We start from the raw sequence: 72,089 nt of genomic DNA on the forward strand, positions 1-72,089 counted from the left end.
GCTTAAATATAATGGATGATCCTCCAAAATCTCAAATGTAGAGATTCTCCTTTGATTGCACCCAAGACAAATCCCTTAAACTAATATATTAATTAACTAGATTAATACACTAGTATCCTTAAATTGATTCTAATAATATTCTTATTACTACACTAGTAATCTTATATTGTTATTAGAATTTTGGATGAACAATCTTTTGATTTTCTAAAACTAGTTTAGAGAGAAGTGGGAGAGAAGAGCAAAATTGCATGTAAAATGAATGGATGAAGAATAGAACAAATTCTCTTAATAATAAGGAGGGGAAATCGGTGGGGGTGAAGGCTAAATGCCAAACCATGGCATCTCATTTTACTTTTGTTCTTCTCCATATAGTAGGTATGTAAGGCAACTTAGTATAGGCATGATTATTTATTTTTATCACATAAAATAATATCATCCATAATCCACTACAATCCCTTCATTTCGGTCCATATGTATAAAATGGACTACCATTTTATTTTGTCAATTTATCATTTATCACACAATATGTCACATGTAGTATGTTACATGTTATTAATTAATTTAATGCATATTTATCAAATAAATATCTTTTTATATATTAATTAAATTACATACTACAAATTGACTAGTGATTCTTGATCACATAAATAAAATGGGTCATACAATTATAATTCACAACATATTGTAATTATAACTAACCATTCATTCTTATCTCAATTGTTTCACAAACAATAATCAATTTTAGTAATAAAGTATTTTAATTACTAAAATAAATCTTATTTAATTCAATTACAATAAGATATAAATATTCTCTCTCACAAATGAATTGTTCAATTTTAAGGAATTGATTAACTTGTATCGTCATACAATTAATCAATTTGTCTATTAAGGGAATGTGGGAAATAATCTGTATACTTCCCTTAAAATTGAAGGATTATAACGAATTTAATTAAGACGATCACTAGTCATAAATAAAATACATAAACAAAATAAAGGATTCAGAAATAACCTTCGGTCCTAGCAAATATGGCCTAAGAACAATATCAAAGTAGATATTCGCCTATCAGTTGCACTCAAGACGATATGAGATTTGCCCTTCTGATTATGCTAGAATCGATCTAAAATTTTCTGTAAAATTATGTTGTTTTTGTGTTTTTCTGATGAGAGAGAGGAGGCTAGGTTAAAAAGGAATTAGGGTAGAATAATGATCTCCCTTTCCTTCTTATTCTCACCGAAATATGGGAGTCCATTAGGAAGATATAATCTTCCCTAATTTCGGCCCATATAACCGAAATAAGGAGTGTAATTTCCTTATTTTTGGTTATTCCAAAAATGTATAAAATTTGTTAAATTGTCATCTAGTGAGGATCGAACCCATGACCTCTTGGTTTGTGTACCCTCACTATTACCACTATAATACATTCATCTTGTTGATATTAAATACAACTGATTACATTTAATTACGAATTAACAGATTAATTCGTCCAAGCTAACATTACATACATTTAATTAAATATAACTTATTATATTCAATTTACGAATTGACAGTTAATTCGTCTCAACTAATATTATTTAATCTTCATTAAATAATTGTCTCATCAACACATTGACTAACTGTTTAGTCATATTAGGCATCAATGTGATCATATTTCTATAACCACATCTCTCAAACACATCCTATAGGTGTGACCTTTAGGGACCAGTTGATCACCGCCATCTGTATGATAATAACGTCAAACTTTCTAGCAAGCCAACCGTTATTAGGTAAATGTTAATCAACTGATTAAATATACGAAGTATACCCTTGTGAACCTGTAAGAGATTTACAAATGTTATCACACTAATTTGTGGAGGACACAAGCTCCAACAAACTCCTACTTGTCCTCACAAGTGTATGTGCGATAACCGATTCTCATATCCTAAAATTTCTCCCACTCAATGTAAAACAATTTGCAAATCCGCATTCACAAAGGTTGTATTTACAAGCGATCAATATCAAGAGTGGTTTCCCCGACTAGAGAGTAACTTAACTGATAAACGAATCAACATTCGAGCATGGCCATGCATTTCAGTTACAACTCCTCGAGTGGCCCTGAGAAATAACTATACCTAATAAGGGTTGGATATTTTCTTCAACTCGAATCCTGCAGATGTAAGCACAGTATGAAATGACCAGAAAAAATCTACTTAGCCTTCAGTTACGGCAGACCATGAGAAAGAAACCAAAGTCACCCAAAAACTGCCTTAATCTCAAGATACAGTCGATAGTCAAAAGAATCGACTCTAGAAACACAATGGATGTCCTATCCACGACCTGGCACCGAATGTTTTTAAACATTTAGGACTCCATTACATTGTCACAAAAAGTTGTCCTACGAGGTATCGTTATAATCTCGCATCTCGATCGATCGATCACCAATTTGACTTATGGCTCGTTGAACCCACCATCAATCGACTGCACAATATAATAGCCGGAGTTATCAGCTCACATTGGCGATTACGAACCAAAACAAATATAATGTAATTCAGTTCACTTTGTGGCGTTCAATGTTGTCAATACAATCCACATGAAAAACAAAATATTATAACAAAACGATGAAGTTATAAATAGTATATGAAAAAGATAATGTATCAAATCCATAATCAAGTACTACAACTCAGGAACGCGTTTAATTCCCATGGAAATGACGTGCCCTACATGCTTATCATAATTCAACGATTCAGTAGTAGAATCTGCTACAACACACTAAGAGTGAAGACGAACCGGACTGAGATCGGTTTGGAAGCTAGCATCTGCGTAACCAGTTGCGCATAACTTAGTATCTCCTCCATAAGTCAATACCCAATCCTTAGTCCTCCGTAGGTACCTGGATTCTTTTGGTACCGACTCGTCATACTCAATGCATGTGCCACGTCTGGACGTGTGCATATCATGGCATACATGATCGATCCTATTGCAGATGCATAAGGAACACGACTCATGCGCTCAATCCCTTCAGGCGTCGTGGGGGACTTGAGACTTGATCAACTGCATCCCAGTCGTCATTGGAAGGTTCCCCTTCTTGGAGTTGGTCATGCTGAACTTCTCAAGAATCTTATCCAAATAAGACTCCTGACTAACTGATAACGTCCGTCGTGATCTATCTCGGTAGATACGGATTCCCAAAATGCGCTGTGCCTCACCCAGATCTTTCATCTGAAAATGGTTCTTCAACCATTCTTTAACCGAAGATAGGAGAGGAATATCATTCCCAATCAAGAGTATGTCATCGACATACAATATCAAGAATACAATCTTGCTCCCACTCGACTTGATATATAAGCATGGTTCTTCGACCGATCGAGTGAAACCATACTCTTTTATCACGTGGTCGAAACGATGATTCCAACTCCGAGAAGCTTGCTTAAGTCCATAAATGGAGCGCTTAAGCTTGCATACTTTCTTAGGATGTTCAGGATCTATGAAACCTTCGGGTTGCACCATGTACAACTCTTCCTCCAAATAACCGTTTAAGAAGGCGGTTTTCACATCCATTTGCCAAATTTCATAATCATGAAATGCGGCTATCGCTAAGATTATCCGAATGGAACGTAGCATGACTACAGGTGCAAAAATCTCATTATAGTGCAATCCGTGCACTTGAGTGAAACCTTTTGCCACAAGTCGTGCCTTATAGGTATCTGGTTGCGCGTCTACAGAACGCTTTATCTAGTAAAGCCATTTGCACTGTAGAGGTTTTACCTTATTAGGTAAATCAACTAGATCCCATACGTCATTCTCATACATGGAGTCCATCTCGGATTGCATGGCTTCGAGCCATAGCTTTGAGTCGGAACAGGTCACAACACCTTTATAGGTAACGGGTTCATTACTCTCTAGGAGTAAAACGTCATTCTCCTCGGCCATACCAATGTATCTGTCCGGAGGATGAGAGACTCTACCCGACCTCCTAGGTTCCTCAGGAATATTAACCGTATCATCAGTTAGAGGAACAACTTCCTCCATCTGTTCCTCGGTTGTTGGTTCTGGAATCTCCGGCAGCTCGAAGGTTCTATTACTCGTCTTGTTCTCGAGAAATTCTTTCTCTAAGAACGTCGCACTAGCCGCAACAAAAACTCGATGTTCGGTAGGCGAATAAAAGTAATGACCAAATGTTCCTTTTGGATAACCTATAAAGTATGTCTTGACCGATCGCGGGCCGAGCTTATCCTCGTGTCTCCACTTGACATAAGCCTCGCAGCCCCAAACCCGAATAAAGGATAAGTTAGGGACCGTTCCCTTCCACATTTCATATGGAGTCTTGTCGTGACTTTAGTCGGACTTCGGTTAAGTATAAGAGCAAGTGACAAAGAGCATAACCCCATAATGAATCGGCACTCTCGTGTGACTCATCATGGATCGAACCATATCAAGTAAGGTTCGATTTCTCCGCTCGGACACACCATTCAATTGAGGTGTTCCAAGTGGAGTTAATCGCAAAACGATTCCACGAGTCTTTCGGGTGTTGATCAAACTCATTTGAAAGATATTCGCCACCCCGATCCGAACGGAGTGCTTTAACCTTTCTACCCAGTTGGTTCTGACTGCTCGGTATTCCTTGAATTTCTCAAAGGACTCACTTTTATGCTTCATTAAGTAGACATATCCGTATCTACTCAAATCGTCCGTGAAAGTGATAAAATATCTATAGCCATCTCTAGCGGTAATTGACATAGGTCCACAAACATCGGTATGTATGAGTCCTAATAGGTCACTAGCGCATTCTAACACCTTTGAAGGAGATTCGAGTCATCTTGCCAATAAGACATGATTCACACGTGCCATATGTAGAAAAATCGAATGCGGGAATAGTCCCATTATCGACGAGTTTCTTCACGCGTTTCTCATTTATGTGTCCCATTCGACAATGCCATAGATAGGTTTGATCTTTGTCACCAACCTTTATTTTTTTATTATTCACGTGTAATACTTCTGTGGTTTGGTCTAAGATATAAATTCCATTCATGGAAACTGCTTTGCCATAAATCATTTCATTGAAAGAGAAAATACAGCTATTATCCTTTATTGAAAATGCAAAACCGTCTTTAGCAAGTACGGAAATAGAAATAATGTTCTTAGACAAACTGGGTACATAGTAACAGTTATTTAAAAATAACTCAAAACCACTAGGGAGTTGGATTACATATGTTCCCTTCGAGACAAGAAGAACTCGTGCTCCATTTCGACTCGCAGTCCACATCACCTTTTTCGAGAGGTATGATGTTCTTTAGGCCCTGCAAATGATTACACAGATGAGAACCACAACCAGTATCAAGTACCCAAGTTCCGAAACTTGCATGGTTAATCTCAATCATATGAATATAAGATGACATACCAACAGGAACAACGCGGCCTGCTTTGATGTCCTCACGGTAGACGGGACAGTTCCTCCTCAATGTTCAGTCTTGTGACAATGGTGGTACTCTATGTCACCGCCCTTGCTCTTTGCCTTGCCCTGTGAGCCACTAGTCTCACCAGGCGCACTCTTACCGTTTCCTGGCTTCTTGAACTTTGGCTTACCTACAGCTAGGTCGCCATGAGCCTTACCCTTACCTTTACCCTTGTTGTGAATCGTGAGAACATCCTGCTTCATGCTCCCACTCAATTTCATATCCTTCTCGGTCTGTACGAGAAGGGAGTGTAGCTCATGAGGACTATTTTTCAAGTCATTCATGTAATAGTTTGCCCTGAAAAGGGTAAAACCATCGTGAAGAGAATGAAGCACTCGGTCAATGACAATGCTCTCACTGATTTTACAATTCAGTGCCTCCAGCTTCTCGACAGTCTCAATCATGTGAAGAATGTGCGGGCTAACCGGTTGCCCTTCTGGAGTTTCGCATCAAAGAAGCGACAGGTATGCTCATATGTAACGATTCTCGGTGCTTTTGAGAACTCGTTAGTGAGCGTAGTGAAAATCTTGTTTGCACTTTGGGCAATGAAGCGTCTCTGCAAATTGGTTTCCATTGCAAAGATGAGTACGTTCTTTATCACACCCGCTTCCATAACGAAGTCACTATAAGCGAGTGACTCGTTGACTGACTCTCGCATTGGGGCCTGGTTGACCGGTATTGGCTCGATTAAGTACTTGAGCTTACCGTCAAGCAATGGCAAGATTCCGTAGTGCCGCCTCCCGAGTCCGCAAAGTTGGACCCATCATTTTTCGACGTGTGAATCGATTCATCCGGTCCATGAATACTTTCACCAGACGCGCGATCAAGTGTGGCACTAGGCATTGGGATTGCGTTATTTCCAGCCATTTCGTTGTAATAAAGATTATGAAAAATAACCGTGTTCTACATCTGCGAGAAGAAGAATAAAAATAATAAGCATGTGCATCGTTTATATTTTTAAGTCTAATGAACTACTGTCATAACGCGAAGACTCAAAACATTTATACAATTGACCTCCCTCAAGAATTATATAAATGATCCCAAGACTCAATTCTCTGTAAATTGATAAGCTAACATTTTAGCTAATTCTACCGTTAGAATTCTTGGTCGATAAATTTCTGTAAATTTTATCTTTAGTCCATCATAATCACGAGAAACTCTTCGGACTATGATGTTGAGGTTAACTAAGTCAACACAACTACTTACCCAACGTAGAAGGGGTCATATTATGCCTACCGACGAAGAAGGGATTCATAGTTGTTTGCCCTTATAAAGACTAATCTCAATTTCCATTTTAGAGGAAGATCCTATCAACTTTATTTTAATTCATTTTAAGTGAACGAATATCTAGCATGCGAGAATGAATAAACAAAGATGATGGCTTAAAAAGACTATGACATCTGTATGTCCATGAAAACTAACATACAACCTATATGAGTCAATTTTCATGCATTTTAGTTGTAGGTGGTTTGGTTTTAGGCGGAATATGATGCATAAACTAACATGTGAATGAAAAGCAATAATAATGAAAACGTAAAAACAGTAAAAGTCCTAGTGTGGCCTATCCTATCAAAATGAACAATAAATACAAGTTTGGAATCCATCCTTGGACCCGAGAAGCTTGTCTTGATGTTCCATCTTGATCCATGTAGCGGGAGTGAGCTCCAATCTCCATCTTTAGTCTTCTTTGAAATTACAATAATTAAAATTACATAATAAACCTATTTATTACAATCTAATTTCAAAACCCAAAACTAAAAATAAAGGAGATTCGAGATCTCATAATTACATTAAAAATTATGTTTCCTTCATTACGAAAACATAATTTGACTAAGGCCACACTAAGTATTACAAATTACAACCGATTGCAAAAATACGTAAATAAAATTCATTCAATCGATTCATTCAACAAAATTAAAATAAAATGCATCAACTAAAATAAATTAACCATACATGGCACAATTCCTTAATTATGTTGATTAATTTATCCAAACCACTTATTTAAATCAAATTAAGTGACAATTCCTCAATTAATCACATTAATTTCATTCTTAATCCATATTAAACTTGTAATATGAATTCAATCCGTCAAAATTTTAAACTGCTTTAAAATAATTTGGTATCTTTAAATTGTGAACCGTTTCACAATAACTAATTGGCCAAAAACAAAAACAAAAACAAAATCCATTTTTTATTTTGTCTCGGCTGAACAAACAAGTTTTTTTTTTTTTTTTTTTTTTTTTTTTTTTTTTTTTAATATATTCAGCACGGCTAAAAAAACAGAAAAACAAAAAAAAACTTTCTTTTCATACGGTAACTAAAAAAAACGAATTAACCTATGAAAAAGTCTCGGTTTTTCAGCAAAAACCGTAAAAAAATTTTTTTTTAAAAAAAATCTGCCGTGAACAGTAGCAGAAGCATGAAAAAAAATTATGGTAAAAAAAAAACAAAAAACCCTAATGCCTCCTTTTATTTTTCTTTTGCGGCAAAAAGCCCTAAAACAAAACAAAAACAAGACTACTTTTTTTATTGTCTTGGCAAAACCCAAAAAAAAAAACAGATTTTTTTTTTTTTTTTTTTTTTTTTTTTTTTTTTCTCGGTAAAACTGAAAAGAAACAAAAACACCCCGTAATCTTTTCTCGGTTTTTCAGCAAAAACCGAATGGAAAAAAAAACAAATTTTTTTTATTTTTTTATTTATTTATTTTTATTTTTATAAATTACTGTTCATCCGTTAACAGTAAAGAAAACGAAAAAAAAAAAATTTCCACGGCTCAAAAAACAATCCAGCCGATTACATTTTTTTTCTCGCAAACCCTAATTATTGTTTACAAACAATTTTATGAAAATCATCAAAATTAAAATTCGTGGCCTTGGCTCTGATACCACTTGTGGGAAATAATCTGTATACTTTCCTTTAAATTGAAGGATTATAACGAATTTAATTAAGACGATCACTAGTCATAAATAAAATACATAAACAAAATAAAGGATTCAGAAATAACCTTCGGTCCTAGCAAATATGGCCTAAGAACAATATCAAAGTAGATATTCGCCTATCAGTTGCACCCAAGACGATATGAGATATGCCCTTCTGAATATGCTAGAATCGATCTAAAATTTTCTGTAAAATTATGTTGTTTTTGTGTTTTTCTGATGAGAGAGAGGAGGTTAGGTTAAAAAGGAATTAGGGTAGAATAATGATCTCCCTTTCCTTCTTATTCTCACCGAAATATGGGAGTCCATTAGGAAGATATAATCTTCCCTAATTTCGGCCCATATAACCGAAATAAGGAGTGTAATCTCCTTATTTTTGGTTATTCCAAAAATGTATAAAATGTGTTAAATTGTCATCTAGTGAGGATAGAACCCATGACCTCTTGGTTTGTGTACCCTCACTATTACCACTATGATACATTCATCTTGTTGATATTAAATATAACTGATTACATTTAATTACGAATTAACAGATTAATTCGTCCAAGCTAACATTACATACATTTAATTAAATATAACTTATTATATTCAATTTACTTAATTGTGATTAATTGTCTCAACTAATATTATTTAATCTTCATTAAATAATTGTCTCATCAACACATTGACTAACTGTTTAGTCATATTAGGCATCAATGTGATCATATTTCTATAACCACATCTCTCAAACACATCCTATAGGTGCGACCTTTAGGGACCAGTTGATCACCGCCATCTGTATGATAATAACGTCAAACTTTCTAGCAAGCCAACCGTTATTAGGTAAACGTTAATCAACTGATTAAATATACGAAGTATACCCTTGTGAACCTGTAAGAGATTTACAAATGTTATCACACTAATTTGTGGAGGACACAAGCTCCAACAGGGAATTGTCCTATAGGTGTGACCTTAAGGGATCAACTGATCACCACCGTCAATGACAGTAATGTCACACTCTAGTTAGCCAATCATTACTGATTAATGTTGATCAGTTGACTATATAAATGAATCATCCCTTACGTATTCTTAATTTAATATTTAAACATGTGATTGCACTATTGTTGAGGACACATACTCCAACAAACTTTCCCTTTTTTTAGCCAGAAATGGCAATCTACTTTATCCCTTATGTTCCTTTCTGCAACTTGTTTCAGTTTAAAATTTCTGTGGTTTGCATTGTGAATTAGGCCTGGTTCCCTAGAACTTTTCTGATCTTAGTTGAACAAGGTTTCAGCTGGCCATGGTGGCAGCTGGTGGTTGGGCTTGTACTGATACTTATGACCTCCCAAAATAGGCCTAGCAGTGGTAGAAATCAAGGCATGGTTGGTGTGGTTAAGGTTTGGCTGGCTTAAGCTGTGGCCTTTCTTTAAGTAAGTAGAGGCCTGATCCATGGCTCCTACTGCAACTGCAGCCTCCCCTGGTTGAACATGGCTTGTTCTCAAGCCTGTAGCCTCCTCATTTCCTGAATCATAATATAGACTGAGATCTCCCATATTAAAAGTACCATCACTACTACAGATACAGGCTATAACAACGGTCAAAAACCGTTGTTATATAAAAAAGCGGACGTTGTTAAAGCGTCCGTTGTAGAAGGTTTTAACAACGGTTGGCTTACTTAAGGGAACCGTTGTTAAAACTATTAACCACGGTTTTATGTATAAAAACCCGTTGTGGAAAGTGTGACTCAATTTTGGGGGGAAAGTTATAACAACGAGTTTTAATATACAAAACCGTTGTTATAACTAAAGACAACGGGTTGTTTTAAAATAACCGTTGTTGTTTGTTCTTAAAAAATAAAAAAAAATTAAATTAAATATTACTAGATGCATGCATAATTACGGCCTGTTAGAATTCCTATGCATGCATTATTACTGACATCACTGTACATATGAACGGATAATATGGAATGAGAAGGGTTAGTAATAGGATTTGAAGCAGCATTATTGAGAGATATGATGATGATTATGGCACAACTTCCTAACATATATATTAATTAAAAAGCAATTAACTCAACCCACACATTGCTTAGTATAAATACATTGCATATCTCAACTAACATTTCCATTATCTCATATATTCATCTCCAAACTCTAATCGCTAAAACAAACTCTACTTAATCTTTCAAATCAAACTCAAAAACTCTAAGAAAATGAATGATTTCATCCTTAAGACTCTTACCATGATCGAGAACAACAACAACTTCATCCGCCGGTTCCTCCATATTGAGGAAAGTTTCGGGAACTACCTCATGGAAGCTCGATCCGCATCAAGCACGCCAAAGAAGATGGCTTGACGGAAAAGCAGCAGCTTGCAGCTATATGACGATATAGCAATGCGAACGGAACCTCCAAATAGCCAAGGAGGAGAGGACGGATACGATAGAGCGAATAAGATCCTCCATGAAAATATAAGAATTGCATTTTTACATATGTAATTTTTTTTTTTTTAATTTATGTATTTATAAATATATATATATATATATATATATATTAATTATGTTTATCTTACTTCTTCATCTTGCTTCTTCATTGTTTTACTAACTAATTATGCGAACAATACTTAAACAAATAACATAATGGTCGATAAAAACACATACATGCAAAAGAAATAAATAGAAAAAGAAAATAATGACGATGAAAAACTAAGGATTGACGGCGAGATTTACCCGATAAATACAGTAACGTAATAGACGATGAAATCACGGTTGGCGAGAAGATAAAGCGACGATGAGAAAGAGAGAAATAGAGAAATAGAGAAAGAGAGAAAGAGAGTGTGTATGTGTTTTGTGTTTGTTTGTCTGCTGTGTTTGTGTTTGTGTTTGTGTTTGTGTATTAAGGGTTGTGTTTTGTGGCTGCAGCAGACTTCTGTTTGTGTGGTTTATAGTATGGAAGGTATTGACAACGGTTATTAAACAACAACCGTTGTGAAATAAGTTTTAACAACGGTTGTAAAAAACACCCGTTGTTAAATAAGGTTTAACAACGGGTTTCAAAAATAACCGTTGTGATTACTTTTCACTAACTTTGCGCCAATTTTGCGCCAAATTATTAACAACGGTTGTGCATGTGTGACCCGTTGTTAAAACTAATAACAACGGTTTTTATAACCATACCCGTTGTAATTGATTTTAGTAAAATTCGCGCCATACATTCTACAACGTCTATTGTGATTTTCGTGAATAATCGTTGTTAAAGGGGCGTTGTAGTTGCCTGGATTTGTAGTAGTGCATGCACACCATAGTCACCTGGCAGATCAACTTTGTAAGCATTTGACCCGATCCTTTCAACAATCTCAAAGAGACCATCAGCTCTTGGCATTAGTTTATTTTTCTTCCTTGCTGGGAACCTTTCTTTTCTCAGGTGGATCCAGACCAAGTCCCCTGGCATGAACCTCTTTCTTCTTCTGAGGGACCTTGACTGTTTCTTGTATTTCTCATTAGCCTTTTCAATTTGTTTCTTGACAGACTCATACAACTTCAGCATCTGTTCAGCCCTGGCCTTAGCATCAAAGTTCATTTATTCTCTTGGCACACTAGAAAGTTATAAGGGCATGAGTGGATTAATATCATAGACTACCTCAAAGGGACTATGACCAGTTGCAGCAGATGGAGCTCTGTTGCATGCAAACTCAGCTTATGCTAATTTTAGATCCCATTCTTTTAATGAGTTGCTGACAATGCATCTCAGTATCCTTCCCAAAGTCTTTTTGGTGACCTTAGTTTGACCATCAGTTTGGGGATGGTGAGAAGTACTGAACAACAGTTTTGTTTTTAGAAGCCTCCATAGGTTTTTCTAGAAATAACTCATGAATTTGGCGTCCATGTCAGACACTGTGGTCTTTGGCACCCCATGTAGCCTTACAATTTCCTTCAAGTAGAGCTCAACAGCACTGACAGCATCCTCAGTCTTCTTACTGATGCATTTGATGTCGAGGAGGTCACGATTGGGCCGACAAGTGAACAAGAGCTGGTTGTTGCTAATTCTAGAATGAGTGCTTACTTGGGCTCGCATTTCCAAGTCCAAGGAGTCGGAGTCATGATCATCAATGGTCCTTAAGTTACACGTGAGGAGCTGCCTTAGGCGTGTACAAGAGCTGCTATTTAAGAGCTTTAATTTATTCTGTATTCTGTTATTTCCTATTTATGTTATTTTCTTATTATATTATTTCCTATTTTAATTTTTAGGAGTTTATTTATCTTATGTTATTATGCAAGAATAATATCTCATAGGAGATACTATTAGGTTATATTATTAGCTTATTTTCCAGCCTATATAAGGCATTGTAATAGCTGATGCTTTTCCTCATTCGTCGATTAATAAAAACTCAGAAAACCCGATCAAGTTTGATCACCAAACCCTAGATTTGAGAAGATACTTCAAGTCTTTCGCGATTTTTGTTCGGGCTCCGAACTCCTTCGTTATTAGCTGCGAATTCAGGTCGAATCTCAAGGCTAAATATCCCTTTCTTGTTTCGTGATTGTACTGTTCATCCGTGTTACTGTTCACCATCATACTATTCATCGTTACTGTTCACCCGTCAATATTCATCTGTTACTGTTCACCTGTTGTTTCGTTAGTATTGTTGCTGTTATTACGTCATAAAATCACAAAAACAAGACTTTTGTTTTCGCTATTTTTTTTTTGTTAGTTGCTGAAATTCGAGTCTTAAATCGTCACATTTAATTTGTTAATTGCTTCCGCGGTTTATACCATTTGTGGTAATCAGAGCAAGGTCGATAGGTGATTTCGACAATAATTTATTGCGTGACTTGTTGAGGAATGTGCCAGAAGATGGTGGTCGTGATCCTATAAGGCAGTCTGTTATAGATGAGTTTAAGGCGACGGAGTTACCTGAGTTTGACGGAGGCATTGATCCCGAGGACTACCTTGAATGGGAACGAAATATGGAGCGATTGTTCGAGTTCAAGGATGTTTCTGATGAGAAGCGTTGTAAATATGCTATTCTGAAATTGGTGAAGAATGCATCTTTGTGGTTCGAAAATTTCAAAGCAAATCGAGCAAGGGATGGCAAGGAAAAGCTGAACTCGTGGGAAGCCTTAAAGGGAAAGCTCAGAAAGAGGTATGTTCCGAGAAGATATAAGATTGATCTATATCGGAAAGTTGCTGAATTGAGTCAGGGTAGTTTGTCAATTACCGATTACATAGCTGAATTTGAAAGACTCGCTTTGGTGAGTGATTTGGAGGAACTAGAGGAACAAAAGATGGCGAGGTTTTTTAGGGGATTGAACAAAAACATTGCTAATACTGTTGAGTTGCAGAACTACGATTCCTATGATAGCCTATGGCAATTGTGTTTAAAGGTCGAGAGTTAATCGAAATTGAATCGTTCTAGCATTAGTTTCACTTCTAAGAGTACTGCTTGGTCCAAAACCCGAAGGAGCTAGGTCTGGTGGTTCCATTTCTACAGTAGTCACGGCTGCCCCCACACCCAAACTGCTCATTCGTGACAAACCAGAGGCGAGCGGCAAAGAGAAAGACCTGGCCAAGGTCCTGAAGTGAAACACTCAAGACTCGAATTTTGGTTGAATATGACTCGATTTGGACAGTGATTTGGACCGTTTAATTGTGATAAAAGTGACTAAAAATTGGACAGAAACTCTGAGGACTGCAATTGATTAAATTGGGATATGACTTAATCCAAGCACTAAGCCATTAGATTAAGCCTAAGGGGAAATTTCAAGCACTAAGCAAAGAAATTACCCAACTCTAAGCACTAAGCAATATAGAGTTTTCCAACACTAAGCAAAGAAGATTAGTAGAAAGCAAAGCTTCTAACTTGTGTTTTTCATTCATCAAAATCTGCATTTTACATGAGGAAAGCCTTGCTTTTATAGACTAAGCCAAGAAATACTCACCATTCATCTAGCCTAGCATATAATGGTCCAAAATACCTCTAAAATGCAGGTCCAAAAGTGGCCCTAAGACCTTACACAAAGTTCTTACACAAGTTGAAAAATTCAAATGAAAAGCAAGAAAGTAAACTAATAAGGACAATGATTATTTAATCATACATGGAAGCATCACATGGCTGGCCAAAAGAGGATATAAAAGCTAGAGCACAAGAGAAAGGACTTAAGGAGTTGTCTTGGCCAAAATAGGATGCTTGAAAGTGACCCTTGTACTTGGCATGGTTAACCGTGTAAGAGGAGGTCCACCCGATTTGTCCCTTGCTTTCCCCTTTGTTTTAATCCTTTCCAAGACAAAAAGTCCTAGGCAAAAAGTCTCTAAACTCTCCAGGGAAGGATCCTAGGCCATAATACACCACATGTTCTTAGACGATTTCCGAGGTGGACCTCAAATAGGCCAAAAGACCAAAACCGGGTACAAGCATGCTTAATGTGGCTCGTTTTGCTTTAAACTCCTCCTCTTAAAAAAGATTTGTCCTCAAATCCTCGGCATCATCATCACTAAACTCTTCATAACAAGGACTTAAATCCCCAACATCAAATGTGACATGAGTTCCAAAGAGATTAACCTTGCACTTGTTGGGTCCAATTTGCTTGATGATTTTGAATGGACCTTCTTCATTTGCCATGGACGTGTTTTTCCCATGCTTGAGGACTCTCCCTTTGCACGGACGAACCCAAACACGATCCCCATTATGAATTTTGTGGCTTGCTTGGAGTTCATGGACCCTTCCTTGCATTTCTTGAATCGAGCATGACGGAGGAACCTGCAGCAGGAGCTGATACCCAGGCCAACAATCTTTTGGAGCCTGACCAGGAACAAGCAAGGCACACTCATGCTGAGCCAGGGATACAAGGCATAAATCAGACCAAGAACAACACTCAGGCAACCTCATCTGCCAGTACAGTCTCTGAAGTAAAACGTCAAGGACTCGATTTTGGACAGAAATTGGAGTCGAAAATAGGTTGTGTTTGTGACTGAAATGGACACGAAAACAATGCAAATAACCAAGGATATAACTTGAGCTAGATCACTAAGCAGGCTCAAGACTCAGAATCTCGTTCAATATCACTAAGCATGAACTAAATTCCTCCTCAAACACTAAGTAATGAGGGGTTTTCCGCACTAAGCAAGAAGAAAAGAAGTAGAAAACTCAGTTTTCAAACTCAGGTTTTTTTCATCAACTCAAATCTGAAATTCTCATTAGGTTTACTTGGTTTATATAGACCAAGCCTTACAATCTTGACCCTTGATTACAAGCTAAATCTAAGGGCCACAAAAGGCCTACAAAAGACTACAACAAACAGCTAAAGTATCTTACACAAAGTTGAATACAAGACAAGCAAACTAACTAGAAAACAATAAAGCATAAAGTAATAAAGGTGCCTGGTTGTTCTTGTTGTTTTGGGATGTGAGTATGTGAGGCACTTTGCAGAACAAGGGCTCTAAGATCATAGAAGTGTCGTGACTTGGGGCAGGTGCAACTTTAAAGCAAAGGAAAGAAACAACAACCCAAAAGGAGGACCACAAGAGGTCACTTTCAATGTTCAGAAATTGTTGTTTGCTTTTCATATGCAAAAAGTCTTCTTATTCTGAAACAAGACTTCTCTTCCTCCACTCCATGACATTAGGACTCTTTGAGGATCATAGGATAACTTGGACGTGCCCTTTAAGACAAAGAAAGTGGATTTGCAAACCCTTGTTGCACACAGGTACAAAACAGCCTTATCAATGACATTTCGGGATTTAGCTCTACATTGTAGAAGCCATAACTCTTAGCTCCTATTGAGAGAGGACGCCTTCCAGGCACCATATGAAAGCTAAAGGAGTTAGCTTTGCTCTCCAATTAGAATCACCCATAGACGTAACCTAGAACTCCAAATATCCAAGTTTGAGTGACAATAGGTCAATTCTAGATGTTCAGCATTCTTCCCCTGGAAAAGCAGTGACTTTGAACCCTCATATTTCCTAGCTGATGTTGATTCAAGATGCCCAATATGATTCAAATCAAAGATAATAAAGTTAACTTTCATATGCAAAAAGAATCAACCTTAAACGTTGAGTAAATCTTGAGTTATTGAACTTTTAGTGCACATAGGTCATGAGCTGTCTAGTAATGCGTAGTCTGTTTGCAACGGCCATAACTCAAGCTATGGACCTGATATGGTGGTGATTCAAAATCCATTGTTTAGCTAAGATCCCAAGATTTCCAATGGCATAAGAATCACAAGCTTTGCATGAGCACAACGTTAGATATAGAGCTTAGAAATTAGGCCTGCTGTAATGATATTTCTGAAAGCTATATAGAAGCTTGCTTTCTTCCATTGAAATGTACTCAAATGTGGACTATTTCTTGGATTGTTTTCTTTGGAAATACCATGATAAACCTATGATTCAACTCCTGTTGCAAACTCCCTTTCTTCAAAAGAATTTGCCCTCAAATTCTGATTAGCAAATTCACCAACTCACAAGTTTTTTTTCAGCTCTTATTTGAAAACAAGTAAACCTTACTTATGTTGAATGCATCTCTATGAAGTGTCAGAACACTTAAACCCTTTCAAGCTCTAATACTACTCCAAGAGACCAATTATCATATCTTCCACCTGGATCATATATAAAAATGGCAAATGGCAAATGTTGTGGTATAGCATTCCCAAACCCAAACTTAAGTGTCTCATTTTTTTGGCTTGCTCTTCTTAAGGACTGGTCACAACCCCAAGCATACATCCTTGGATCAATTACTCTCTTGCCACCAAAATTCTTAGACAAATCAGGACCTTTCAAGTTGTAAGCTTTGAAGCTAGGACCATGGCTGGTGTAGGAGGTTACATTTGGTGCACTTGAGTATGGAACAACCCAAGACTCCTTTCTTGCTTCACCCTTACTTGAATCCCGACAAGTTCCACCATTGAACATGACCATGGACTGTCCAAACTCCATGGTTTGAAGGCTAAGTAGTCATTGGTCAACAATCACTTCTCTAGGCCCCAAATCAGTAGCTTGGTCATTGATGGCTCCATGGGTAAGGGTATGGCTACTCTCTTCCTCACTAGTAGGCTCATGTAACGAGTTGAAGGGGGTTTTTATTTCAAGACATGGGTTCTCAAAGATAGCACTACATGAGCTATTCATTTTAGCATAAGTGCTCATGACCTTTGGCTCAAGGGACTTAGACTTAGGACAAGCAATGTTTAAGCATGGCATGACAATTCCTTGGTCTAAACTCTCCTCTATCCCAACTGTTTTGGTTACCTCTAAGCAATCTCTTTTAGCTAAGACCTCATGGTTTTCAGGCCTTGCTAAACTCTTCTCCACACACAAAGCCAACTCAAGCAATTCACCATATTAATGCATCATTTCTAATTTAATCTTCCTAGCAATTTCAGATTTCAAGCCATTGTAAAATCTGATTCCCTTTAGAAAAGAACTTACTTCATTGTCACACACAAAGTGTAATTCCTCAAATAATCTAGCATACTCATGAACACTCAAGGAATTTTGTTTAAGGGTCTTAAGTTCAGTCAACAAATTATCCATGGTAGAAGAAGGTATAAACTTTAATCTCATGTTCCTTTCAACTTTAAACCAAGAATATATTCTACCCTTCCCTTCCATCCTCTTTGAAAATGTAAGAGTATTATACCACAACAAAGCAACACCCTTTAAAGAAGACACAACCAGTTTACACTTCTCTTTATCAGAAAAACATTTGTTCTCGAAATAGCATTGAACATAAAAAAACCAAGACACAAATGCTCTACTGTTTTCACCATTAAGGGAAGGAAGTAATGGTGTTTTACCTTTGCTTCTAAGGGTAGGAGAGGAATTAGAACACTCATAGGGCAGGAGGTGTTCTCCTTGATACAAATCAGGAGGTTTTGGTTCCCTTGGAACCCCATGGGTGCTTGTTGCACTCCTTGTATGCACATCACCTTCATACCCTTTTGTTAGAGCTTGCAACTTCATCATAGCTGCTTCTAATGACTTGGAAATAGAACCAAGATCACAAGGCTTCATCTTTGAGCATGGAACATAGGGTACAACACCAATAGCTACTGATTTTCCCATGAAAAATCAGAATGACAACAACTTAAGTAAAACTGATTTTTCAAGAAACAAACCAAAGCTTTGAAAACCTCTCTTCACTCATTGGGTTGTTTTTGTAGTTTTAGATGTAGTTAGGAAATATGAACACTCAACCAAAGCTCTGATAACCAATTTTAAGTAAAACGTCAAGGACTCGATTTTGGACAGAAATTGGAGTCGAAAACAGGTTGTGTTTGTGACTGAAATGGACACGAAAACAATGCAAGTAACCAAGGATATGACTTGAGCTAGATCACTAAGCAGGCTCAAGACTCAGAATCTCGTTCAAGATCACTAAACATGAACTAAATTCCTCCTCAAACACTAAGTAATGAGGGGTTTTCCGCACTAAGCAAGAAGAAAAGAAGTAGAAAACTCAGTTTTCAAACTCAGGTTTTTTTCATCAACTCAAATCTGAAATTCTCATTAGGTTTGCTTAGTTTATATAGACCAAGCCTTACAATCTTGACCCTTGATTACAAGCTAAATCTAAGGGCCACAAAAGGCCTACAAAAGACTACAACAAACAGCTAAAGTATCTTACACAAAGTTGAATACAAGACAAGCAAACTAACTAGAAAACAATAAAGCATAAAGTAATAAAGGTGGCTGGTTGTTCTTGTTGTTTTGGGATGTGAGTATGTGAGTTACTTTGCAGCACAAGGGCTCTAAGATCATAGAAGTGTCGTGACTTGGGGCAGGTGCAACTTTAAAGCAAAGGAAAGAAACAACAACCCAAAAGGAGGACCACAAGAGGTCACTTTCAATGTTCAGAAATTGTTGTTTGCTTTTCATATGCAAAAAGTCTTCTTATTCTGAAACAAGACTTCTCTTCCTCCACTCCATGACATTATGACTCTTTGAGGATCATAGGATAACTTGGACGTGCCCTTTAAGACAAAGAAAGTGGACTTGCAAACCCTTGTTGCACACAGGTACAAAACAGCCTTATCAATGACATTTCAGGATTTAGCTCTACATTATAGAAGCCATAACTCTTATATCCTATTGAGAGAGGAAACCTTCCAGGTACCATATGAAAGAGAAAGGAGTTAGCTTTGCTCTCCAATTGGAATCACCCATAGACGTAACCTAGAACTCCAAATATCCAAGTTTGAGTGACAATAGGTCAATTCTAGATGTTCAGCATTCTTCCCCTGGAAAAGCAGTGACTTTGAACCCCCATATTTCCTAGATGAAGTTGAGTCAAGATGCCCAATATAATTCAAATCAAAGCTAATAAAGTTAACTTTCATATGCAAAAAGAATCAACCTTAAACGTTGAGTAAATCTTGAGTTATTGAACTTTTAGTGCACATAGGTCATGGGCTGTCTAGTAATGCGTAGTCTGTTTGCAACGGCCATAATTCAAGCTATGGACCTGATATGGTGGTGATTCAAAATCCATTTTAGCTAAGATCCCAAGCTTTCCAATGACATAAGAATCACAAGCTTTGCATGAGCACAACGTTAGATATAGAGCTTCGAAATTAGGCCTGCTGTAATGATATTTCTGAAAGCTATATAGAAGCTTGCTTTCTTCCATTGAAATGTACTCAAATGTGGACTATTTCTTGGATTGTTTTCTTTGGAAATACCATGATAAACCTATGCTTCAACTCCTGTTGCAGTCTCATCAGGCCACCAGAACAGCAGCCAGGCCGTCCACCAGCAGCCACCTTGGCCAGCTGACTCTCTTTTCAACTAATATTAAATCAGTCCTAAGGAGCCAGGGACCAATCCTAAAGAATTCCACAGAAAAATCAAAACTGAAGCAAGTTGCAGGTGGGGTAATTAAGATAAAGAAAGTTTGCCATTTTTGGCCAAACAGGTGAAAACTCTCAACAAAGAAAACACTGGCTTATTTCAGCATTCATAGATGAAGCCTTGAGCCACACAAGATGCCTGGACCAGGGCCATTTTGACTTCCAACAACCAGCCAAAGAGACGCAACAGTCAAGAGGACAACCTGTCACTATCAGTCTGCAACTCTTTTGTTCCATTCAGTTTGCCTTAATTTTCTTTTGTATCCGTTGTGAAATAAGTCCACTATTCTTGTTTGCTTTCTAAGTTTAATCTTTGCCCTTAGATGGAGTTGTCTAGGGTTTATCATGTACTGAAAACTTCACAGGAAGGCCTATATAAGGACCATTCCTCAGTCTGTTTTATTCAGACTTTGATTAATGAAAACCTTGATATTTCTCTCAAAAATTTGCAAATCTTTTAACTTTGCCGAGTCTTAGTTATAAGTCAGACTTAATATCTTCTTGTGCTTACTTAGAAGGTGATTAAGGATCTGTGGTGCTACTTGGAATATGTATGTGCTTGCTTGAACTATTCTGGGTGCATTGTTTGTTTGTTGTGTGTTTACTCTGTGCTTGCTTGAGTAAATCCATTCCAGGCTCCCTAAATTATTAAGTTTAATCTTTGTGCTTGTTTGAGAGTAAATTTGATAATTATATCTCTTTTATGTCCAGGAAATATCACAAAAACAGTCACACATATCACACTGAGTAATCTGTCTGAGAACTAGTCTGTTTCAGCCTGGTTTTCTAATTATTAAAAATACTTAGAGTGCGTGAAAAATCCTGAGATTTGGCACATTTTCAGTTTATCATTTTAAATAAATTGTCACCAAGTTTCATAATTTTTCAAGTCCATTTACTATTTTTATAAAAATCCCCAAGTTCATTACATTCCCCGAGAGTTGCTCTATTGTCTGTTTCAGGGCTTGCTCAATTTGTGTCTGTCCCCATAGTTTACACTGCAAAACCCTTGTTCAACCCGTCCCTTGGCACCATCCCTTTGCTTTCTAGGATATACAATTGATTTGAGTGGTATAACCACACTGCCTATGCCACTGGCCTTGTGCTCATCTTCAAATGAACTAGGAGTAGAGAGGATGGGATAGTCACAATTGAAGAGTCTATTGATCCAAAATACTCAGGGAGGGGGGGGGGGGGGGGGGGGAATTGAGGATTAAAACTTTTACTACTTTTTCGATTGTATAAGTATAATTAATTATTTAAAGTTTATTGATTAAACTTTAACTAATTAACTAATGAACGAGCAAAAACGAAATAAACAAACGAACAAAAGAGAGAGACGCACGGTTTTTGAAGTAGTTCAGTTTCACAAATCGAAACCGACGTCCACTATTCTCAATTAATAAATTTAGCACCTTTCCACAGATTAGAAATTTACTAACCCAACTCGTACAACTAACCCTAGTTGTAACTCAAGTGAGTACCATTAAATACTCGAGTGACTAACTTACGCTAATAAGAAAGCACTTAATGATTCTACTAAAAGTTCACGTTAATGAACGAGTAAGAAATCGATTGAGCACTATTATCTTATAACGATAACTAACGAATGAATATACGAGTTTATAAATACACGACCTTTTTCGAAAATAGCAAAACGGTTTTCTTTGTTTTGAAACACACGGTTTTTGCTCCTAAAAATTAAAATCAATTTATGCTTAAAGGTCTTACTTTCAAATGTTGCAAAAACAAAGTATTTAAAGGAAAGAAAAGAGCATTGCTCACGGTTTGCTCGAAACCCTAATAGCCGAAATCTAGATATGTAAATAAATCATATCTCTTATTATTTCTTTCCTTAAAACCCTAAGAGATAATAGAGAATATTCCAAAAGATAAAATATAACTTATTCTTCTATTATCTTTTCCATAAATCTAAAGATATGATAATATTTTCCATAACAAAAATATCCTTATCATAAATAACCATATCAAGTTAAATATAAAAGAGATGTTAAGATTATTCTAGAGAATAAAATCTTTACAATGACAATCTTTTATTCCTTAAGGCAACACGAGATAACACGACACATATGCCTCGTGATCCGTGCAAACCCTAGCTTGATATTTAGGTTAGTTTTAGGGTTTAAGAGAATGCCATGTTAAAACCCTAGTTAGTAATATAGATCAACTCATAAGTTGATCCAACATGATTACTAATTACAAGTTTAAAATAAGTCCAAACTCCATATTAAAACGGGCTTCTTAATAAATACTTTTGCTAGAACATTTAAACGAAACAAAAACATTTTTCAAAAACAATTTTGAAAACATTTTAAGTCGTGTAGTATAAACTCAGCATCTCAATGTTATAGTAGAAGAGCTATAACATTGAGCCCTTTCACAAGTAATGTTATAGCTGTCAAGCTATAACTTCACCAGTATAAGAAATTCATTCTTATGTTATCATTACGAGATAATCACCTACACTATTCTAATCTTCTTAGGAGATCTTCGAGTGTAGACTACTTCATCATCCAAGCTTGAATAGTCTTCAGACGAGCTTCGTCTTCTCATGATGCTTGAATAATTGTTTCACAATCTTGATTCGTAATTGAGGGCTTGATCGTAACATAGTCTTGTATACGTTTATCACAACTTTCTAAGCTTCACAAATAGTAAGTCTAATTTGAAGATACTAAACAAACAATTACGCGCAACGAGTATATAAAATATAAAGCACTCTTGACATCATCAAAACATAAACATATATACTATATGGTTAAACAAATTTCCCCTTTTTGATGATGGCAAGTCCCTTAAGATTGTGACTAAGTATAAAGTTCCACCTCAATATAATACCGTTATCTTAATAATAAAGATCAACCAAGATCAAGACGATTAACAGATAATCGAAACTTAAAGGACTTTAAGAGACAATTGGTCTTGAAAAGGAGCAAGCTTAGGTAGATGCTTACCATAGATGTTCTTTCCCCCCTCTTTACATCATCGAAAAGATAAGAACAAACATGAAACGACTAGAATAATATAAGACAAGACAAGAGATAAGAACGATATAAGAAACTAATAGACCATATATAAACATAAGAATCTAGAAATTAAAGTAGCACACAAATTTTAAAGAAAAACATTTCTAAAGCCAAATGAGCCGAATAACAACATGTTTTAGAATTACTTGGGCCATAACCACAAGTAATGTGCCAAAATGGGCCGAATTAGATAGTTGTGAAAAATATACCATTAGAAAACCAAAATAAGATAAAACTAATAGAGGAAAGTGCTAAATTAGGCAATAGGCAAGGCAAGGTCAAATATGGTGGGTCTTATACGGGTTAACGTAGTCGGGATTAGTGCGATGTTCCAAGGCATCAAGACGATCAAAAGAACTCCTCACAAGAGTAGTTAGAGCCTGAAGACTCCGTTCAAAGTTAAGAACCTTCAACGACAAGGCCTTTGTCGCCTCCAAAGTGAGTGATTGATCGGCCGCCATTGCTTTCCCGTGCATAACTAACGCACCCCCTTGACTAGTGAGAAAAGAAAGACGATCTCCGTGTGGGAACACTTCCCCACAAATTGCCTTCAACTCCCTTTCAAAACCCGAGAGCCTCTTATCAACCCCGTCCATCCATTCATAAACCCGAGCAAAATCAAAGCCACCATCCGTGGACCGAGAGTTCCCAACCCGAGACATAGCCGTGGCTAAGGCCGTGGTGTGCTCCTCAAATTTTCCCACTAAAGAACCCATAAAACTCTCCTTCTTAGCTTCCATAGCTACCAAGCCAACATCATTAGAACTTTTCTCGACATCCTTGGCAAACACCAATTCCGGACCATCAAACCCAAGACCCATTAATTTGATAACCCGATTACACATGAAATCCTTCACACTAACACCGTAACTTTCCCGTCCTACAACTTGCTTTATCTCCAACAATCTCGATATCCACATCCCATATTGAAGATCAAGAGTAGTGCAAAATTTTTCTTTGGTGATGGTGAGACTTGTTTGAACATCACGGTTTAACACAAGACTAGCCAAGTTAACTTTTTGACCCTCCAACCAAGAGTAAACAATTATCGCTTCAAAACTCGACACCTTATTCCTTCCTCCCCTTCTCGGCACAATCGTGTTCCACAAGAAATTTTTAGAAGAAACTTGATTTTTGCCGAAAGAGGACGAACTATAATATTACCACTATCCGACCCAACCTCCTCAAAATACTTTTTAATGGCTAGCTAATTGTTTTTCATCATCCACATTAGACCATTCTAAACTTGGAATAACATCGATTCCATCATGAGGAACCGAAAAAGTCGAACAAAAATCATCAACAGAGACAGTCACATCAACACCATTAATGGTTTCATGCAACAACCCATTCTTAACTTTAACTGAGGCGAAAAACTGAACAACCTCAACTGGGTATGTAGGACCCGAAAACTGACTAATATGGCCCCAACCTTGAAAATCAAGAAAGTCGACAAAAAACTTAAGAGACGGAATATTTGTCAACCAAGATTTAGGGTAATACCTTCCTCCATGGATTGAATATGGCAAAACCCGAGAAACAAGAATACTCTCATATTTTGTCAACCGAACTCGGTTCAAACCTTCTCTTGTCGTGCTTTTCGAGGCTTCGCGAAATAGAGTTCTCGAAATCCCATTCCTAACAACGACTTCAGGTTCACTAACCTCCTCAACTTCATCTACGATAACCTTGTTTTTACCTTTAAAAAGACGACGCCTTTTACCTTAGGATACCGCATCATCCCGACCGCGAAATAGGGGAGGAGATGGTTGTGGGTGTGGTGAAGTAAAAGTAGAGGAATTAGGATGATTAGATGGTTGTTGTTGTGGTTGGTTATTCGGATTTCGTTGGTGATGGTTGCGGGTGGAGGACCGTGTTTTTGCATGTAAAGGATTCATGATGAAGGTGGAAGGTGATGATTATGGTGATGGTGATGGTTGAAGATTTGTATAATCTTTTGGTAAGTCAAAAAGTAAAGGCAAATGGGGTTATGTGGTTAATGGATACACGGCTAGGGTAATTATAGGGTAGGAGTCTAGGTTAGTCTAGGTTTAGGTAATACAAGTGGATTGAATTTGGTAAGTACAAAATATTGAAGTAGGAATAGGAGATTTAGACGAGATTTTGTGTAGCCATATAGAAAGAATTTTTATAAAATTTGGAAAGTAAAGAAATATGGTATATTTAAATTTTTGGTAAAAGATAAAATTTATATGCCAACTAAATTCTAAAAACAAATAGAATATATACGATAAATAAATTTCTATAAACGTAAATATTCATGTAACGCAATATACGGACACAGTCATACAATCTTATCTTTATTAGTCAGTTATTGAGAAATTAAGCATATATAGAAACTTAGGTACCACTGACTAAACCAATTTCCAACCGCAAAGTCTCAAATCGTTCTCTAGCTAATGATTTTGTCAAAATGTCTGCCCATTGTTTCTCAGTACTACAAAATTCAAGTTTTATATTCCTTTTCTCAACATGGTCTCGAATAAAATGGTGTCTAATTTCAATGTGTTTGGTACGTGAGTGCCGTGCGGGGTTTTTGAAAATAATAATTGCACTCGTATTATCACATAAAATAGGAATACATCCTACGTCAACACCATAATCACGTAATTGTTGTTTAAGCCATAATAATTGAGTACATACTAGACCTGCTGCGATATACTCGGCTTCAGCAGTTGAAAGGACAACTGAATTCTGCTTATTTGAATCCCACGTAATAATGCAAGGTCCAACGAATGTGGCAACACCCGACGTACGTTTTCTGTCTAGAGAACATCCTGCGTAGTAGGCATCCGAATAACCGACCAGGTCGAAATTACACTCCATTGGATACCATAAATATAGTTTAGCCGTTCCAATAAGATATCTTAAAATCCTCTTTACGGCCGTCATATGCGACTCTTTGGGAGATGATTGATATCTCGCACAAACGCATACGCTAAACATGATATATGGTCTACTTGCGGTTAAGTATAGTAATGACCCTATCATTCCAAGATAAGTTGTTTCATCAACAGGCTTACCGTCTTCATCCAAATTTAACTTCTTGTCTGCGACCATTGGAGTAGGCATAGCATGAGAATTTTCCATACCGAACTTTCGAATCAATTCTTTGATATATTTATGTTGATGAATTTTAATGCCTTCCTCAGTTTGTTGAATTTGCAGACCTAAGAAGAATTTCAATTCTCCCATCATACTCATCTCGAATTCGGAAGTCATCAACTCATAAAAATATTTGCACAAGTTACGGTTGGTCGATCCAAAGATGATATCATCAACGTAAATTTGAACAATCAAAAGGTCAGTACCCTCGGATTTTAGGAATAGGGTTATATCAACAGATCCTCTATTAAATCCACTGTCAAGTAGAAAATTTGATAATATGTCATACCAAGCCCTTGGTGCTTGCTTTAACCCGTATAGGACTTTGTCTAATTTAAAGACATGGTCTTCAAATTTGCTATCCTTAAATCTAGGGGATTATTCCACGAAGATTTCTTCCTGTAGATACCCATTTAGAAATGATGTCTTGACATCCATTTGGACGAGCTTCATTCCCTTATGAGCTGCGAACACTATCAGAAGTCTACTAGCTTCAAGACGAGCAACAGGTGCAAAAGTCTCGTCATAGTCTATTCCTTCTTGTTGATCATAACCTTGGACCACCAATCTTGCTTTATTTCGAACAATGACTCCGGCATCATCTAGCTTATTTCTAAATACCCATATTATTCCAATAACAGATCGATCCTTGGGTCTAGGAACTAAGTGCCAAACTTTATTCTGTTCGAGCTGTTGAAGTTCTTCTTGCATAGCTATAATCCAATCTGATTCTGCAAGAGCTTCCTTAATATTTGTTGGTTCGATCATAGATAGGAATGAATAGAACGAGCAGAAATTATTCAAGGATCGTCTCGTTTGAACACCCTTCTTAATATTGCCGAGAATATTGTCCATTGGATGTGAGCTCTTGTATTTCCTTTTAGTTGATGTACTCGGTTCTTCATCATTATTTGAACTTGACCCAACTTGGTTTGGCTCAGAATTTGAGGAAGTTCCCCCTGAATCCAATCCAGGTGTTGTAGTAGAGCCGTTTATAACTTCGGACTCATTACCTTGATTTGGATTCAATGTTATAGTAACATTACCTATAACATTAGATTGGGAATCCTTATTTTGAGACAATGTTATAGTATCATCAACTATAACCTTGGTTTTCTCCTTTTTATCCTTAGAAGAATGACCAAGCTCATCATTTATTCCTTCAATCTCATTATCCTCCAATTCTAATCTGGGGGATCGTCTCTAGAAAGACGAAAGTCAGGTTCGTCCAAGTCTTCTTCCTCATCCTGTAAGGGCTTATCAAACACATTATCTTCATAAAAAATAACGTGAACACTTTCTTCAATACAAAGTGTTCTTTTGTTGAAGACTTTGTAAGCCTTGTTATGATATGAATATCCTATAAAAACCGCCTCATCACTCCTAGGGTCGAATTTGCTTAACCTATTTTTACCATTATTATGAACAAAACACTTACTCCAAAAACAACGAAGATGGGAGATATTAGGTTTGCGACCTCTTAGGAGTTCATAAGGGGTTTTCTTAAGAATAGGTCTTATCATAGCACGATTATGGATATAACAAGAAGTACTAATAGCTTCAGCCCAAAAGTTACGAGGTAAACCACTACATAAAAGCATTGTACGAGCCATATCTTCTGGTGTTCTATTCATACGTTCAACGACACCGTTTTGTTGAGGAGTTCTTGGTGTAGAAAAGTTATGTCCTACACCATTAACTCTACAATATTCTATAAAAGCTTGATTATCAAATTCAGTGCCATGATCCGTATGAATAAATACAAGATTAGTCTTATATTTATTTTGAACGAGTTTCATAAGACAATCAAATTCATCAAAGGTCTCATCTTTTGAATGAAGGAGGATAGGCCATACATACCTTGAGTAGCCATCTACGAGGAAAAAGACATACCTGGATCCTCCTCTACTCCTTACCTTCATAGGTCCACATAAATCCATGTGTACCAGTTCCAAGGCTTGATTTGTGCTTACCACTCTTTTAGGTTTGAAATATGATCTCACTTGTTTGCACCTATCACACGTGTCACACATTTTTTCTTGGTCGAACTTGATCTTAGGTAATCCTTCAACCAAGTCCAATTTCTTGAGTTTGTTCAAGGTTAGTGACCTAATGTGTAACACCCCAATTATTCAGGAGTCTTTAGATAGACATCCCAAGTAAATGAGAGCGTTACCATCTCGATTTCCTGAGGTAGTGATTAACAAAGTACAACAAACCAAAGTACTTTAAATTAAAACTTAACAATTACATGTTTATTACAACTTAACTAATTAAAACTTAATATAAAATAATTACAACTCGCAGCAGAAATAAATAAAGTGATATAATTATTCTATGTGATCTAGACTTCAACTATGGTCCAAGTCAAGCTCTCATCCCAATGCTCCCAAGTCAGCTAATCTTTAGTACCTGTCAAATCTGCTCCCCATAAAACGGTTAACCGTAGGTGTTCACGAATACAAAGTCAACCGCGAGGTTGAGTAGGAATAAATACTAACAACAAAAACATACGATAACAATACAATTTCCTTTTTACATTGCACAACCCCCTGACAACGTGCTCCCCCCTTTTACATTGCACACTTAAGCCAAGTTCTACTCGTTACACTAATCATCCCGCCAATCCATGGCCGGGGCAGCCTCAACCCGAAAGTGAGTAATCACATACTACATTACCATAAGGTAATGTCTGTCTCAACTCATAGTTGAGTAATATCCACTAGATGGCCTGCAGACCAATCTGGGGTCTGCCTCGAGTAAACACGATAAATATCGTCTGCCAGAATAAATCTGTTCAACCACTCCACATTACTATAAGTAATGTCTGCCAGAATAAAAATGTTAATACTACAACAATACTCCACCACAATTTAACCAACATATACAATATAATTCTCCCTTCCAACAATTTCAATGATATCAACCAACACAATTATCATATGATCAATTCATTTTAACATAAGCCATCCAAATATTATCGAGTAAGAGTTGAGTAGGATTTATCCCTACCTCGAAAGCAAATAGCCTGTATACAATGCTCCAAGCAAAGCAAAGCAATCCAACACGTTGAAACCCTAATTAAATCGTCTCAACAATTCCGTCACCTAATAAAATATCATTATTCAAATATTAATTCATTTATACTTTTATTCTTTTTTTTTTTTTTTTTTTGCAGAAAAGCAAGGATCTATATATCTTCAAATAGGAATCAAAATACAAGATCCGGTCCATCAAACACAACCCAAAATAAAGCCTAAGACAACCTAAACAACACGGTTACAAACAACAAATTTTATTTGGGTACAAATATAATCAGTAGAGTGATGCTTCCCCCTAAAGATTCTTCCATTCCTCTCCTTCCAAATGTAGTAAAGAGTAGCCATGAGCTCAAATCTCCTCCTACTATTAGAAAGACCCTTGCTAGAAATACAATCCAGAAACCAACTAATAACCAGCTTCAAAGATGTAGAGGAGCAGACCTGAAGCCAAGATGCAATGTGTAACCAAACATGAGTAGAAAAAGGGCACTGGAAAAACAGATGCTCCAGACTCTCATTCTGACAGCAGCAAAGCACACATCTATTCACCAGATGGAGACCTCTTTGAACCAAGTTGTCAACAGTAGGTAGTTTGTTCTGCATGACCATCAAGCCCAGGAATGTATGCTTGGGAACACAAGCATTATGATGAACCAGGGACCCCCAGGTGACTAGGTCAGCAGGCTGCCTAAGCATAGCATACATCCGGCCAGTATAAAATGTAGCAGGTCCTAAACAAGCACTAATCCACTCAGCAGCTGAGCTAATAGAACCAGCCTTGGAGATCAACAAATCCTTCATTTTAACTACATTATTCCAGTACCAGGAATGACTGATACTAGTAGTAGCCTGCCAGATATCACACCCTTTGAGAATGTAATGATGAACCCATTGAGACCAAATACTCAGAGGCCTGTACAAAATTTTCCAGACCCATTTCATCATTTGTGCACAATTCCAGCTGAGAATCTCCTTGATACCTATACCACCTTCAGATTTTGGATTACAAATGGATTTCCAACTCAGAAAAACATGCCTCCTAGTGCCATCCTAAATCCCCCATAAGAAATCCTTACAAAGTTTGTTGATTTTTTTGATAACACCTTTTGGCAGCAAGACACTAGCCCCCCCAAAAGTTATGCATCCCAAACATGACAGAGTTAATAAGAATGGCTTTACCTGCATAACTCAGTGATTTGTTGGCCCAGTGAGCAATTTTGCCTTTAATCTTATCCAACAAAGGCTGGTACATAGCATTAGATATCCTAGAGTTAAAGAGAGGCAATCCCAAATAACGAAATGGGAACTCCCTTTCACTGAACCTAGTGGCTGCGAGGATGAGTGATCTAACAGCAGAGTCCACACCTCCAAAATAGAGACTGGTTTTAGCAGGGTTAGCCTGGAGCCCGGACAAAGTATCAAACTGAGCAAGACAGTGAGCCACAGCCTGGACAGAGGGGAGGTCACCCCTTGTGAAGACAAGCAAGTCATCAGCAAAAACAAGGTGAGTCAAGTTCAGTTGAACACACTTAGGATGATAGGAGAAACTATCATACCTAGGCAGCCTCCTGAGAAATCTTAACAAAACCTCCATGCAAATGACAAACAAGTAAGGGGAGAGAGGGTCCCCCTGCCTAAGGCCCTTCTTCCCAGGGAAAAAACCTTCCACTCCTCCATTAATACTGAGAGAATAGTATGGTGAAGTTACACATGCCATTATCCAACCAACAAATTTAGAGGGAAAGCCAAACTGCAGTAAGGCACTATGAAGAAAATCCCAGCTGACAGAGTCAAATGCTTTCCTGATGTCCACCTTAAGCAAACACCTAGGAGTGATATAAGCTCTGCCATACTTAGAGGCTAGCTTATAGGCCATCATAGAATTATCAAAAAGATCTCTATGAGCAATGAAAGCAGCTTGCTCAAAACCAATAATGTAAGCCAGAACACCCTGCAATCTAGTAGCCAAAATTTTACTAACCACCTTATAGAAAGTAGTACAGCAAGCAATGGGACTGAAATCTTTAACTGAGGATGGAGTTTCCATTTTAGGAACCAGGACAAGAAGAGTAGAGGTTGCAGATTTAAGAAACTTGCAATGATGAAAGAACTCATGCACTGCCTCCTTAAAATCATGGCCCACCACATCCCAAACATCTAGAAAAAATCCAGAAGAGAATCCATCAATCCTAGGGTTCTTATTCCTGTCCACTATTTTCAGAGCATCCAGGATTTCTCTGGCATGAACAGGTTGAACCAGCCCATCATGAGTTTCCTGAGGGAGGAGTCCCTGTTGGAAGAGATTAGAAGGTAGAGGGCTAACAGAAGATGCTGAGCCAAGTAAGTTCTGGTAATAGGATACAAACCCAGCAGCAACATCATGCAGTCCAGTCCTCAAATTCCCACTCTCATCATAAATGCACCCAATAGTGTTCCTAACCTTTCTGGCAGCAATCTTATTATAGAAGAATTTAGTACAAGCATCACTAAACTTAACATCATGAACCTTAGCCCTCTGCTCCAGATCCTACATTTCAGCACGTTTAAGCTGAGAATACTCCATCTGTAACTGTTTCTCCTGGTGCAAAAGCTGAACATCCAAAGGAGACCTTTGAAGCTGATCCTGACAAGAAAGCATGGCAGCTTTTGCAGACTTTACCCTTACAGCCAAGCCAATGAAAGAGGATAAATGAAGCTCCCTTAGAGGTTTCTTCAGTCCCTTAAGCTTGAAGAAAAGTGAAGCAATTTTCCCTCCAACATAGGCCTGCTTCCAATTGTTACTCACACAGCTCACAAACTGAGGGGAGAGAGCCCAACAGTTCATATACTTGAAATTCCTCCTAGCAATCTTACTGTGATCCTGAATAACTACCATACCAGGGGAATGGTCAGAGACCCCTGCTGCAAGGAAAAAAGCACTTGACCCTACAACAGTGATCCATTGCGAATTTATAAGAATTCGATCAAGTTTTGCCCACCTTAATCTATTCCCCTGTTTGTTATTCCAAGTTTAGTGACAACCTGTAGCTGGATGGTCCACAAGACCACAAGTATCCAAGCAAGTACCAAACTCATTCATATCTGCCATATGAAGATGATCACTGCCAAGCCTTTCCTCCATTTTCAAAATTACATTAAAATCACCCATACAGACCCGTGGATGGGAGATTGTATTAGAGATATCAGAAAGCTGTTGCCAAAGAGATTGCCTCTCCAATCTAGTATTAAATGCATAAACAAAAGTCACCTCATAGCTTATTTGGGAAGCATGATGCAACAAGAGACAGTGAATATGCTGAGCAGAGTGAGAAATAACAGAAAGAGTAACCTCAGTAGACCTCCAAAAAACCCATATGCGACCATTGGTATGTGAAGCAGTATTATGAACCAACTGAAAACTAGTTAAAGAAGAACTATAAATATCCAAAAGAGCTTTAGCTTTAACATGAGTCTCAAGAATAGCTCCACAATCCACCTTATTATCCTGCAAAAAGTTAAGAGCTTCTTGCTGCTTAAGGGGGTCATTTAGCCCCCTTATATTCCAAGATGAGAGAATCATGAGGAAGGGGACCCTCCTGGTTCCACCAAGATACCTTCCTCCTGCTGAATGAAGATATTATCCTCAGGCAGGTTAATCTCCACTGGGCCAGGCTCAGCTGGCTCCAACATATGGTCATTCTGCTGAATGAAGATATTATCCTCAGGCAGTTTGATTTCCACTGGGTCAGGCTCAACTGGCTCCAAAATAGATTCATTCTGCAAGCTTACAAACCTATTTGAAAGATTGATTGCCACTGTTTTCTTAGGTGATGAGGCAAGTCTAGTTTTTGAAGGACCAGGTTTTGTCAGTTTCCCAGTAGAGGGGGTAGCAGCTGGAGGGGCCACCTGAACCTGAGTTGGGTACTTTTATTCCTTTTATTATATCAATTATTCAAATTAATTATTTATTATATTTGTTAAAGGTTTACGATATTAAAACCCGACTCAATTACAAACCCGAGTCACCCAAATAAAAAACTCGACTTTTATAATTAATGAAACCCAAATACCCAAAACCAAGTAACCACCCGTGAATACCAACAATCCACATAAACCCCATATAACACGGTTTTAACCGTGTTTGACACCCCTTCCTTAACCCGCCAAAACCCGACTCCACAAGCCACCACTGACACATCTCCAGCTAGCCACCACTAGCCTGCACCACGATGCACCCAGAAAACCACTAACCACCAGCCACACCGTCTCCAGCACCCCACAATATCACGCCCTAACAACCCATCTCGCAACATCAACAACAACCATCTTCATGCCATACCTAAAACAACCCCTCGCAAACAACCACACGCGACACCACACCACCTATGGCCACCACCTTCGTCACCACTGACTCACGGTGGTCCCAGGGGTGGTCTCCTAGTCCCCTAGACTCCACTACACAGGTCACGACAGTCACTTTAAGACGGTCACACACAAACACCCACATATACTTTGTTTTCACTTTTTTCAGCCACCACCGCCGCAAACCACCATCTCCGGCCACCACGACACCACCGAGGTGGTCGACTCTGTAAGAAATCTATATCTCATTACTTTACATATTCATATATGTGATGATATAATTTAGTCATAAAATTAAATATTGATCTTATGCATGAAAACAATGATAAGAATAAAGAAGAAATCATCATCTTACATTGAAGATATCGGATTATTGGGCACAAGTAAGATCTATTTCTTACTTGTTCTTGAGCACTCCTAAATGGAAGAGCAAGGATTCAAGTATAGAATCCCTCCTAAGGATTAATACCCAAGGTAACCACTTAAAAGACTAATATTATTTGATCTAGAACAATATTAATCTTACCAAAAATTGACCCAAAATATTATTTTTGCACTCTATTATTTCGGTATAGAGAAGAAGCATTTTGGAGTTTTTATCACTCTAATTTCATAAGATGTAGAGAGTATATTCTATTTCTTACACTAGAAATATTATCCAAAAGTATGAATGAAAAATGATAGAGAAAAACTCTCTCTTTGGCACTTGGAAAACCGGTTGGAAGGAGAGAGAGGGAGCCAATGCATGGTCAAGTTTTTCTATCCAAGAAAACATAGGCTTGCTTGGCTATGGCTAGGTGTAATTATATTGTTTTCCACTCAAAAATATAACATAATTTAAACACCATACTCCCTCCTAATTTTCGGTCCAAATGAGATAAAATGGATTCCATTTTATCTTTGTCAATTTGTCACATGTCACAAGTCATGTAAAATTGTCATGTATTTTTAACATATTAAAAATCAACGTATTAATAAAATACGTCATGTACAAAATCGACTTAGTAATTCACATTTACTTGTACCAAAACACTTTGCCAATTATAAATTACAACATCTTGTATTTATAATAAATTATTCATTCAGTTCAATTGTTTCCGTAAACAATAATTTCATCTAAGTAATAAAACAATTCGATCACTTAGACCGCATCTCATTTAATCAAATTATAATGAGATACGTAAATATTACTTCCAAAATCGTCCGTCAATTTTAAGTAATTTAATTAACCCGTATCGACATACGATCAATTAAATAATCAATTAAGAGTGTTACCTTTTAGGTATGACCTAAGGGGATCAACTGATCACCACCGTCGCATGACAGTAATGTCAAACTCTAGTCAGCCAATCATTACCGATATGTGTGGACCAGTTGACATTGTAAAATATTACATCCCACATGTATTCTTAAAATGAGACTTAAACATGTGATCATCATGATCGACAGTTGTGATCGCATTATTGTCGGAGGACACATATTCCAACAATCTCCCACTTGTCCTCGACAAGTGTGCATCACCAATTCTCTTGTCCTATTACTATCTCCCACTCAATGCAAGGTGTCTTTCGGGTCGTACTTGCAAGTGATCATATCGAGAGTGGTTTCCTCGATCTGGAGAATAACTGATTGACCGGAATTTATCTACCATGGACACCTTCCGAGCGTGGCCACGCATTTCCAGTTCATTACTCCTCGAGTGGCCCTGAGATATTGTTATAACCCTGACAAGGGGTGGACAATTCCTATCGCACTTATTCCCTTCGACTAGCCACAGCCATCATAACCCAAAATATGCCTATTTGACCCCATTTACGAAGGTCGTAGTAACACAAATGAAAGTTAATCCGAAACTGTGCCATCTTAGGCGAACACTCTTTAGTCAAAAGAATCGACTCATTAGAATACTATACTAGCTCTCGCCACGACCAGGCTATATAAATTTGCCAGAACTCTATAAACGGTCATAAGGCCCGACAAAGTGTTCCTAATAGTCTGCCTATGTGATCGACTAGTCATTCTCATATGACTCTATGGCACTTGAACTTGCCATCAATCGCATCACACTCTAGTCACTTCGAGACGTCACCTCATGTAAGTAACTATGGGCGAATACAATGCTAATCCGTGTTCACTTTAACGGGGTTCAATTGTCTCTACAACCCGTTTGGATGTAACAAAGTATAAAAGGAGTTTTCAGATTTTAAAAAAACTCGAACGATAAATGTGATTATCGTATGAGTAGTCAATACTTGATTACTACTTCATATTCTATAATCCAGTTTGGCCTTGAATGTAGTTGTTCATCTCAATTCAATTGAAATGACATGACTCATCATGTTAAGCCTATGAGAATGCTTTGGTTAGTAGGTTTTATCAACTTCTTGTACCTTACTCAACCTTACTACATATTTGTTTTCCTTTGTAATGTATACATTTGCATTACAAAACTTTCTGAGTACGCGTGAGATCCAATCAAGACATAGGCCCTCTAGCCTTAGAATAGCTCCCACTGTTTTCACAGTGTGCGGAACTCATCCCTCTTGCACATCCCATGATTGCAAGTGTACTCAATTTCCGTTGTAAATATTTCTCATTGTTCTTCATTGCCTAGAATGATTCTAGAAAATCTATTTCTTAAATAACGTAGCCACAATGGTATCTTAACCATCCTAATGTATTTTGATTATGGTTTTGTCGAAAACCATGCGCAATCTCAATTGTCAATTGTCATTTGTGTAACACCCTTACACAAAATTGCATCAAAAACACTTTGCATTACATCCTTAATGCTTCTGCAAGCACTTAAGGGTAATCATTATGGCTTACTTGGTAACTCTTACTTAAATTCGATTTGAAACAATTCATCATACTCAAAGTATATGAAGTGTTTATACATCATTTCCTATTTAATTGATTCGGCAGCGGAAGTAAATGGAATCAATAAAATATGTTCAATTTGATTGAACTAGTCATGAATCTTATCAACATAGGACTTCTTATTTGACGCTAATATCATGTGGATTTATCTCCATAAAACCGGATATTCAAGATGTATTATTATACTCCAAAAGTCTTAAATCATTCCCAATGATCAATGTCTCATCCACATATAAGACTAATTAAAATTTCCGTAACTCCCACTAAACTTCATGTATAAACACAACTTATCGACTTATCGAGAAAAGTTTTATAACATGATCAAAACATTGATTCCAACTCATTGATGTCCAACTTAAGACAATCTCTTAAGTTGCATATTGTCTTAGGATTGTAAGAATCTATAAAACTCAAGACATGTATTGAATACATTCCTTCTAATTGAAGAAGTGGTTTTAGGTTCACTTGCTATATGTATATCATCATAATGAAATACAATCCCTAAGAACATCCAAATAGACTTAAGCATTTCAACTAGTGCAAAACCCTTTGCTACCAATCAAGCTTTGAAATTTTTCTTTATTAGTGCAAAATCTTTTGTCACTAATCAAGCCTTTTATTTCGGATTTTCATGGCTCTAAGCCTTGTATTGAGTTGTTACTTAAACACTCTCATGTAAGTCATATGTTCATTACTTTCTAGAAGTAATCAACTTGAATCAAACGATTTCTTTGTAAGTTATAAGCTCTTTACTTTCTTAAAAGTAGCATGAATTCATCATCTTTAACAAGTGACGAATTTAACCTCCTAGGTTTTAAAGAAACAACGTCTTACACAAAACGTCTCATGTACACAAAACGTTTCATGTAGCCAAGAAAGACCAGTTTCTTGCGACATAACATTAAACATAATATTCTTTGTGGCCCTTAAATAATTTCTCCCACTCTGTCTTCTAGAAATAAACTTGTATTTTAGAAAGACAGCTTCACGAGCCACAAACCCGTTGTACTCGTGATTATAATAAGGAAAAATGAGCATTTGTTTCTTTTGAAAACTTACAAACATGGTACCCTACCATTTCATATCTCATATGACTCGTTTTAGTTCTAGTGGAAAAATAACTTAGACAAAATGATAAAATTCCCCAAAAGTATCAAGTAACTCAAAGTAACTTGATTGAAGTCCAAACCATATCGAATAGCGTTTGAATTCTTAATCCAACCACACATTATCCCATAATGTGTGTTAAGAGAGATTAACTTGTGATACTATATCACATTTCATTTGGCTTATATCAAAGTCACTACTTTGATAATCCCATCGCGATTAAATCGTGATTCCTTGAACTCTTTGAACTTCTTCAAAGATTTCTCTATTTACTTTATTAAGTGAACACATTAGGGTCAACTTAAATCGTTGGTAAAAGTAAATGATCAACCTATTCTGTATCAATGATTTTCATTCTCGATCTCCTTTTCAACCAAAAGGCACGAGACATCTTGCTTTGAATACAAGATACGCATATGCCATAAGATTAACAATCTAATGGTTCTAAGAGTACTCGATAACTCTTTGCGTTCATCATTCCAGAATTTAAGGTTTAATCTTGGGATACCAATTTGAGTCTTGCATCATCTATATGATATATCATTCTAGTTTGGTTTAGAATATATTTATCTTGATAATGGGCTAGCCATACATCAAATCATGGTGTATAGGGTCACAAAAGTGAAATAGGGTCACAAAAGTGAAACCTCTTTTTGTATCTTAACAAGTTTATATTCTTATTTAGAGTTTTTTCACTTAATAGTCACAATTAAGTACAACTCTAAACCCAAAAACTAGATTGAGTACACAATGACTTTATCTCTCAACATTATTGTTGCTAGTCGTCATATTCTAATCATTCTATGGATCGCATACAAAGATGAAAACCACCATCGGTTTCTAATATTGATGAAATGGTACTAGCAAAATTTATGTCAATCAAATAAACATTTAAAGAAGAAGATCCCATTAGATGTCCCACAACTAATTTGTTGATTCTTCAAAAATTTGGGGTAATTTCCTTTCTAGCGTCTAACAATTAAGACAATGGAAACTTTATCGGTCGGGATTGATAGGTTTAGTATTGTTATTCCCAATAACGTTACTTTTAACATTACCTTGTATCAATTCCATTCTAATTTTACTTCTTTGAACCTCGTCCTTTTCTTAACGGTTTAAGAGAATGCTCCCACTCATTTCAAAGAATCTTTACTTAGAGAAGCAAAGTTGATTCTTATGAAGACTACTCTTCATATCAATCGTTTTAGTCTTAAAACTTTCATTGAAGTGGTTGCGTTATTTTGGTCAATTACGAATTCTGACAAATCTAATTACCAAAACAATTTATCACTTCAAGGTACTTAATTCAATTAAGTATATGAAAAACAATCCATTGTAAGTAGATGTGTTAGTCAAGAATCAAAAACCTGTTTGATAATGAATAACTTTCATCTATACTCTACATAAGAGATCCTTCCAATGGATAACACGAGGTTTTAGAAGAAAATTCAAATTTGTCTTTAGTTACGATGTTTTAATGGAGATTTGAATCGAAAATTGAAATGATATCGTATATAATTGAGGTAAAGAAATAGAACAAAATGACAACGGAATAGTGAAAACAAAACATTTATCGTTATAATAATACTTGTAAATAAATTAACAAGATATGAGCATTTATATAGTGACCTCTACCCAACTATTATAAATGATTCCAAGATCAAATTTCATATTAACTTGGGCACGGTAGGGCCGATGAAACCCTTATCAATATAACTCGGTGGATTAACGCTTTAATTGATTCTACTTCTAGAACTCTTGGTCGATAAAATTACATTAACCTTTATCTTTAGCCCGGAACACATGCGACTACGGTCACGAATACTTCCGTTGAGCTCAATCCAAAATTTCGAATAAATGTGTCCATGATCCAAATTCACATCAACTTGGGCACGGTAGGGCCGATGAAACCGTCATCAACATGAATTCGGTGGATAGATATTTATCACCCACTTCCCCTACGTAACAAGGTTTGTACCCCGGTAGGGCCGAGTGCACTCCCTCGCGAAATAGGTTTTCATGGTTTCTACTCTTTGGTAAGGCTAAGTCTCAATTGTTTAATTTTAGCGAGAGGTCATGTCAATTTATCATCTATCACGTTTTAAGCGAACTAAAGCGGTGAACTACGATAATTGTAATTGACACGATCGAAATACTCGATTAAAAGATGATGCATGTTATAGTTATGGCGATTTAGCGATGCATGTAACATATAAATAAAATGCAAAGCATAAAAAAAAAAAAATCCTAGTATGGCCTTCCTAAAATAGAAAATCTAATTATCTATTACATATTCGGAAACCAACTCCATTGGTCCCTTGAACTTCGGTTTTGGCACGCATCTCGAGGTAACTTCGTCTTTATGTATCGTCTTCTTTGAGTGACACCGTCTTCAAGGAACTCCGAAATAAAATTACATAATAAATTACATAATTTCCTATTATACATTTGTAATTAAAATAAAATAAATCTATTAAATTACAAAACGGGGATACGAGATCACAATAAATTACAACCGAATCGATATTCCTATACATTTCGGGTAATACCAATTAAAAAACTAAGGCCATACTAAGTAAAAATTACATAATTCAAAAATTACATAAAATAAAATTATGACAATCATAAATAAAATGCAGCATTATAATATGTATGAACATGCCCAAATTTATGCTAAATCGCCTTTAAGGAGCCAATATCGTATATTAATCGGTTTTTACGGATTTGCGTGATTCAACCTTTTAAAATCACAATAAATTACATAAAATCATATTTATGCACAAGTTAATTACCCTAACCAACTTAGGACTCAAAATTAGTCTTCACTAACCATTTGACTATAATTAACTTATATTTCTTAAATTGTTCATTAATGGACTCAAAATTACAATAAAATGTTATAAACTCCAAATAAATCACAAAAAATTCAAATAAATATGAAATTTGAAATTTAAACTCATGAACATTCTGGAGAAAAACCATGACACTCATAATGTTCAAAAAACTTAGGTTAAAATTTCGAAAGTTTATCGGGAAAAACATTGTTGCGGATTATCGGATTTATCAATTATAATCATAAAAACATGATAAAAATTATATTCATCAACTTTTCAATTTTAGATCTGAAATAGGTAATAAAATGCGACATGTGACGTTTTTCCTTAGTCATAAAGTATGTTTTAGCAATTATTCACTAATTAAGTCACTATTTATGTTATTTTTCATCAAAAAATCATAAATCATGCATAAAGACTTCATTATAGCCAATTATCTTACACACATCTTGTAAAATTTCATGTGACAACATACTAAATTTCTATGACCAGATTAGAAATTTATCTCATATTAACCCATTTTTCATTTAAATTCGATTTTTATCATGAAAAATCCATATTTCGAGCATAAAAACTCCAAAAATTCTGAAACTTTACAGGTCATCTAAAAATAATATATGTGAAAAAATATCCAAAAACCACTGAAAAATTCTAAGTTTAGCTAATTTTAGTCCGAAAATGACATTTTTATCATAAAATCACATTTTTAATGCCATTATTATTTAAAATGAACAATAAAAATCCATAAATTAACCAAAATATCCTAAATACATTTTAGGACCAGAAACTTTAACATGCATAATTAATTTCGTGATATATCATAATAACACAAATTTATAAGTTTTATATGTTAATCGTATAACTTGGAAAAACTATAACCGATTTGCATGCAAACAACCAAGGCTCTTGATACCGCTTGTAAGAAATCTATATCTCATTACTTTACATATTCATATATGTGATGATATAATTTAGTCATAAAATTAAATATTGATCTTATGCATGCAAACAATGATAAGAATAAAGAAGAAATCATCATCTTACATTGAAGATTTCGGATTATTGGGCACAAGTAAGATCTCCTTCTTACTTGTTCTTGAGCACTCCTAAATGAAAGAGCAAGGATTCAAGTATAGAATCCCTCCTAAGGAATAATACCCAAGGTAACCACTTAAAAGACTAATATTATTTGATCTAGAACAATATTAATCTTACCAAAAATTGACCCAAAATATTATTTTTGCACTCTATTATTTCGGTATAGAGAAGAAGCATTTTGGAGTTTTTATCACTCTAATTTCATAAGATGTAGAGAGTATATTCTATTTTTTACACTAGAAATATTATCCAAAAGTATGAATGAAAAATGATAGAGAAAAACTCTCTCTTTGGCACTTGGAAAACCGGTGGGAAGGAGAGAGAGGGAGCCAATGCATGGTCAAGTTTTTCTATCCAAGAAAACATAGGCTTGCATGGCTATGGCTAGGTGTAATTATATTGTTTTCCACTCAAAAATATAACATAATTTAAACATCATACTCCCTCCTAATTTTCGGTCCAAATGAGATAAAATGGATTCCATTTTATCTTTGTCAATTTGTCAATTTGTCACATGTCACAAGTCATGTAAAATTGTCATGTATTTTTAACATATTAAAAATCAGCGTATTAATAAAATACGTCATGTACAAAATCGACTTAGTAATTCACAATTACTTGTACCAAAACACTTTGCCAATTATAAATTACAACATCTTGTATTTATAATAAATTATTCATTCAGTTCAATTTTTTCCGTAAACAATAATTTCATCTAAGTAATAAAACAATTCGATCACTTAGACCGTATCTTATTTAATCAAATTATAATGAGATACGTAAATATTACTTCCAAAATCGTCCGTCAATTTTAAGTAATTTAATTAACCCGTATCGACATACGATCAATTAAATAATCAATTAAGAGTGTTACCCTTTAGGTATGACCTAAGGGGATCAACTGATCACTACCGTGGCACGACAGTAATGTCAAACTCTAGTCAGCCAATCATTACCGATATGTGTGGACCAGTTGACAGTAAAATATTACTTCCCAATTGTATTCTTAAAATGAGACTTAAACATGTGATCATCATGATCGACAGTTGTGATCGCATTATTGTCGGAGGACACATATTCCAACAAGAAGAACCAACAAATCAAGAAGTTTCAAAGAAAAGTGAAGAAAAGGCCAAAGAGAAGGAGCCCATTGTGATTAGACTTCCATTCCCGAGTCGTCAAGCTAAGCCTAAGTTTGATGACCAACTTGAAAATTCATGGAGATTGTGAAGAATTTAGAAGTCTCGATTCTATTCACGGAATTAATCAATCACGTTTCGGCCTATGCAAAGTACATGAAGGACATCCTTACAAAGAAGAAATCAATCCGGAAAATTGAGACTATTGCCTTCACTAAGGTGAGTAGTGCCATCCTTCAAGGGAGTTCACCTCCAAAACTCAAGGATCCGGGAAGCTTCTCCATTCCGTGCACTATTGGCGACACTACAATCAACAAAGCATTATGTGACCTTGGGGCAAGTGTTAGTGTCATGCCATATTCGGTTAGCAAGAGGCTAGGGATGGGAGAACTCAAATGTACTAACATCACGCTTCAAATGGCGGATAGATCAACAAAGACACCTTTAGGGGTATGGGAAGATGTTCCCGTGAGAATTGGAAAATTCTTCATCCCGGTGGATTTTGTTATTGTTGACATGGAAGAAACTCCAACATTCCTATTATCTTAGGAAGACCTTTCTTGCACACCGCGAGAGCAGTGATAGATGTGAAGCATGGAGAGCTCACCCTTGAAGTGGGAGATGAAACCATTACTTTCAATCTTGACAAGACCATGAGAGCTCCCCGATTGCATGAGCCATGCTTTATGGTTGATCACTATAGCCGGAAGGATGATAAGAAGAAGTTGAAATTTCAATGGAAAAAGAAAGTGGATGATGCTCCATCAAAAGAGCAAGGAAATAGCAACAATGAGAGCTTGTAAAGCTCACCCATGACAAGTGAAGAAAATGGCCTCATTGGCCAAGACAAGAAAGAAGGAGATTTGTCTCTATCAACTCAAAATTTTTAATGATCAAGTAGACGAAGTTTGCGGTCTTTGGGATGATGACTTTGAAGGGATATTCAACCCCTATATTGGTAATGCTATGAACCAAGACCATCATGGAGAACAACAAGTGCAAAATCCATTGAGGACCTTTATCATGATAATGAGCAAGCTTTCGACTACTTCTTCAAGGTGTTGAGTAACATCAACAACACCTTGAACATGCCCCCTTGACATCTCACATTGGATGAGAGTTTGGTGGAGTCCTCCCTAAACCACTATTTGTAAATATTCTAACTCCCTAACTTGCATTTCAATTATTACATTGCATTTTTGTCATTTTTGGATTTATATTTTTGTGCCTCGATCAAGATATTCATCATTTTGAGAGAAGTGAGGGAGGGACTTATGATTTTATTGATGTGTAGTGCTTTACCTTAGTGTGGGGATAGCAATTGCCTAGGCTATTCATGCCTTTGTATTGCCCCTACAATGAAGAACACGAGAGTTGAAGAATGAAAATGACACGGGTTATGCAGTACCCACGGATGGGCCTGAATCCGTGTGGTAAGGAAAGAATCCGAGCGGCCAAACGAAGAATCCGCTCGTCCTGAAGAACCCGGGCGTCCAAAATCACCAGACGCTCGTCTGGTAGAGCTGCAGAAATAAAAAAAACTGGTCTGTAAAAGAATCCGAGCGTCTCAGCTGAGAATCCGCTCGTCTCATTCTGGACGGTCGTCCTCCACAAAAGACGCTCGTCTTTTCAATAGCAAAAATCTTGGATTTTCTCTGTAAAGGAATCCGAGCGTCCACCCAGAAAGACGCTCGTCCTTCCATAAAGAATCCGCTCGTCTTAGAAGCAAGACGCTCGTCCTGTGGCGTCTTTTCCTGACCCAAACATTGAGGAATCCGAGCGTCCCGACACCTGGTCCGCTCGTCCCCCACTGCAGTTTAAATATAACGGGTCTTTTTAAACCCCTTCCTTCATTCATTCTCATTTCTTCAACATACAAACACTATCCAAAACCCAAAAACCCCAAAACCCTCATCCTCTCCATCAACAAAAACAAATTTCCTCAACCAAATTCAACCAAATCAAATCCAAACTTCCTCACAACAAAAATTAATCACTCCTTTTGCAACAACAAGTGATTCAAACACCAAAATCTTCAACCTTTGAGTCGATTTTTAGGATACAAAACAACTTTCATTCATCCTAAATCGATTTGGGTATCATTAAAAATTGAAGATTTCAATCTCTCATTGGTGTAATCAAGCAAAGGAGAATGGCAAGAACTAAAGGAGGCAACAAGGCACCCCAAAAGAAGACACTTTCCAAAAGGCAACTAGCTCTTCAAGAAAAACAATTGTCAAAGGCTTTGGTAATCCACAATGCAAGGTTGGAGGTTCAACAACAAGATACCCCTATGGAAGCTACAACATCAACAACTCCGGTCATTGAACAATTATCCAATTATCCAATTATCCGGAGGTAACTTTCAGTTCCGAATCTCATAGGGAGAAATTCATTCACTTTGCTAAGAAGACCATTATGCCTACTAAGTTTATTTGTGAAGATGCATTGTCAAAGTTGGGTGTTCTTGAACAAACCAAAACCTTCTTTGAGTCTATGGGATTGGGTAAATTGTTTACAATGAAAAAATTGACATACCCTTCCCTCACCTTGGAATTTTTAAATTCTTTGAAAGTCACAAGGGTGGAGACTCGAACCAACATCGAGTTTCGTCTTGAAAATGTTGATAGACGCATAACTTATGGTGAATTGGGTAAGATATTAGGCCTTAGTGATAACCCAAAATATACAAAGATCCCTATCAAGTATGACCCCGCTCCTCTTTGGGAGGCAATTTCCGGAAAGAAATTCATACGCTTTCATGATTGCCGTGCTCTCTTAGTCCACCATCCGGGCATTAGACTATGGCATAAGGTCATTGGGAATACTTTGATAGCAAGAAATGGCACAAACCATCTTACCAAACTCGATTGTATTCTTCTTGAGTCGACCTTGAACATAGGAAGGGAATTTACCAAGCCATACAATGCTCTAAGACTTTTGGTTGAACGATGGCTTAATGTCGATTGTGGCAAAGAAGGCACCGCCTTTATTGTCAGTGGAGGACTAGTTACCCATTTGGCTAAGCATTTTAACCCGAATTTCAACAAAGACAACACTTATGTGATGGTTAAAGGATGCCACCTTATTGATATGGACACCATGATTCACAGGTTCAAATGGGTCAAGCATGACACTCTTGACAACAAATATGGGTGGTTAACCAATGAAGCTAGATCCTTCACCTTGCCTTCAAAAATTTGCCGATTGAATGTTCACCGATCGAACTACCTTATCCCACTCTCCGAAGAGACCGAGTATATCATTCAACAACAAAGGGGCGAAATTTCCGAGCCCTCCTCCTCCATTATCACCCCACCTTACCCATTTGAATATCACGAGTTCACACCCAAGGATGTCGAAGTGGGAAATGATTACTTGACACTACTCATGAGGGAAATGCACAAGAAAGCTTACAATGATAAAGTGGATTCTTACAAGGCCCAATATCCGCCCCTCCTACATCTAGCTAGGCAAGGACTTCTTGATCCGTCTTGTCCTTTGCCTAGTTGGGCGGATAGGGAAGTATTATGTCCTAGCATTCCTAGTGGTGGTAGACCGGGTGGAGAGGAGATGGTTGTTGAAGAGGGTGGTGACCAAGAAGGAGAAGAAGAAGAGGTTCAAGAAGAAGAAGTCCAAGAAGAGGAAAGTGAGGAAGAACAAGCAAGTGAAAGTGAGAGTGTACATGATTCCACATCTATGGAGGTTGATGATGCCTCAAGAGATGATGATAATGATGATACAATGGGTGAGGATTAGCAAACTTTGGAGGCTCCTACATTCTTACACCTCCCTTATGGTTTGTCTACTTCTCTTGTTTTTATTTTTCTTGATCATTTTGTGGAGTCCTAGCAACATTAGAGGACTAACACCTTGACTTCATTAAGGTGTTCTTTATCTTTGTTCCCGACTTGTAAAATCCAAAAAGACAATCTTTAGTTTCATGCATTGCATTCCATGTGCATAAACTCCCCCGAAATTCATGACATTAGAAATAATGTCTATTTTGGTTTGGGGAAGTTCATGCATATGCATTGGGAGCTAATTTAAATTATGTTCTCCACCATAACAAAACACATGCATCATGTAGTGTAGCTTAGTATAATTTGCATTTAGTTTAGAAATCATGCATATTCATTGCATAATTTCCTATCGTATTGGCCATTGAGGACAATGCCCATACTAGTGTGGGGATGGGAAATTCTAACTTGACTTTTATTCAAAATCCAAAAAAATCAAAAAATTTCGAAAATTCAAAAAAATTGAAAAATTGAAAATCCAAAAACAAGTTCATTTCCTTTGTAGTATAGATTTGTATATATTGTTTTGTATATATTGTGTTTGTTCATCCTTGTTCACATTGATTGGCTACGCCATATTCGAGACATGAGGATATTGAAGACCGCATGGTATGATCTTTCCAATCTCCTTTTTCCTCGTTATGTTAATGACTATGTAGCTTTATTTTGATTGATGCGGTATAAACAATGTGAATTTAGGACTTGCATTTAGATTATTTGGCATATTAGTTGGTAGAAGCATATGCATTAGGATGTATAAATGTTAGTTGCATCATGGCATATAGTTTGCATGGTTAGAAAATTTTTATTAAACCGTCTATTTGGGAAGCTTGACAAGTGTATATAGGCCCTAGTAGATGCTTCTTCTTCTTAAGACTTTGCTTGTTAGAATACTTGTAAAACACCCGAGGATGTGTCATACTAGTATCCTTTGACCCATGGATTAAAGCCTAGTCAAGAGTACCTTGTGGTGTGATAACTCCTTGGCTACCGTTTATTCCAAGGTGACTCTTGAAACCATGCAACCATCATTCATCCATGTTCTACCATACATTTTGTCATCAAAAAGGGAATGGGCATAAAAATTGTTCAAATTTGAGTTCAAGAAATGAAATGAAATGTCAAAAAGTTTGCAATTGCATCAAATGAAAAGAGGAGTAACAACAAAAAATGAAAACTCATATGCTTCAAATATAACGCACCCTCCTTACTAATTGGGGTGACTTTGAAAATGTTCAAAAGAAAATGCAAAAAGTTGAAAGTTGTCAAGTATTGAAAAACATAAAAAAGAAATGGCAAAAGAAAATGTTCTCAAAATGTCAAATGCCACAAGAAATTGGGGGGAAAAACTGTTGGAGTATGTGTCCTCGACAATAATGCGATCACATGTTTAAATCTCATATTAAGAATACATAAGGGAATGTAACATTTTATTATCAACTGATCCACATTAATCGGTAATGATTGGCTGACTAGAGTTTGACATTACTGTCGTGTGACGGTGGTGATCAGTTGATCCCTTAAGGTCATACCTCTAAGGAAACATTCTTAATTGACTAATTAATTAATTGTATGACGATACAAATTAATTAATTCCTTAAAATTAAACAAATGTTTTTGTGAGTTATAATATGTATCTTATTTTAATTCGATTATATAAGATTCGTTCTAAGTAATTAAATTGTTTTATTACTTAAGGTTTATTTATTGTTTATGAAACAATTTAAATAAGAATGAATTGATTATTATAAATACAAGTAGTTGTGATTTATAATTATATGACCCATTTTAAGTAATAGTAATTGTGAATTACTAGTTAATTTTGTATGTGATTTATTTTATTTATATAATGATTTTTAATGTGTTAAAAATGCATTATTTAAACCACATGTCTAGTAACATGTCCAATATGTCACACAATACATATTAACAAATTGACAAACTTAAAATGGACCCATTTTATATGGGTGAGCCGTGTAATATGGGTAGGGAGGATTATTGTGCTTTAATCTATTTAATTAGTGGGATACATGATTATTGCCTACTAATTATAGCCTTGCATACCTATTGTTCTGGTGAAGAGCAACTAAAAAATCTATTGGGCACTCTTCCCCCCTCCCTCTACCCGGCCACCCTAGAGAAGAGAAGAATTTCTCTTCTTATTTTAGACTAATTCATTCTTAGCATTATTCTTAATTTTTTGAATATTTGCTTATCTCTCTAATATTTGTTGTTGAACAAAATTATAAAAACTCACATAAAATCTCTAATATTATTTCACAATACTAGAAGTAGTATATACATAATATTAGTAATTTTAAGGAACAAATATTAATTCTAGTATTCAAATTAATATTTGTATTAAGGGTGATTTTCTTGGTACAATCCTTGAGGAGAGATTCTAAATTGAATCTTGTTCATCCATTTGAAAAGCTCAAGAACTAAGTAAGGTAGGAGACCTTACTAGTGCCCTAATAGCTGAAATATCCAATGTAAGGAACCGGTTTTCCTTCACTCTTGTGTTTTGTTTTTGCATGCGTAAGATCCTTAAGTTTTTATGACTAAAACTTTCAACTAAAATATGTGATATGTAAAATACGATTTCCTACAAAAACAACAACAAAAGCGAACTCCCAAAATGAAACTCAAATACTATTGATCCCTTTATCCATCGTATCCACTTTTGTGCATGGTAGAGAGGGGACGACCCTTCTTCTTATCTAGGCAAGGAGGGGAATTCCGCGATCATCCAGTGTTTCTAACACCATAGGGAGTCTATTCTTGACAAAAGCATTTAACGATTGAGGACAAAGGTACCCTAGCTTGACACAACTTGGAGGTGATTTATTGGTATCCTTCTAGGCTTAGTAGTTTGAAGAAATCATATCTATGAAGGAGTGTGTACCCTTGAATTGCTTCCCCTTTAGATAATTTCCGCCACTTAGATGAGGAAAGTGGCTATTCTTTTTGTAGATGCATCCATTTCTTGATTTTGTGTGCTTTAATGATTGGATATATCACCATTTTGGCAAGACCCACCTTGCCTTGCAAGAAGGCATCCTACCTCATGGTTGGTTGTCTTGTTGTGAGTTGAAGGGGCGGAGTGAGACCCGCTAATTGTCTCATGTCGGCTATATTAGTAGGATAGTTTAAATAAGGGTCCTAGTTTTTGTCACCTCTTTACTCGGGACGAGCAAGGTTCGGTTTGGGGATATTTGATGTGAGCAATATTTGAGCATATTTAGTCCCCGAATTAGCCTCGTTCCTATGCTTTTTAGTGCATATTTAGGTCATTTACTATCTTTAGTCCTTTGTTTTGCATATTCTTTGAGGTTATGTTTCCTTGGTAGGAGAGGAGTGCAAACCTTTCATTTTTATGGCAAAATAGAGCTAAATTGATCGAATCTAATGACCAAGCATCAAAGAGAAGATAACACTAGAAGGCGTTTGTACATAATGTAGTAGATGGGCAATGATGAAGAAGATCCTTGCATCCCCGACAAAATCCCGGAGGATTGTTGGAAGACGAAAGGAAGAAATGGAAGCTGAGCCAAGATCCGAGCGTCTCACCCATCGGGACGCCCGTCCAGCAGCTCCCCAGGACGCTCGTCCTTACCACCAGGCCGCTCGTCCAAAAGCTCTCCAATCCGCCCGTCCCGACCCTTGGACGCTCGGATTGTACTCCAGAGAAACACGTCCTCTTCTTCCTTCATTCGAGATGCGCATATTTTTGGAAGACTAGCTAAAAGGAGACCCGCATCTTTTCTTGAGAGGAGCGATTCCTCAAGGACTTAATCGTCATTTAAGCCCGTAGTAACCCTAATTTGTGCACCTAATCCCCACTATAAATACCCCATTAGTCTAATTAGATTAGCATGTTCTTCTTATCAATCCTTAGTGTAGTTTATATTATTCTAATCTCTCTTTAATCTTGTAATCAACTTCTAATCAAGTATTAATACAAATCTCATTTCCTTAATTTCTCTTTTGTTCATCTTTTATTTTGGGTAATTGAAGATTATTTGGGTTTATTGGGAGATTGACAACCTTCCGTCAATCATCAAGTACTTCTATTATTCTTTGCATTATTATTTTGGAATCATCATTAGGTATAACTCTCTTAATCCCTTTTTAGTTATTGTTAATCATCTTCATTTATTCATCATGTTTTGCTTTGTTAATGTTATTGACAACCTTGTTAACATGTTAAACTTGATAATGAGTGAGTAGTTTCCTTAACTAGGGTTAATGGGCAATTAGGGGAAACCAACATGGGGGATGATTCATGCTTAATTTAATATGTTTTCATAATTTATTTGCTTGCTTGTTGTGATCTCAACTTATGCACATGTTATGTTTGATGAAATGCGAGCCTATGAATCCTTGCATTTTTTACCCATCACTTATCTTTTCAATGAGACTTGTAAGACATAAACCAACTCGAGTCTCATTAGACCATGCATATAGTTGAGTAGAGAGGATTAAGTCGACTTGTAGGTGTTGTACAATCTAGTCGATTCGGCTCCAGGACCCAAACCTTCCTAGGATTGTAAGATATAAACCAACTTGATCCTATCACAACAATAATTGCTTGCTTATAATTTGAGAATATGTTTGTATGATCAATTCCCATGAATCCCCTATGAACCCATGACACCCTAGTACTTTTAATCAATTGTTTACATCTCATTTTAATCCTCTTGCTTGTTTACTTTTATTGTTATTTAGTCTAGTGATCTTCTTATCTCAACCCAAATTGTGACACCTCTAGACACCACTACTTGCAATCGAAAATCCTACATCAATACCCGTCCCTTGGGATCCGACCTTTACTTGCCTCTTTACTAATAGTAGAGTTGTTTGTGAAGATATAAATATTGTTTTGGTCTAGGTGCTCCTAACGACAAGTAACCGAAATCTAAGCTCCAAGAGAGTCCGACCAGTGTTTATGTTTACCTTTTCTTATATAGTTTCAAGATGTCGCCAAAGAGAAACGCGTTGTATGCCAGGGCCGAGAATATGAGTGTTGATGAGATAGTTAAGATGCTAGAGCATTAGGATGCGCTTCTGGAGGCTCTAAAGAAGTTCGGGAAAGACAAAGAGGAGGGTGTGGATTTTTCCAAGATGAGTATACACATTGCGAGGTTTAACCAAAAAGAGTACATGGGTACATGTGCGCCAATCTTGCTTGATAATTGGCACAGAGAAATGGAGAACATACTTAATGTGGTTCATTGCCCTAAGGATTTTCGAGTGGAACAAGTTGCGTTCTACTTGAGAGATGCAGCTGGAGAGTGGTGGGATAAGGTTAGGGAGAGTGCCTTGGACTTATATGTGAAACAGGGGATGTCTGCTATACCTTGGGGTGAGTTCAAAAGAGCCATGCGTCGAGAGTTTGTGCCGGAACATGTGCGTAGTAAGTTGAGAGAGGAGTTTGATGACTTCAAGATGAGTTCGGATATGACAGTGTGCTGAGTATTATCACATGTTCAATGAGAAGTCTAGGTACGCAGAAGATATGGGGCTGAGTCAGGAGAATTTGGCATTGAGGTTTGAGAAGGCTTTGACACCCAAGATCATGGAGAAGATGCCGGTAGGAGTCCTTACTGATGTTAAGGAGGTATATGAGCGTGCCAGGAGAGCTGAGAGGTTAGTAGAGATGGCTAAGGAGAACATGCAGAGAGCTTCTGAGAAGAGGAAGGCTGAGAGTGAGAGTGGTGGTTAGTCTAGTTACAAGAGGGGCGGCCATAAACAGGTGAGAGCTTACTCTTCGGGGTCGGGGTTTAGTGGTGGAGCTTCTTACGGGCATGGCCGTGGTGGTAGTGTTAGCAGCCGGGGGTTATCTTGCTTTAACTGTGGCAGTGTGGGCCACAAGAGACATGAGCATACCAGTGCTATGGGCAGGGGTTTTCATAGGCAGTCGGAGGGGAGTTTCCCTCAGGGTCCGTCTCAGAGTTATGCTAGTAACAGGCCGGCTAGGTCATCGAACCATCATGGTGGTCAGAACAACAACGGTGGGGCTAACTGCAATGGCGGTAATTCATATCAGAGGCCAACGACGAACAACAACCAAGGGTCGGCTGTTAAGCCGTCTACTCCTGCTAGTACTGTCCATAGAGGTGGACAAAAGACCAGTGGTAAGCTATTCGTGATGGAGAAGAAAGAAGCTGAGGATGATGCTCACGTTATCACGGGTACTTTTCTTGTTAATGGAGTCTTTACCTTTGTTTTATTTGATTCGAGGGCATCACAGTCTTTTGTATCATCGAGTCATGCTAAGCTTTTGGGTTTGAGAGAGTATGAGTCTGTAAAAGAGGAAGTTTTTTTATACCGTCGGGTGAATCTGTATCTTGTGGGAGGCTGTATAAGGGTGTGTCTATGATAGTTGGGCAGGTTGACCTACCAGTAGATTTGTTAGAATTTCCTTTGGATGGTTTTGAGATGATAGTTGGTATGGACTGGTTGGGTAAGTACAAGGCTAGAATAGACTGTCACCGAAAGAGAGTCTCTTTGAGAGGTCCTAAGTAGGGTTGCCATAAAGGGCCGCGGGCCGGTGGGCGGCACGACCCATGGCACGGCACGACCCGACCCGACGATAAAATTGAGGAAGCACGGGCACAACACGACTGGGCTTGAGATGGGATCCGATGCGATTTTCTTCAGAAATCCGTGCCTAGGCACGGTACGGTCCAGGCACGGTGAAGCCCGACACGCACCAGGCACGACGAGCTTGGCACGACCCGGCCCGAGGAATGGCCCGTTGATCATTATTTATTAAACAAAAAGTACATAAATATGTAATAAAATATATATTTAAACCATTAATCATCATTTATTAAACAAAAAGTACTAAAAATATATCAATTATATAACGTTTTTTAAATAAAAAAAATAATAAAGCACATGGGCCGGCCCACGGACAAGGGACGAAAGCCCATGGGCCAGGCACGACCTGAGCACGAAAATGGCCGTGCCTTGAGCGAGCCGCAGCGTAGGTTTGGATCAGTGGGCCTGGCATGGCATGACCCGAGGAGCCCAATATTCGTGCCTGGGCCGGGCCAATTTTAGGGGAAGGCTTTAAAGAGACCATCGCCTTAAAGTAAATCTACTCTTGAGTATAAAATTTTGGATTGTAATGCTATGGCTTTTATGCAAGAAAGTCGATTTGGGACTACTTGCAATTGGTCATTCAGTAGGTCATAATTCCATTACTTTAAAAAAGTAACATATTAACAATAAGACATGTGTACTATACTCCCACTCTATCTTAATAGATTATAGTTCCATTACTTTCAAAAAGTAACACATTAACTATATTATATGATTGTGGCGATCTACTCCCACTCTATCTCTTAGAAATACTCCTATCTTCTTAAGATATAGCTTCGTGAGCTACAAACATATATGGTGAAGTAATATAAGTTCGTCTAAACTAACGTGCTTGCATATAAATAGACCAGCTCTATTATGGCAGTTTGATTCATATAATATGCGAATCTGATCCATGTCATTTGTTAAATAGACTTGTTATTTTAGGTATCTCCAGGTTGACCCTTCGTTTAAAATAATGTGTCCGTTTTGGATCGCAAATCCTCAAAAGTGAGTTCGACAACTCAACCCGACTCATATTAGTTTGATCTTATAAGTAGTGACACAAGGTCATAATCCATAAGTGAGAATAAAATTCATTACTTAGATATTCGCCACCACGATCGGATCGTAATGCTTTAATTCTTTTGATCAGTTGGTTCTCTACTTCATTTAGAAATTCTTTAACTTTCTCAAATGCTTCACTTTATATTTGATTAAATAAATATACCCATATCTACTTAAATCGTCGGTAAAAGTAATGAAGTAGTTGTAATTTCCCCTTGCGGTGATGCTCATTGGACCACATACATCGGTATGCATTGGTCCCAACAAATCACTTGCTCGTGTCCCTTTACCACTAAGGGGGGCACGAATCATTTTTCCAAGGATACAAGATTCGCATACTCCATATGATTAGAAATCAAATGGCTCAATAATTCCAGTCGACACTAGCTTTTTAATGGGTTTCTCATTTATGAGACCTAATCGACAATACCAAATGTATAAATCATTTGGATCACTTGTTTAAGTCTTTTAGATCGTATGATATAGATATCTTTGCTTGAGTTGAAAGTGTCTAAAACATAAATACCATTAAGAGAAGTGACTTGGCTCACGGCCAAGTCATTTTAAACAAAATACAACGATTGTTTTTGATGGCAAAAGGAAAAATCCTTCCATGTCTAACATAAAAATGATAATAATGTTTTTAGACAAAGTGGGTACATAATAACAATTATGTAGATGCAACTTAAAATCACTTAGCTAAGGCCATCACATAGGTTCCCTTTGAAATGGCGGCTACTCTAGATCCATTTGCTAATTGGAGATCCACGTCATCATTGCTAAGTGCTTCCACACTACTTAACCCCAACTGGAGTGACAAGTCCAGCTTTGATATCTCCCAAATACTTGGGGAAATTTTGCTTCCAATGGCCCATGACATTACAATAATGACATTTATCGTAGGATTGGGCACTCTTCTTGGTGTTGGTTGTGGTAGTCTCACTATCCACTTCTAATTCATTATCGGGTTTGAGTTTCTTACCCTTCTTTGCCTTTCTTTTAATAATACCATTACTCCTTTCAGTTGCAAGGACATTCTTGCTAGAACTCCCACTCAATATAATATTTCTTGTTGGACCATATAAGATATATGTTTATGTTTTGATGATGTCAAGAGTTATTTATATTTCATATACTCGTTGCGCGTAATTGTTTGTTTAGTCTTTTAGATTGGACTTATTCATTACGAGCATTAAGGAATTGTGATGGAAGTATATCGTGAAGATCAAGCCTCAATCAAAGATCAAGATCATACAAGTTATTAAAGTATTATTCAAGCATACTTGAGAAGATGAAGCTCATTTAAAGATTAATCAAGCTTGGATATTAAAGGAGCCTACATTCGAAGATCTCCTAAGAAGATTAGATTAGTGTAGGTCGTTGTCTCATAATGGTAACTTAAGAATGCAATTCTTAAGTAAGTAAAGTTATAGCTTCACAGCTATAACATTGCTTATAAAAGAGCTCAATGTTATAGCTCTTCTACTATAACATTGAGATGTGAAGTTTATAAAACACACGAGAAAATAGTTTTTAAATTGTTTTTGGAAAACCGTTTTAAATGTTTTAGTAAAAGTATTTGTTTTACAAGGGAGCTTATTTTAATATTGAGTATGGTTTTACTATGAGCTTATAATTAGTAATTATGATTGAATCAACTTATGAGTTGAGGCATCTTGCTAATTAGGGATTCTAGTTTCTACATACTCTAAAAAACCCTAAACCTAATTTATCTTACCTCGGGTTTTCGTGAAAGAGGATTGGGCTTATGAGTCGTTTATTCCTCATACACGGTTACTCTTTGTACAAGTTAGGGTTTTATGTAAATCTTTATAATATTTGATTAGAGATTTAATATCTCTTTTATATTATTTTGATTTATTCTTTCCTAACTTATAAGATATTATTTTTGCAAAGATAGAAGGAAAAGATTGAGTAAATCTTTAAAATAATATTTGATTAGAGATTTGTTATCTCTTTATTATTTGATTTATTACTTTCTATCTTATAAAAATATTAGGGATGAATAGTGCTGCGTGAATAGTGCCGCGTGAACAGTGCTGCATGAATAGTAAAACATGAATAAAAATTTCTTTCTTGCACAATAAGCCTTTGCTTGGATAAGGGTTAAGGTATTGGGATAATATTTGTTAGAGATTTTTTATCTCCTTATATTATCTTTCCTAATCTCCAAGATATTGGTGAGTTGTTAAGATAGAAAGATATTATTTGTTAAGGCAAGTCTTGGAGAAGAATTAAGGAAGATTTAACCTAATTCTTTCTTGCTTTACAAGACTTCCACACGGCATTTAGGGTTTTTGCTAAACCGAAACCCTTGCTCCTCTTTTACTATAAATACTTCATACTTTACATCATTAAAAGTTAAGACCTTTGAGCATAACTTTCATATATTTTCAAAAAGCAAAAACCATATTTTAGAGCAAAAAAACCGTTTTGATATTTTTCAAAAAAGGTCGTGTAATATATTAACTTGTGCATTCGTTCTTATTGTTATCGTTATAAGATAATAATGCTTTAATTGATTTCTTACTCGTTCATTAACGTGAACTTTTAGAGGAATCATTAGTGCTTTCTTATTAGCTTAAGTTAGTCACTCGAGTATTTAACGGTACTCACTTGAGTTACAACTAGGGTTAGTTGTACGAGTTGGGTTAGTAAATTTGTAATCCGTAGAAAGGTACTAAATTTATTAATCGAGAATAGTGGACGTAGGTTTCGATTTGTGAAACTGAACCACTTCAAAAACCGTGTGTCTCTCTCTCTCTCTTTCGTTATTTTGTTTATTTCGTTCTTGCCCGTTCATTTGTTATTTAGTTAAAGTTTAATCAATAAACTTTAAATAATTATTTATACTCATACAATCGAAAAAGTAGTAAAAGTTTTAATTCTCAATTCACCCCCCCCCCCCCCCCTGAGTATTTTGGATCGATAGACTCTTTAATTGGTATCAGAGCCACATGCTCTTGATTGCCTAACCGCAAAGAGGCTGATCTATATTTTTCTTATTTATATTATCGTTTTATATTCCGCTGCCTATCACGTGATAAATGGATTCCAAATACCTCAAGTGTCCCGTCTTTGTTGGGAAGAATTACGAGTTATGGAAAAACATGATGACTCACTATGTGAAAGGTCATGATTGGGAGTGTTGGAGGATTATCCAAAACGGAGCTCACAAAATCCTAGTTGCATCCACTGAAGGCACTACCTATGAGAAGAAAGAAGACGAATATGTCATGGCCGACTACATGAAAGCCGAAAAGAACTCTAAAGCTATAAGTCTATTGCAGAACGACATGACCTCTACAGAGTTCGGTCGGTTCTCTTCGTGTACAACGGCCAAGGAAATATGGGATAGCCTTGAACTAGCTTATGAAGGTACTTCCATTGTTAGGAAGCACCGTATAGATCTGCTAATGCAGAAATATGAGCTATTCCGTATGGAGCCTAATGAGTCCTTAGATATCATGTCTGCACGGTTTTCAAGTATCATAAACGAATTGAAAAACCTAGGAAGAAAGTTCTGTACCGAGGACATTGCAAGGAAGGTTCTTAGGAGCTTGACTAAAAAGTGCGGCGTGCCAAAGTCACAGCAATGGAGGAATCGCGAGATCTTGAAAACCTATCCTACCAAGAACTCATTGGTGCTCTTATGGCCCATGAAATTACCTTGAATGCCGATGACGCTAAACCAAGCAGAGGTAAAAGTATGGCCTTAAAAAGTGAAGATGTTAATTCCGACATAGAAGATGAAACCGTCTTGTTTGCACGCCGTTTCAAAAATAGAATCTTTCGAAACAAACAAGCAAAATCATCTTATAACAATAACAAGTCATTTAACAAGAAAACAGCAGAATCAAAGTCATCCTTTGCTAACAGAGGTTGCTCCAAGTGTGGATAATCCGATCACATGATCAAGGATTGTCCGACATGGGAGAAAATCAAGGACAAGGCAAAACACGAGAAGACAAAGAAAGAGTTCAAACAAGTAATGATGGCTTCATGCTGGGGAGATCTTGACTCAGAAGATGATGAAGGATTCGAAGATGACGATGTAGCCAACCTTTATCTCAGCAGTGTTAGTCTTGACCTAATCTCCGACAGCGACGATGAAAGCACAAACTCTCATTCTAATTATTGCTTTCTTGGAGAATCAGACGAAGATGACGATGAAGAGGTAAGTTATCTGGAACTCAAAAAACGCGTTAAGAAATTATCTAAAAGTGCCCTAATGGAAGTTTTTGAGCAATCCCTCGATAAATGTCATGAACAGGATTTGGAATTAAAATATCTGAAGTAACATATTCTTGATATTGCAGAGGAGAATCATATTCTAAAGGCTAAAGCTAAGAAGTTGAAATCTAAAGTTACAGCTGATAAAGCTACAACATTAGATACAGCTAATGCTGAAAAGAAGGAATTAGAATCCAAAGTTATAGCTAATGAAGCTATAACTTCAGATCTAAAGCTTAATATTAAGCACCTTCAAACCAAAGTTATAGCTAATGAAGCTATAACTTTAGAACTTAGAAAAGCCAAGGAACTTCTTGTAACTAAAATCACATCTGATGAAGCAGTGATTTTAGAGCAAAAGAAAGAGATTGATTCTCTTACAAAACAATTGAAAGAATCTAGAACTGAGATGATCAATGTTAAGAAACAACATTCAGATGTTGTGATTATTCTTAACAAAAGGTTCCAAGACTTTCGTGACAATTACAAAAAGGAGAATGACTTAGATCACACGAAATGTCTAGAAGAAATTAAAAACCTAAAATACTTACTTCTTCACGCAAGAAAAGTCCATGACAAGTGGGAAGGTAGCACAAAAGTCCTAAATTTCCTAACCGAACAATCTGACAATAATATGAAGATGGGCTTAGGACATGAGTGCTACAACCGTAGAGATCACTCTAAGTGCAAATCAACACCTTCGGATTTTGATTTCAGAAAAAGGAAATATGTCGATCTTCCTGAATATCTGATTTGCAATTACTGTGGTCATACGGGTCACATCCAAGACAATTGTGCCAAAAGAGCGCATGATATACGGAAAAATACCGACCATGCTAAAATGGTTAACACAAAATATGAGGATGATGAATCCCCTATAGATGAACCTAACGAACAAAGGAATAACAACTTTCGTTGGTTCTATGATATGGCGTTTGACTACACCAAGAAACCTAGCACTTCACAAACTCCTTGTCAACCTAAACAAAGCAAACCTATTCACAAGGGGAATAGTCATGTTAGACCTAGAGAAACCCCTAGACCTAGAGATATCCCTAAACCTAGAATTTCACCCAAACAAAACTACCCAAAGTTTAGACATATGACCATTAGACAAGTTTGGGTACGAAAGGACTTAGTATATAGAGTAGCTAACCATAAAGGACCCAACCTAACTTGGGTACCTAAAAAATGTATCTAATTCTTTTGCAGGTAATGGTGAAAGAAAACAATCAATGGTACCTTGACAATGGATGTTCAAGACACATGACCGGAGATAAGAATTTGTTTCTTTCACTCAATCCCTTCAATGGAGGAAAAGTGACGTTTGGGGACAACAAGAAGGGTAAAGTGATTGGTGTGGGTAAAGTTAAAACTTCTAAGTCACACGCAATCAGTGATGTCTATCTAGTGGATGGTCTCAAGCATAATCTACTTAGCATATCTCAACTATGCGACAAAGGTAATAAAGTTGTTTTTCATACTGATGGTTGCCGCATTATAATTGAAGGTACTAGCAATGTTATTCTTGAAGGCCATAGGAAAAGAAATGTGTATATGGTAGATTTAAATGCCGTGCCTACTAACTCTTTTACGTGCATGAAAGTTACTCTTGATGATCCCTGTTTGTGGCACAAACGGTTCGGTCACACTAGTTCACTAACCTTGAACAAACTCAAGAAATGGGACTTGGTTGAAGGATTACCTAAGATCAAGTTCGATCAAGAAAAAATGTGTGACACGTGTGCTGGGTGCAAACAAGTGAGATCATCTTTCAAACCTAAAAGAGTGGTAAGCACGAATTAAGCCTTGGAACTAGTACACATGGATTTATGTGGTCCTATGAAGGTAAGGAGTAGAGGAGGATCCAGGTATGTCTTTGTCCTCGTAGATGACTACACAAGGTATGTATAGCCTATCTTCCTTCATTCAAAAGATGAGACTTTTGATGAATTTGATTGTCTTATGAAACTTGTTCAAAATAAATATAAAACTAATCTTGTGTCTATTCGTACGGATTATGACACTGAATTTGATAATCAAGCCTTTATATAATATTGTAGAGTTAATGGAGTCGGACATAACTTTTTTTCACCAAGAACTCCTCAACAAAACGGTGTCATTGAACGTATGAATAGAACACTAGAAGATATGGCTCGCACAATGCTCTTATGTAGTGGTCTACCTCGTAACTTTTGGGCTGAAGCTATTAGTGCCTCTTGTTATATCCATAATCGTGCTATGATAAGGCCTATCCTTAAGAAAACCCTCTATGAACTCTTAAGAGGTCGCAAACCTAACATCTCCCATCTTCGTTGTTTTGGGAGTAAGTGTTTTGTTCACAATAATGGTAAAAATAGGTTAAGAAAATTCGACCCTAGGAGTGATGATGCGATTTTCATAGGATATTCGGATCATAGCAAGGCTTACAAAGTCTTCAACAAAAGAACACTTTGTTATGAAGAAAGTGTTCATGTTATTTTTGATGAAGATAATGTGTTTGATAAGCCCTTATAGGATGAGGAAGAAGACTTGGACGAACCTGACTTTCGTCTTTCTAGAGACGATCCCCCAGAATTAGAATTGGAGGATAATGAGATTGAAGGGATAAATGATGAGCTTAATCATTCTTCTAAGGATAAAAGGAGAAAAACAAAGTTATAGTTGATGATACTATAACATTGTCTCAAAATAAGGTTTCCCAATCTAATGTTATAGGTGATGTTACTATAACATTGAATCCAAACAAGGTATTGAGTCCGAAATTATAAACAGCTCTACTACAACACCTGGATTGGATTCAGGGGGAACTTCCTCAAATTCTGAGCCAAATGAAGTTGGGTCAAGTTCAAATAATGATGAAGAGCTGAGTACTTCAACTAAATGGAAATACAAGAGCTCACGTCCAATGGACAATATTCTCGGCAATATTAAAAAGGGTGTTCAAACGAGATGATCCTTGAATAATTTCTGCTCGTTCTACTCATTCCTATCTATGATCGAACTAACAAATATCAAAGAAGCTCTTGCAGAATCTGATTGGATTATAGATATGCAAGAAGAACTTCAACAGTTCGAACGAAACAAAGTTTGGCACTTAGTTCCTAGACCCAAGGATCGATCTGTTTTTGGAACAAGATGGGTATTTAGGAATAAGCTAGATGATGCCTGAGTCATTGTTCGAAACAAAGTAAGATTGGTGCTCCAAGGTTATAATCAACAAGAAGGAATAGATTATGACGAGACTTTTGCATCTGTTGCTCGTCTTGAAGCTATTAGACTTCTGATAGCGTTCGCAGCTCATAAGGGAATGAAGCTCTTCCAAATGGATGTCAAGACAACATTTCTAAATGGGTATCTACAGGAAGAAGTTTTCGTGGAACAACCCCCTGTATTTAAGGATAGGAAATTTGAAGACCATGTCTTTAAATTAGACAAAGCCCTATACGGATTAAAGGAAGCACCAAGGGCTTGGTATGACAGATTATCAAAATTTCTACTTGACAGTGGGTTCAGTAGAGGATCTGTTGATAAAACCTTGTTCCTAAAATCCGAGGGTTCTGACCTTTTGGTTGTCCAAATCTACGTTGATGATATCATCTTTGGATAGACCAACCGTAGCTTGTGCAAATATTTTTCTGAGTTGATGACTTCTGAATTCGAGATGAGTATGATGGGAGAATTGAAATTCTTCTTAGCTAGGTATGCAAATTCAACAAACTGAGGAAGGCATTAAAATTCATCAACAAAAATATATCAAGGAATTGATTCGAAAGTTCGGTATGGAAAATTCCCATGCTATGCCTACTCCGATGGTCGCAGAGAAGAAGTTAAATTTGGATGAAGACGGTAAGCCTGTTGATGAAACAACTTACCGTGGGATGATAGGGTCATTACTATCACTACTACAGATACAGGCTATAACAACGGGTAAAAACCGTTGTTATATAAAATAGCGGACGTTGTTAAAGCGTCCGTAGTAAAAGGTTTTAACAACGGTTGGTTTTCTTAAGCAACCCGTTGTTAAAACTATTAACAACGGTTTTAAGTATCAAAACCCGTTGTTGAAAGTGTGACTCAATTTTGGTGGGAAAGTTATAACAACGGTTAATTTACAAGGAACCGTCGTTATAACTAAAGACAACGGGTTGTATCTACATAACCGTTGTTTGTTTTTACAAAATAAAAAAAATTAAATTAAATATTACTAGATGCATGCATAATTACGGGGCCCGTTATAATTCCGATGCATGCATTATTACTGCCATCCCTGTACTGTGCATATGAATGGACAATATATGGAATGAGAAGGGTTTACATTAGATTTGAAGCAGGGAGATATGATGATTATGGCACAACTTCCTAAACATGCATATATTATATTAATTAAAAAACAACTCAAAGGACACATTACTTAGTATAAATACATACATTATCTCAACCACCATTCCATTATCTCACTATCTTCAAACCCTAACTGCTAAAACAATCTCCAACCCCGAATTAATCTTTCAAACTAACAACTCCAAAGTTCATCAACAAAATGAACGATTACATCCTTAAAACTCTTACTATGACCGAGAACAACAACAGCTTCATCCGCCGGTTGCTCCACATCGAGGATAGTTTTAGGAGCTATCTTGTGGATGCTCAAGCCGCACTCAAGGACGCCAAAAGAAATGGCTTGACAGAAAGCAGATTGTTTTGCGACTATATGACGATATAGCAATCTTTGAACGAAACCTCCAAATAGCTAAGGAGGAGAGGAGGGATATCATAGAAGAGAATAAGACTCTCTATGAAAATATAAGAATTGCATTTTTAGAAATGTAATTCTTTTTTTAATTTATGTATATATATATATATATATATATATATATATATATTAATGAATTATTAATTAAGTTTATCATGCATTCCTCTCTATCATCTTGCTTCTTCTTTGTTTTATTTTATTTAATTTGTTTTACGAGCTAATTAAGCGAATAATAACATAATAATGATCGATAAAAACCCATCATATATACATGCAAATGAAATAATTAAAAAAAAGAAAACAATGACGATGAAAGACGATGAAACCAACAAAGGACGGCGAGATTTACCCGATAATTAGAGAAAGTAAGAGACGATGAAACCAACAGTGACGGCGAGATGATAAAGCGACGATGAGAAAGAGAGAAAGAGACGATGAGAAAGTGTGTTTGCTGTGTTTGTGTTTGTGTTTGTGTTTACGTTAGGTTATGTATGTGTTTTGTGGCTGTAACTGATCTGTGTTTGTGTGGTTTATAGTATTGAAAGTATTGACAACGGTTGTTCAACAACAACCGTTGTTAAATAAGTTTTAACAACGGTTGTAAATCAACAACCGTTGTCAAATAAGTATTAACAACGGGTTTAAAAATACCCATTGTGATTACTTTTCACTAACTTTGCGCCAATTTTGCGCCAAATTATTAACAACGGTTGTGCAAATTTAAGCCGTTGTTAAAACTTATAACAACGGTTATATAACCATACCCGTTTTAATTAAGTTTAGTAAAAATCGCGCCATACATTCTACAACGTCTATTGTGATTTTCGTGCATAAACGTTGTTAAAGGGGCGTTGTAGTTGTCTGGATTTGTAGTAGTGTATACTTAACCGCAAGTAGACCATATATCATGTTTAGCGTATGCGTTTGTGCAAGATATCAATCATCTCCCAAAGAGTCGCATATGACGGCCGTAAAAAGAATTTTACGATATCTTATTGGAACGGCCAAACTATATTTATGGTATCCAATGGAGTGTAATTTCGACCTTGTTGGATATTCAGATGTCGATTACGTAGGATGCTCACTAAACAGGAAAAGTACGTCAGGTGTTGCCACGTTCGTTGGACCTTGCATTATCACTTGGGGTTCAAAGAAAGGTGATTGCCCTTTCAATGCAGCAGGTTTAATATATTGCAGCAGGACTGGTATGTACTCAGTTATTATGGCTTAAGCAATAGTTACGTGATTATGGTGTTGATGTAGGTTGTATTCCTATTTTATGCGATAACACGAGTGCTATTATTATTTCCAAAAATCCCGCGCAGCACTCGCGTACTAAGCACATTGAAATTAGACACCAATTTATACGTGACCATGTTGAAAAGGGGAATATAAAACTCGAATTTTGTAGTACTGAAAAACAATGGGCAGACATTTTGACAAAACCTTTAGATAGAGAACTTTTTGAGACTACGGTTGGAAATTCATTTAATCAGTGGCACCTAAACTATCATTATTTTTCCTAACCGTATGACTGACTAGATTTGACAAGATTGTATGTCTATGTTCGTATTTTCCGTTGCAAGTACATTCTTATATAGCATTTTATTATTTTATGAGAATGTTCTGTTTTCTAGTCTATTATATTTTGTGTTGTATACAAACCATAACTCTTGTTCATCACATATATATTCTAAGGCTTAGAGCTTCATAAACCAATGACATTCATGGTTGGTTTCATTTAGGATGTGAGTAGTACTCCTTACATGGCATGTAACATCAAATTGCATAAGCATAAAATTTGTTTCTTATTACCTGTATACACTCGGGTTTGTGGTGGTGACACATGTGGAGAGGCGACCCTTCCTTTACGTTTTACCTACTAACCTCACATTAGCCAAATTTGTCTTGTTTTGACCTATTTACTCAACTACATTTCATATGGCCTACCCTTGTCAAGCTAGTCTTGTTGGTATATTTGGAAGTCTTGTTGTGGTCAATTTGGTTGGTGTTGTGATGAATATTGGAAGGAAGGAAGAAAAAGATAAACTGGAAAAAAATGAAATGAAAAAATATACGAAAAAAGGGAGAAAAATGCTATTATAAAAGATGGAAAAGCAGAAATCTCTTATTACTTCTATTCTTATTCATTTTCATATTACTTGAGGAGAAGTACTTGTTGATGTTAGTGAGTGTGTGCCATACTTGGCATGGTGCATCATCTTTAATGTTGGGTTGGAAAGTGGAATATGGTTACTTTTGGTTGTGATCGGTGCTAGCTTGGCTTTTACCTCCACATATCCAAATTATTTTGCCCCTTCTTACCCAAATACCTCGTCTCACATTCATATGTAAGTCCTTGGCATGTGTTTTGGACCTCGCTTAGTTGGAGTGTATATGTACGGTAGATAGAGATATCTATCATATTAGATTGCATGCATGCTTCTGTAGGTCGTAGTTAGGTGAGTGACTATTTTCCTTCTCTCCTACAAAATCTATACTCAATTTGGTTTGTATTACACACTTTATATGTAGTACTTGCTTATGTTGAAATCATTATTATGCTATAATATATGCTTTGGTTAATATATATTTCTTGCCTCGATTGATATCATTCTAGTCGTTTCATGTCTGTTCTCGTCTTTTCGATGATGTCAAGAGGGGAAAGAAATGACCATGATTTAGTATTTTCCTAAGCTTGCTCCTTGTCAAGACCTATTGTCTCTTAAAGTCCTTAAAGCCTTTGGTCTTGAACATAATTGTTTGATCTTGCGTTGATCTTTATCTATAAAGATGACGGTATTATATTGAGGGGCAACTATATACTTAGTCACAATTTTAGGAGACTTGCCATCATAAAAAAAGGGGAATTTGTTGGACCATATAATATATAAGTTTATGTTTTGATGATGCCAAGAGTTATTTATATTTCATATACTCGTTGCGCGTAATTGTTTGTTTAGTCTTTTAGATTGGACTTATTCATTACGAGCATTAAGGAATTGTGATGGAAGTATATCGTGATCAAGCCTCAATCAAAGACCAAGATCATACAAGTTATTAAAGTATTATTCAAGCGTACTTGAGAAGATGAAGCTCATTTAAAGATTAATCAAGCTTGGATATTAAAGGAACCTACATTCGAAGATCTCCTAAGAAGATTAGATTAGTGTAGGTCGTTGTCTCGTAATGGTAACTTAAGAATGCAATTCTTAAGTAAGTAAAGTTATAGCTTCACAGCTATAACATTGCTTATAAAAGAGCTCAATGATATAGCTCTTCTACTATAACATTGAGATGTGAAGTTTATAAAACACACGACAAAATAGTTTTTAAATTGTTTTTGGAAAACCGTTTTAATTGTTTTAGTAAAAGTATTTGTTTTACAAGGGAGCTTATTTTAATATTGAGTATGGTTTTACTATGAGCTTATGATTAGTAATTATGATTGAATCAACTTATGAGTTGAAGCATCTTGCTAATTAGGGGTTTCTAGTTTCTAAATACTCTAAAAAACCCTAAACCTATTTAATCTTACCTAGGGTTTTCGTGAAAGAGGATTGGGCTTATGAGTCGTTTCTTCCTCATACACGGTTACTCTTTGTACAAGTTAGGGTTTTATGTAAATCTTTATAATATTTTATTAGAGATTTAATATCTCTTTTATATTATTTTGATTTATTCTTTCCTAACTTATAAGATATTATTTTTGCAAAGATAGAAGGAAAAGATTGAGTAAATCTTTAAAATAATATTTGATTAGATATTTTTTATCTCTTTATTATTTGATTTATTCCTTTATATCTTATAAAAATATTAGGGATGAATAGTGCCGCGTGAACAGTGCCACATGAACAATAACGTGAATAGTAATTTCTTTCTTGCACAATAAGCCTTTGCTTGGATAAGGGTTAAGGTATTAGGATAATTTTTGTTAGAGATTTTTTATCTCCTTATATTATCTTTCCGAATCTCCAAGATATTGGTGAGTTGTTAAGATAGGAAGATATTATTTGTTAAGGCAAGTCTTGGAGAAGAATTAAGGAAGATTTAACCTAATTCTTTCTTGCTTTACAAGACTTCCACACGGCATTTAGGGTTTTTGCTAAACCGAAACCCTTGCTCCTCTTTTACTATAAATACTCCATACTTTACATCATTAAAAGTTAAGACCTTTGAGCATAACTTTCATATATTTTCAAAAAGCAAAAACCGTGTTTTAGAGCAAAAAAACCGTTTTGATATTTTTCAAAAAAGGTCGTGTAATTTATAAACTTGTGCATTCGTTCTTATTGTTATCGTTATAAGATAATATTGCTTTAATTGATTTCTTACTAGTTCATTAACGTGAACTTTTAGAAGAATCATTAGTGCTTTCTTATTAGCGTAAGTTAGTCACTTGAGTATTTAACGGTACTCACTTGAGTTACAACTAGGGTTAGTTGTACGAGTTGGGTTAGTAAATTTGTAATCCGTAGAAAGGTACTAAATTTATTAATCGAGAATAGTGGACGTAGGTTTTGATTTGTGAAATTGAACCACTTTAAAAACCGTGTGTCTCTCTCTCTCTCTCTCTCTCTCTCTCTCTTTCGTTCTTTTGTTTATTTCGTTCTTGCCCGTTCATTAGTTAATTAGTTAAAGTTTAATCAATAAATTTTAAATAATTAATTATACTCATACAATCGAAAAATTAGTAAAAGTTTTAATCCTCAATTCACCCCTCCCCCCTCTTGAGTATTTTGGATCGCGATCCAACTCTTCATTTCTCCTTGCTTCTACAAACAAGGATGCCTTGGAATTAGTGATATTTCTTCACAAGATTCTCTTACCAAATAATTGGGCATGAATATGGGAGTGGGAGGTGTAGAAGTGGTAAGGTAGCAAAGATTTCCATCCTCACCAATGCCAAAGAGTAGTTCTCTAGTCGTATCATTGTCATACAAGGAGCATTTTTCATTGAATGATTGGAGCCACGAATTAATGGTGATCGGTATAAGAGTATTAAATGAATCCATTGCGGAAAAATAACTACAAAAACGGATATGAAGGACATTAATTAACATTTATCGTTATAATACTTGTAAATATTAATACAAGTATAGCATTTATATAGTGACCTCTATGTCAATTATAATAAATCGATTATGCATGCAACATCTTATCCTCTGATACCAATTATTAGGTTCATATACCTATTATTAGACTCTTCTAATAATGAACTAATTAACTTTTTAATATGTGTTCTTTAGATCTAGTGCATGCATAACTAAATAAGAGATTAATAAGAAAAACAATGTCCCTTACATTGTTATATGGTTCGAAATAATGGGCACAAATAAAGTCACCTTCCTTATTTGTTCTTGAGCTTAAATGTAATGGATGATCCTCCAAAATCCCAATGTAGAGATTCTCCTCTTGATTGCATCCAAGATTAGCTCTTATCTCTACTAAACAATATTTGCTAGATATTTATTTAGTAGCCTACCTTAAAAATGACTACTAATACTCATATATTATATTAATAATATTAGTAGTATTTTTGAATAATATGGATCAAAACTTCTCAAGTTTTTAGAGGAAAAACTATGAACAAGAGAGAGGTTTTTGCATGTGATGAAGATATGTGCATTTTTTGAGAATAAGAGAGTGGAAAAATAAGAACAACAAGTGTCCTCTCACTATTGTGAATTCCGGCCATATGCTCTTTTAAGAGCATATTTTACTTCTCAAAAATCACATACAATATAGTATAGGGTAGTAGGCTTAGAGTATAAAGTATGTCATAAGTTGTTGGAACATCTTTCCAACAACTAAATGACAAAACAAAAAAACTCCACCATCATCACCCTTTGGACGGTACACATGAGATATTATCACTACTACAAATCCAGGCAACCACAACGGCCCTTTAACAACGCTTATTTACGAAAATCACCAAAAGACGTTGTAGAATGGATTGCGCGAAATTTTACTAAACTTAATTACAACGGTTATGTGTTGTTAACCGTTGTTATTGGTTTTAACAATGGGTCAAACTTGCACAACCGTTGTTAATATAAAAACTAATAACAACAGTTTACTCTGTAATACATTATAACCGTTGTTAATAATTTGGCGCAAAATTATTGAAACGTAATTACAACGGTTATATTAGTACCCGTTGTTATTAGGTTTTAACAACGGTTGTAGACGCAATAACCGTTGTTATTGAAGTTATGAAGATCTAAAGAACAAACACCACGTACAGATCGCTTTATTCTGCTATACGCTACAAAACACAAACACAAGCTAATACTGCTACACAAATATCATCCTCCATTCCACCCTGATCGTCTCTCTCTGTCTTCATCTCTGTCACTGTTGTCACCGTCTTCTCTCCCTCATCATGTTTATCAATCAAGTATATATGTTTCTTATTAACTATTTCTTATTAAGATTTTCAAGCTATACATATATATATAGGATTGTTCAATTTCCTGGCCTATGAATGTCGATTATTTTTGAATTTGTGAATTTGTTGGGTTATTATCTAATTTGTTAATAATTTAGCTTAATTGATTTCCTGAATTTCGTTTATTTGTTGGGTCTATAGATAATGAAGAGAATGATGATGAGTCGAATGCTTTTCAAGATGTAGGTGATGACACTATTAATTGGGATGACCTTAACAACATGTATGAGAAGTTGTGTGAGTCTGAAGCACCTCTGTATCCTGGTTGTAAGTTCACAAAAATGTCGGCTGTGGTGAAGTATAATATCAAGGGGGCAAATGGGGTGAGTGACACGTGTTTCACTAGTTTTTTAGCCTTGATAAAGGAGTTGCTTCCAGATGGTAATGTTCTACCTGTTAAGACATATGAGGCTAAAAACCTAATAAGAGGAGTGGGTATGAAATATGAGAAAATACATGCATGTCCAAATGATTGCATATTGTATCGGAAATTATATCAAAACTTAACCAATTGCCCTAAATGTTTGGAGTGGCGTTATAAGGATAAGGAAGGGATCCCGGCTAAGGTGTTGTGGTATTTTCCAGTGATACCAAGATTCATAAGGATTTATGCGAATATCGATGATTCAAAAATGTTAACTTGGCATGAAATTGGAAGAATAAATGATGGAAAGCTAAGACACCCGACAGATGGTATGCAATGGAAATCGTTCGACGTTAAGTATCCCGAGTTCGGCAATGAACCTAGAAACTTACGTCTAGCGTTGTCCACTGATGGAATGAACCCACACGGAAACATGAGTAACCAACATAGTACTTGGCCAGTAGTGTTGGCTATTTATAACTTATCTTCATATGTGTGCATGAAAAGAAAGTATTTGATGTTGTCGTTGTTAATTTCCGGCCCTAAACAACCTGGAAATGATATAGATGTCTATTTGGAATCTCTTCTAGATGATTTGCGAATGTTGTGGGATAGAAGTATTTGATGCATATAAGAACGAAACTTTCGATTTGAGAGCGATGTTATTGTGTACAATATCTGACTATCCGGCTTATGGCGATATTTTTGGGCACACAGTTCATGGGAAAGAGGCTTGTCCATTGTGTGGGGAGGATATCGAGTCTGAATACTCGAAATCTTCTCGTAAGTATGTGTATATGGGAAATAAGAGGTTCTTGTATCATGACCATTGTTATCGCAAGAAGCAGAAAGCATTCAATGGAAGTCAAGAACTTCGTCAACCTCCTAGAATTTTGAGTGGGCATGAAGTTTATCAGAAAGTAAAGCATATTGAGATAGATTATGGGAAGAAGAGCGGCTCTAAATTGTCTACTCGTGGGTATAAGAAAAGATCCATATTTTTTAATAAACTTCCATATTAGCCTGACCTGGAGGTCAGACATTGCCTCTATTTCATGCACATTGAGAAAAATGTCTGTGATAATATTGTCAATACCCTTCTGAATGTTCCCGGTAAACAAAGGATAACGCCGCAGCTAGGGAAGATGTGAAAATGATGGGTATTAGGCTAGAGTTGGCACCACAGAAGAGAGGTAATCGTACATTTTTACCGCCAGCAGCTTATACCCTTTCACGGAATGAGAAAAAAGATTTATGTGCATGCTTGAATGGAATTAAAGTGCCACATGGTTATTCGTCGAACATCAAAATCCTAGTGTCGATGCAAGACCTAAAACTCACCGGGTTAAAGTCACATGATTGTCACACTTTGATACAACAATTACTACCTGTGGCTATTCGTTCCATTTTACCTGAAAAGGTAAGATATGCTATAACTAGATTCTGTCTCTTCTTCCAGTCCATATGCGAGAAAGTCATCGATCCCGATGACGCGGATTCATTGCAGGACCTCGTTGTAACCTCTCTTTGTCAGTTGGAAATGTATTTTCCCCCCTCTTTCTTCACTATCATGATTCATCTGACAATTCACTTGGTTAGGGAGATTTTGTACCTTGGGCCCATGTACTTGAGATACCAGTATCCTTTCGAAAGATTGATGAAAGTCTACAAGGATTATACATCTAATCGGTATCGTTCGGAAGCTTGTATTGCTGAACGCGCTATTTTAGACGAAGCTCTTTCATATTGTTACGCTCATCTCTCCCCTGAGGAGTTGATTGGCGTTCCTAAGAATCGTCATAGTGACTGGATGACCGAAAAAGGTATTAGGGACCGGGTTGAAAACATTGTGACACGTGAAATGTTGCATTTAGCACATACGTATGTGCTAAACAAGGAAGATGAGGTGCAACCTTATATTCAACAACACAACTATGAGCTCAAATACGATCACCCAAACAAGACCGAGAAGTGGATTGCAAACGAGCATACGAAGACGTTTGGAGAG

The sequence above is a fragment of the Silene latifolia genome, unplaced genomic scaffold (assembly GCF_048544455.1).
Source record: "Silene latifolia isolate original U9 population unplaced genomic scaffold, ASM4854445v1 scaffold_95, whole genome shotgun sequence".
Taxonomy (NCBI): domain Eukaryota; kingdom Viridiplantae; phylum Streptophyta; class Magnoliopsida; order Caryophyllales; family Caryophyllaceae; genus Silene; species Silene latifolia.